Below are 72,089 nucleotides of genomic sequence, written 5' to 3'. Positions count from 1 at the left end.
AAAACACATTAGTATATGTCCTACCTTAACCATACACTGCACCCTGCCCATGGGGCTACCTAGGGCCTACCTTAGAGGTGTCTTACATGTAAGAAAAGGGAAGGTTTAGGCCTGGCAAGTGGGTACACTTGCCAAGTCGAATTGGCAGTTTAAAACTGCACACACAGACACTGCAGTGGCAAGTCTGAGACATGATTACAGGGCTACTAATGCGAGTGGCGCAACCAGAGCTGCAGGCTCACTACTAGCATTTGATTTACAGGCCCTGGACACCTCTAGAGCACTGTACTAGGGACTTACTAGTAAATCAAATATGTCAATCATGGAAATCCAATTACACATACATTTTACATAGGAGTACTTGCACTTTAGCACTGGACAGCAGTGGCAAAGTGCAGAGAGTAACAAAAACAGCAAAATCAGAGTCCAGCACACATCAACAACCAGGGAAACAGAGGCAAAAAGTTAGGGGAGACCACGCCAAGGATGCCAAGTCTAACAGTAATTTACAGCCACATTTTTTGACCTTTTGGCAGAAAGCTCCACCATCAGCCCCAGACAATGGCCCCCACATAGAAAACAGCAGGTCCCTTTTGTAGGATCATTAATCAGCATCATCTGTGGGAGTGCAAATTTCATGCTGCATGTGTATGGAAGAGGTCTTAAACTCAAATATAACATAACTGCACTTCATTTTGAGTTTTATAAATTTATTGCATTCAAATGAGGTGGGTGTAATCAGTGGACCTGTGTATTGTGAACCACCTCTAGTCATCTGCCATGTTGGCAAACATCACAATGCATTCTGGGCCTTGTAGTTTAACTTTTGATCTCATTGCTCTGTGTTAAAAGTAACAAGTGTAAAAAGTGATGTTGGGAAACCAGGAGTCCTGTGAATAAGTGGTGTATGACTGAGTGAAAGTGTTATTTGTCGTATATGGACACATCATTGTTATATAAAGTGTGTCTGAAAGAGGCAAATGCATGATATGTGTTGTGAAGTGCCCTTACCCACTGCCATACATACAAGGATACTGTCCCTGGCAAAATATTAATGACACATAATACATTGTGGGCACCCATGGCATGATGCTCACTCCTGGTAAGATGCTTAAACTGACAATCTGTTGCTACCGTCTGGTAGATTTTGAGCATTCATTAATTGATGTGTAATAATGCTTGAATTATGGTGGTAATTCATGTCAGTTAGTCAAAAGAACTTTATTTCGGCTACAAGAGCCACAGAAGCACAGCAACAATAAATAATTACACAGGATTAAATAAAATATATACAGTACATGTGATTAGATAAAATAATAAAATTAAATAAAATTAAATACACTCCCAGAGGAAGTTAATACATTCTTGCTAAAAACATTATAAAGATAGAAGTTTCCCTCTGACAATCCAACTTGCACCAAGGAATTTGGCAACAGCAATTACTAGCATAGGGCGAGTGTCTGATCTAAGAATTCGGAGAGCTAAGTCGGACCTGCGAACTCCCAGCAGTCTACAAGCCGGGGCCAGCCATTTTCTGCGTCAGGCAGTGTATGCAGAGCAGCCAAACAGGACGTGAGGGAGGTTTTCAATGGGTGCTTTCCAAGCTGGGCGTATGGTTGTTTCGTCATGTGACCAGCGACTAGTAAATAGTCTTAATGACAAAGTGCCAATACGGAACTGGAAGTACAACTTCCTTTCTCTTGGCACCGTGATTATGTATCAGAAAGCCTCGTATTTGCACGTCTCTTTTAGGTTGGCGAAGTCACATGATAGTGTAGAGTGAAGAACAACCCTCATGTCTTCAGAGTCTACCATATGCCAGTACAATTTTTGAGGTCACTTTTTGAAGGGAAGGAAGTAGTGGTTGGGGAATCCCAGAGTTCTCTAAGCCCAAAAGAGTAAAGTAGCCCCTTGATGTGTCTTAACCAGGGGATACTATGAGAGTGGTCAGCTTCTAAGATGACCTGCAGGGCTATAGTAAAGGGGGCAAGCTCTGGGGTGGTCCAAAGACACCACCAATACAAGAGGGGATGTAGGCATGCTTTGTGGTCAATGCGTTTCATGCCTAGGTATTTAAAAATGGGGAACAGTGGAGAACTTGGCGGGAGAGACACTAGATTTCTTAAGAAATTATTTTCAGAAATCTTTATTTCTTGGGCTTTGGCATAGCCCCAAAGTTCAGCCCTGTAGAGGGCTGAACTTACTGACTTGGTTTCATATATCCCGATTGCGGGCGTATTGGTTTAGTATGTGAGAAGTTAAAGTCCTTTATTAAGACCCCCGCTGTTTGCTTTACCTTCAATACTTGCTTTGCAATATGTGATTTCCAAGACATTTTCTCAGTTAAAATTATGCCCAGGTTACTAAAAGTCCCAACCTCTTCAAGTGGAGTTCCCTCAAGAGTAAACTTTCCTCTAAATGATCTGTGTGGATTAAGTGTCATCAATTTCGTTTTAGAAGCATTGATTTCAAGTCCCCTTGTGGCCCAAAATACCTCAAAACACACAAGGAGTTTACGTAATCCACTTGGGGTCTTGGATATCAAGAATGTGTCGTCTGCAAAGAGCAAGACCGGAATTTTCTGTGTGCCTAGCAATGGTGCGTCAGCATCCAGTCTGAGTGAAGAGGGGACAATATCATTTATGTATAGGGAGACAGGGTGGGGGCAAGGACACACCCTTGCCGCACACCCCTTGACACCTGAATCTTATTGTCCCACCTGACACGTGCATAGTTACCCTCATGGAGCCGAGTTAGTAATACAAGAATGTGGTTTGGGATTCCCATTAGGGAAAGAACTTCCCACAATTTGTTACGGGGTACTAAATTGAATGCGGATTTCAAGTCCACAAAAGCAACATACAGGTTCCCTTTACCAATAAAAACAGTTTTACAGTATAAGAGCAGAAACCTGAGGGCTTGCTCAAAGGTAGATATTTTTTCCCAAAAACCTGCCTTGAGGGGACTAATGATGTTGCATTCCATCATCCAGTCTTGAATATTGCCCAGGAGGCAATGACAGAACACTCTCTGCACACAGTCTATTAAGCTAATTGGCCTATAATTACTGTGGAGGCTTCTGTCGCCCTTTTTGGAAATTGGGACAACAATGGTCCCCTCCCAAGACTCAGGGATTGGTGCCCCAGATGCTATTACATTCTCTATGATGGTGATATATCTTGACCAGATTGCTATATCGGTTAAAAATAGGTCTGTTGGAACACCATCCACACCAGGTGCCCTACCACACTTTAGAGAACCTAAAGAATATTCTGTGTTCTAGCTTCAAGGCCCCAGGAACTGGATAGGGCACCACTTGGCAGGGCAGGTGTCTCAGCAGAGAGTCCAGGTGCTGGCAGGGGAAGTCTTTGATGGCCCTGAGACTTCAACAACAGAAGGCAAGCTCAGGACATGCCCTTGGAGATTTCTTCATAAGCAGGAATGCACAACAAAGTCCAGTGTTTGTCCCCTTGCACAGACAGAAGCAGCAACTGCAGGATAGCTCCACAAAGCACAGTCACAGGCAGGGCAGCACTTCTCATCAGCTCTTCAGCTCTTCTCCAGGCAGAGGTTCCTCTTGATTTCCAGAAGTGATCTAATTTTCAGGGGTTTGGGTGTCCTTCTTATACTCATTTTGGCCTTTGAAGTAGGCCTACTTCAAAGGAAAGTCTCTCTTGTTTGTGAGATCCTGCCTTGCCCAGGCCAGGCCCCAGACACACATCAGGGGGTTGGAGACTGCATTGTGTGAGGGCAGGCACAGCCCTTTCAGGTGTAAGTGACCAATTCTCTCCTCCCTCCTAGCACAGATGGCTCATTAGGATATACAGGCTACACCCCAGCTCCCTTTGTGTCACTGTCTAGAGAGAGGTGCAAACAGCCCAACTGTCAAACTAACCCAGACAAGGAATCCGCAAACAGGCAGAGTCACAGAATGGTTTAAGCAAGAAAATGCCCACTTTCTAAAAGTGGCATGTTCAAACACACATCGCAAAACCAACTTTACTAAAAGATTACTTTTTAGATTGTGAGCTCAGAGACCCCAAACTTCACATGTCTATCTGCTTCCAAAGGGAATCTACGCTTTAATCATAATTAAAGGCAACCCCCATGTTAATCTATGAGAGAGATAGGCCTTGCAACAGTGACAACCGAATTTTGCTGTATTTCACTGTCAGGCCATATAAAACACATTAGTAAATGTCCTACCTTAACCATACACTGCACCCTGCCCATGGGGCTACCTAGGGCCTACCTTAGGGGTGTCTTACATGTAAGAAAAGGGAAGGTTTAGGCCTGGCAAGTGGGTACACTTGCCAAGTCAAATTGGCAGTTTAAAACTGCACACACAGACATTGCAGTGGCAAGTCTGAGACATGATTACAGGGCTACTAATGCGAGTGCCGCACCCAGAGCTGTAGGCTCACTACTAGCATTAAATTTACAGGCCCTGGGCACCTCTAGTGCACTGTACTAGGGACTTACTAGCAAATCAAATATGCCAATCATGGAAATCCAATTACACATACATTTTACATAGGAGTACTTGCACTTTAGCACTGGGCAGCAGTGGTAAAGTGCCGAGAGTAACAAAAACAGCAAAAACAGAGTCCAGCACACATCAACAACCAGGGAAACACAGGCAAAAAGTTAGGGGAGACCACGCCAAGGTTGCCAAGTCTAACAGTAATCTACAGCCAAATTTGTTGACCTTTTGGCAGAAAGCTCCACCAACAGCCCCAGACAATCCCCGCCCCCATAGAAAACAGCAGGTCCCTTTTGTAGGATCATTAATCAGCATCATCTGTGATTGCAAATTTCATGGTGCATGTGTATGGAAGAAGAAATTGCAGTCTTCAACTCAAATATAACATAACTGCACTTCATTTTGAGTTTTACAAATTTACTCCATTCAAATGAGGTGGGTATAATCAGTGGACCTGTGTATTGTGAACCACCTATAGTCATCTGCCATGTTGGCAAACATCACAATGCATTCTGGGGATTGTAGTTTCACTTTTGATCTCATTGCTCTGTGTTAAAAGTAACAAGTGTAAAAAGTGATGTTGGGAAACCAGGAGTCCTGTGAATAAGTGGTGTATGACTGAGTGAAAGTGTTATTTGTCGTATATGGACACATCATTGTTATATAAAGTGTGTCTGAAAGAGGCAAATGCATGATATTTGTTATGAAGTGCCCTTACCCACTGACATACATACAAGGATGCTGTCCCTGGCAAAATATTAATGACACATAATACATTGTGGGCACCCATGGCATGATGCTCACTCCTGGTAAGATGCTGAAACTGACAATCTGTTGCTACCGTCTGGTAGATTTTGAGCATGAATTGATGTGTAAAAATGCTTGAATTATGGTGGTAATTCATGTCAGTCAGTCAGATGTTTTTTTCAGAAAACCTGCCTGGAGGGGACAAATGATGTTACGTTACATCATCAAGTCTTGAATATTGCCCAGGAGGCAATGACAGAACACTTTCTGCACACAGTCTATTAAGCTAATTAATTGGCCTATAATTACTGGGGAAGCTTCTGTTGCCCTTTTTGAAAATTGGGACAACAATGGTCCCCTTCCAAGACTCAGGGATTGGCGCCCCAGATGCTATTGCATTCGCTATGATGGTGATATATCTTGACCAGATTGCTATATTGCTATATCGGTTAAAAATAGGTCTGCTGGAACACCATCCACACCAGGTGCCCTATCACACTTTAGAGAACCTAAAAAATATTCTATGTCTGCTTGGGAAAATAGTTGCAACACTGGAGGGGTGCGTGTTAGAGTAATATTTGAGCAAGTGTCCTTCTGTCGAGAGGTAGGACTATCATGGTTGTAAGAGTACAACCCACTAAAGTGGTCTACCCAGTCCTTTGCTGCAATATTAGTTGTAATGTTCAATTCGCTGTTTGCAGGGCCTCGTTCTGCCAGGGACCAAAATGAGCTGAAGTTCCTCTCTTGTGCAGCGTCACTAAGAGCAGCCCACTGCTTGTCGTCTTGTTCACGTTTAGCTTTGTCGATAGCTGATTTGTAAGACTATCTGGCTGAGCTAATTGCATTTACATCCTTAGATTTAATGGCTTGGATTAAATGCTTGCTTGAGGAGCAGCACTATTTGTTAAACCAGCAATGCCTGCCCTTGAGCTTTTTACCATCAGAGGCTATGTCAGCTGAGAAGAGGACCGCAATACCCCTAAAACATGAGGTGTGAGTTAAGCTTATTTCCCCGTAGGGGATTGCAGAGCCCACCTCTAGGCCCATTAATGTGGTCCTCAAGGTGTTGTTATCAGCGTCGATGAGTGTAGGTCGAGCCAGAACCTGGTTCCACTTTAGGTGGCGTTTGTCATTAACCAGACTGATTCCCATTGGTGCTTTAACTGAGGTGTTGATCATGGACAGGTGGTTGCACAAAGCTGACAAGTGGACTAAGAGAGGATTATGGTCACTTTCAGATCTCTCAATAACCATCATGTCAATGACTAAAGGCCATCATCTTATGTCGACTAGACAATAATCAATTCTACTGGTGTGTTTGATTTTGTTATACGTCTGACAACCCTTTACGTCTGATTTGGTCCTGCTATTGAGTGCCCTAAGTCAAAATTCAGTAGTCAATGATTTTACTTGAACAGCAACTTGTGACCGCCTTTTAATGGGCGGAATATTCAGGGCAGGGATAGACCATACCTGATCCTCCTCGTGGGTGGACCCAAGATCATCCCAGTCAAGAGGTTCAAATGTGACGTTAAAGTCACCTGCCACAATAATTTTGTAATGCAGGGGACAGTTTTGCAAAAATGCCTTCAGAATGCAGGGGGTTTTGGATGTTAAAAATAATCACAACTGAATCAGCCCCAAATTATAGGCGGAGACCTAGCAGGTTGGGGGAATCAATGGATAGCTGTGATATACAGCAGTTTAGTGATGTTCTAATCCAAATGGCTAGACCTCCAGAGGGCCTGCCCCTGGTACTGGGCAGAGCAGGAATATAAAAGTTGGAATAGCCAGTTCGAAAGAGTGGGTCGGTCAACCATGTCTCTTGAAGAAGACATATGTCGTATCCCTCCATAAAGGAGGTAAAGGACGGGAGGGGGAGGATAGATCTCAGACCTGCCACATTCCATGAGACAAGTCATACCCCAGTGGTTGGATGGACAGCCCTGTCCACTGACATATTTGAGGGTTTGGTTATCAGAGGTTGGTTTAACAGGTGAGGTTGCTTGGGAGGAGAGGGGTCATCATCACTTTTGTCCAGCGAATCCTGTATCGAGTAATGATAACCATCTGTTGGACCTGACCTGGTCCATGGTGCAGTATTCCCATGCTTTGCTGTCTGTTCCTGGATTAATAAGTGAGATTCATAGGGGAAAGAGTGTACAATGTTATCACGGCTATGCAATGGGTCACGGGTGGTCTGGTGGAATCTGTAAGGAGAAGAAACGTGAGTGCTTACGGAGGCAATATTGGGGACTACAGCCAGACTAGAGACAGTTGTTTCAGGTAAGTCAAATGGAAGTTCAACATGTATTTCAGATGATGCTTTAAGTTAATCATTCTCGCTAACAGCAGATGGATTACCTGTTGGGCAGTGGATGGGATGAGCCCTACAGTATATAGGTGGACTAGGATATTTAAACTTGATTCAGGATTGCCCTGGAGCATTTGTCCTTGCATCTAGGGCCACCAGGTTGTCCACCATACTCCTATCCCTAAATGTCAACTGTAGAATGTCAAAGTGTGTGCCTAGGTCGGGCCTTCTTACTGCATCAATTATATCCTCAAGTATTACAGAGTAACAGCCTCTTACGTGGCGAATCCAAAGAATCGCCTTGTTTCTGGTGGAATCTCCCCCTTTTCTTTGTGCCAGTGGGTGTAGCTTGGGAACATTGACCATTAGAACAGTCCTTGTAGATTGGAGTCGGTCAATGACAGGTTGTGCAGTGTATTTAGGGACAGCATTGCTTGTGGATTTTGTAGTTTGATAGCAGGCATCAAATGCTTTCCCTGTGCCTAAGCTATTGGGTGGGGGGGCTGATCGGATTTCTTGATCCTAGCATCAGCTAGGGGTTGGTCAGCACAACTGTTTGCTAGCGTTGTGGGCGATTTCATCATGGTACCTGAACGGTTTGGCATTGGGTTGCGGTAATGATTTATGGAGGTCATTATGTCTGGAGAAATTAGCTGCTTAACTATTGCAATTAAGGAATTAACCATAGACTTAAGTTCTGACACCTCCCTCTTTAAGTCTTGTATGCATAACATGTGCTGTGCAATTGACTGGGCTGAGTGCTCATTTACATCTACATCTGCTGACTCACCCACCCTGATGCCTGGGTCAGGGTCGTCCTGTGACTCTGAGATATTTACTAAAGGGGTAAAGCGGGTGATAACTGAATAGGGTCGCTGGGATCAGTTGCAGCCTTATCCGCTGATAATGGGGAAGTGTGGGTGATGACTTCCCTAACCTCCCCCTGGCCTGTGGAGGTTATAGCCTGTTTTACAAATATGTCAGCAATTTTCTTGTGACCAGCACCCTTCCTGACTGGGGAGCACTCTCCCCCAGTTCCGTTGGGGCCGCTGTCCGGGGAGGAAGTTAAGATTCCTTCGCATTCGTCAAGAAGGTTGTCAATTCTGTCCATAACACAGTTATTGGCTGCATGCTTATGTCTTTTCCGCTTAGTTTTTAACACCTGCCCCACCCTCTATTGCTTTCCTTTTGCCCGTTGAAACTGTAATTGATGGATAAGTGTTCTATAAAAAGTTAGTTCAATGATACACCTACAAGAAGATACAATAGTGGCAAGAGTCAACAGTGCCTGCTTAGAAAAATGTTATGAAGGAGGTCCAGCCCAGCCTCCTCTGGGCTACGACGGGCGTGTACAGGCCCGCCCTTGGTCCGCGCTTTGCCCGGGCGCGGCTTGCGCACGTCCCGCACCACAAAGTGCCCCCACATGCTATATAGCGCTCGTTGGTCTGGTCAAGTGGATGCAGGTGCTGGTAAGATGGCCGCTTCCTGGGGCCACAAAGCAGTCTGGGATATGTAGTCCCTTTCACAGTTCCAGGCGCATCGCACGCCGTGAAGTGCCCCCACGGGCTATATAGCGCTCGTTGGTCTGGTCAAGTGGATGCAGGTGCTGGTAAGATGGCCGCCTCCTGAGGCCACAAAGCAGTCTGGGAGATGTAGTCCCTTTCACAGTTCCAGGTGCGTCTCACGCTGCAAAGGGCCCCCACGCGCTATATAGCGCTCGTTGGTCTGATCGAGTGAAGGCAGGTGCTGGTAAGATGGCCGCCTCCTGGGGCCACAAAACAGTCTGGGATATGTAGTCTCTTTCACTGTTCCAAGCACGTCCCGCACCGCAAAGTGCCCCCACACGCTACATAGCGATCGTTGGTCTGGTCAAGTGGATGCAGGTGCTGGTAAGATGGCCGCCTCCTGGGGCCACAAAGCAGTCTGGGATAGGTAGTCCCTTTTACAGTTCCAGGCGCGTAATTCATGTCTTATTGTGGGTATCCCAGGCATAATGATACCCACCTTTGCTATGATAACCATAGAATAAGCCCTCCAGGGCTCTCATTGGATGCACTAAGAGACTAACAGGATATCAGGCATAGGCCAAAAGCGGTGTTCAGTCCCGATCCAGTTGCCAGTGGGTAGATGGGTGCTTCCAGGAAACGGTCTCTTGTAGCTTGTTGTGTCCCTTTACCATGAATGGGTGGTCATCCTTATGACCCTTGGAGTCCACTTCTTTGTCCTGGGGGCAAGAAGTAACAGGCCCAGTCCTTTAAGGCTCCTCTCAGGTCTGAGACAACAGCTCTGATCTTTTTGTGTTCTTCCTTATGGCCAGGAGTGTTCTGATGTGGGTGTCTGGAGATACCACATTTATATTGGCACTAACCAGTAGGTGGGAATGACTCCTGGGCACGCACTAACCAGTGGGGTAAAGGTTCATGGGCCAGCCCTACACAAATTGGGCTTTTCAAGATGGCAAATGTCACTCTAGAATTGTGTGTGTATGGGGGGGTGTACTATGTTATTCCTAGTATCCGTCCACATCCTACACTACAATCCAGTTTGAAGCAGCCATTATACCCACAATAGGTCCCGAGGCAGATGTTGGGTGGGATGAAAGTAGGGTGCTTCAGCAGCCAGAGAATAGATACACAGAAATTATCTTGGCATCCTGTTCCCTTCCTTTCAAGTGCACCCCAAGATTTATATGTAAAACCCAAAGACTGAAATCTAGTGTGACCAAGCAGGATCCTTCAGTATAAGAATTGTCTTGGCATTCTGTTCTCTCCCTTTCAAATGTTACATATGGTTCAGCAGACCTGCTAGGCAGGATTTGGCAGGTGCCTAGACCCAGCCCTGCATATTCTGTGAGGTTCAGAGGAGTCATCTCTAACCATTCAGGTCAGCTTATTCTTTGCTGCTGGGAGGCACTACACACCTTTTCACACCTATGCATATGCTAATTACTGGCTGGGAGAAGGTGGAAAGCAAATGCACGTTGATCTCCGGGAACTTCAGACAAGGAAAAGGTAACCTTCTAAAAGTTACTTTTCCTTAGTGTTTATTCGAATTCCAACTTCACCATTGAATTGGACTTTAATAACTATAAGGATAGCTGTTTAATTATTTTCTAGCTAGTCCTATTCCCAAGGCACAGTATTAAAATTGTAATCTGTACTTTATTTTTCTACATAGGACAGCCAGGACTGACACCGTGAAAAATACACATTAACATGAAAGTTATACATGCCCTGTTTTCTAATTCAATGCACCTTATCCTGTGGGTTACAAGGCCTACAAAAGGGTGACATTAATATTCAAAGGGGTGGAGTTATCTGTCAAAAGGGTTTAGTTTGACAGGCCAAATTATAGTCTTTACACTGCTACAGGCAGGCTACATAGGGTAGAACTGAAGCCATGTTTGCACTGCCATTATAGTGCATGGAAAAATACGTTCTACTGTCCTCTTGCATTTAACTTCCTAACTGTGGGCACACATTGAACCATTTGTTTGGGTCTTATAGATAAGATAAATAAATATGCTAATTAGGAGTATGTCAATTCAATCATGCTTGAAGGGGGGCACAGGCACTTTACTAATGGTTAGCAGTTGCAAACTACACAGAGTTCTAAAACCAGCAAAAATATAGGGCCCAGCAAATAGTGAAAAATCCAAGGGTGATCAAGCAGAAAAGGCAGATTTCCTATACTGCTTATTTATTTGCTTTTATGATTGTTTTGAATGAGAATAATTCCAAAGTGTTAAAAATATAGCAATGTTGGAACATAAGCAGCAGAGCTATATAAATTCTACAGATTCATGAAGGAATGCTACTGCTCAATTACACAGAGATCTAAGGCAAAAAGCAGACAGGTTACTTCAGTCTTACATCCCCAAGCAACAGTAGTGCTATCATAAAAGTCTTAATAATGAAGATGATGAAACGTCTTGCAAAAGTTTTTAAATAGCTGCCAATGCAATTAGTGGCCCTAAGTCCCAACGAACCAAAATCAGCAATAGCCCTCCTAAACTCTTGAACTCATGCTCTTTAATGTGATCCTTAAATAGAATGTTGAAATGTAGTTATTTTGACCTTGCCAGTTTCTGGAAACAAGAGACATTTCACCACACAATTCAAAGATTTCATCTTGGCTAAACAGACATTTCTTCAAACATAGGTTTTTCTTTGTAAAAGACAGCATTTTTTCTTGTCCTGGAATGGCAGATTTCAATGTTTTGTAAATACGTTTTTCACCCCAGACATCAGTTTGTCATTTTCTCCCAGCACAATTGTCTCACATGGGTTCTGTCTTAAGTGTTCATTATCATCCTCCTCCCCATCTTCATCAGTAGCAGGGATGTTCATCACCTGGCAGGGATTTTCACTACCATTATGCCAGGGACAACAAATATTATGTCAAGACAGGCCCCAATCAAGGCACAGCAATATTAGGCGAGGGGTAGTCAGGATATCTTCAGGAATGGCGACAGTATATCAGGGGTGCAGCACTTGTATGAAAGGTATAGCCAGATTGACACTACTAGGCCAAGGATGGCCCGGAAATCATCATAGATGGCCAAAATGTGTCAAGGATGAGTCACTTATATGCCAGGAATATGCAGAATTTGCTAGGATGTGCTGCCATTATGCCAAGACTAACCATAATTTCACAAACAAGCCCACAGTATGTCAAGAATGCGGCACTAGCATGTCAACACTAGCCACAATGGCACTCCAGGCATAGATATATTGCAACAATAATAATAAAAATGCAAATCATTGGCAACTTTTATACCATAAAGATCAAGAATGTCACGAAGATTGACCACAATACTGCATGTATTTGCCACTAATATGCAATGGAAGGTCCTGTATATGCCACTGATGGATTTCTGTTACACCAGGATAGCCAAAATGACACAAGAATGCCCACAATACGTTATGAACCCTCACCTGCTTTCATCGGCTGACTGTCTGAAGAGTCTAGAGTCCTTGTAAATGTGCACATTTTGGTAAAAGTTGCCTGTTCTGAACACTGCCTCAAAGACGCACACATGGCATGTGATTGAGGCAATCCTGTACTCACCCACTGTTGCATGCCCAGTGTATGTCTGTAAATTGCACTGCTGCTCTCCTGCCGAAGTAGTGAACTTTGACAAGAACATATCACTATGGGGCTCTACCTGGCGGCCGATCTTGAACCCACACTGAACCCCAGCAGCCATGGCAAGAACCGGAGAATCATCACTGATAATAAAGTGGACATGACCGCAAATGTCAATGATGTTGCTGCATGCTGCTTCCACACCCGGAAGATGCTGTGGAAGATTTTCAAATGGCTCCAGAAAAATCATCACCCATGACCTCGCCACCAGCAAACTGGACCATGATTTGAAATTTCTAAAGTTCATGAATGCCCTTGAGTGTCTTGGCACTAACATTTCCCTGAGACAAAACCTGAGAGCTGTAAAAGACCAAGCAACTCACCAGAAGACTAACAATCATCCTGAACTCGCCAGACTCATCCTAAACCTCCCACGTCGAGCACACATCACACCACAGCTTAGGGAGCTCCACCGGCTCTGGATACACAAATGCACTCAGTGCAAACTCCTCACTCACAAAATCAAGAAATTACACAACATAGGCTCCACCCACCTGAACAGCAGCATCTCCGTCCACCAGCCACTCAGACACCTCTGGTCTGCCGGACTCCTACGCGTTCACATCCCACTCATACACAGAGACGAACACAGAGCCAGGTGTTGGGTTCTTATGTCGAGTCCCCCGTGCGAGTCTTCCGTGCGTTCTGGAATTCCTGCACGAGACTCGACATAAGAGAACGGGGCAGGAGAACGGTTGGGACGGCATCTGTGGTGGATCTGTTTGTATGCTGTCCTGCATTATTTTCAGAATAAATTTATCTTGAAAGCCCAGACTCTTCATTGGCGACGAGGGACAGCAGGACAGCTTGTGCCCACGTGTGCGCTTCATCTGTGTTTCGACGCCGTAGCTGCTTTCCTTCAGGCACCAGTTTGGACGGATGACTTCTGTTCCGGACTTCGCGGTTCCGGACTTCGTGGCTTTGCGGTTTTGCTCTGCTGGCCTCAGCGTTTCTGCTGTGTTTCTGCCTGTTGATTTTAGGGCAGATCTTTCGAGGAGTGGTGCGTTGGTGGCGCGTGTTGACTTACACGTGCGCACTTCATTTTGTCGTCACTGCCCTGCGCTGGAATGCTTCCTGTTCCTTAGCAACTGGGACGCTTTCACTTTGGTTCCTCCGCAGTGAATCGCATTCATTTGGCAATGGAATTTCTTTTCATCAGCGATTAAACTGTTTGTGTCTTCAAGACTTCTCTTCAGCTGTGATACGCTCATCTTATGCTAGCGTATCATTCGGAGTCTTCTGTTGGGGCAGTTTTTATGTTCTACATAATTCTTTGCCCATTTCAACGGTGATACGCACACCCTTTTTGCGTGTCATCCCTTTAGTAACTATTTTTAGCGTTACCACTATCACATTAGTTGAACTTACAACTAACTAATTTATATCTAATTCTTCTTCTACGTTACAATGCAGCATTCCATCCTTCCTCCTCTTGTGTTTTCTCCTGATCCAGTCTCATCAGAGGCAGATTGGGATTCGTGGAAGGAAGGTTTTGAAGCTTATCTTGATGCTCTCGATGGTGACTCCTTTACTCACAAAAAAAAGTTTGCTGTGTTACGTCATTGTTTAGGTCCGGAAGGTCGAAAAAATTTAAAACACATTCCCCAAGTGTGTGTTCCTTTGTCTGTGGGTGAAGGGGATGGAGGTATTGATGAATATGCTTCTGCTATTAAGTCACTGGATGCGATATTTAAGGCATGTAAAAATGTTATTATGGAAAGGCACAAAATTTACAAGAGAGTACAGGTTCCTGGGGAACCAGTAGCGAGTTTTGTGGGGGCTTTAAGAATGTTAGCTGTTTCATTTGATTATAAGGCATGTGAGGATGAAATGATAAGGGACCAACTTGTTGAGAAAACTAATAACAAAAAGGTACAGGAAACTCTCTTGTCTACTCCAAATTTAACGTTAGAAAAGGCGGTAGAGATAGAAACTAGAATTGAGAGTACTACTATGTTCATGCAACAGATTAACACAGCCAGTGAGAAGGATTCTTTTCAGAAAGTAGCAATGATCAAGCAGAAATCTAACAAATCTCACATAAATGTCAAAGCTGAAACATTAGTTAAGAAGGAGAACTCTAAGAAAATTGAATGCTTTAGGTGTGGTAATTCCTCCCATTTAGGCAATGTAAGTAGTTGCACGGCCGTAGGAAAGAGGTGTGCCAAGTGTTCTAAGATTGGGCATTTTGCAAGGGTGTGTAGGGCCGTTAATACTATGCGGTCTGGATCAAGGGATAAGGTTTTTAAGTTACATAGTGACAATGTGTCTGGTTTAGATCCATCTACCAGTGAGGATGATGAAATTCTTACTATTTCCTGTGGTTCTAAAATTGACAATGGTAGCTGTGACAGTGTATTTTTTAATAAATTCAAGAGGACTACCTGTAAGTTGTCAATCAATGGATATGAAATAGTTGTTGTGGCTGATTCAGGTTCACCGTACACACTTGTGAGTGAGAAGGTATGGAGGGAACATTTTGACCATATTGAGCTTCAGAAGTCTCATATTAGGCCAGTGGGATATGGTGGTAAACCAGTGCAAGTTTGGGGGGAGTATGAGGTGGAATTGAGTTTCCAAGGTAATTTAGCTAAAGGAGTGGTGTATGTAGCTAAAGATGATGCCTGTTTGTTAGGTTGGGAGGATCAAAAGAATTTAGGTATTTTATTGGACCCCAATAACCCCGATCAGGTAATTTTAAGCAAAAATTATAACCATGTGTTGTCTGTAGGATCTATCTGGCTTGATGCTTTTCCAGATGTTTTCAAGGATGGTATTGGTATGTTTAAAAACTTTGCGCACAAGATTAAGTTGAAGGATAATGCTGTTTCCAAGGTTCACAGGGTACGTAGAGTACCTTTAGCACTGAGAGCGGAGTTGAAAAGAGAGTTAGACAGATTGTGTGAACAACACATAATTGAGAAGGTGGACGCATCTGATTGGGTGGCTCCCATAGTGATTGCCTGTAAAGCCAACAGTTCCATTTGCATGTGTGTGGATTTGCGCGATCTGAATGCGCAAATTTGGGTGGATTGTCATCCCTTGCCCAACATTGCTGAAATGCTATCTACACTTAGTAACGCTTGCGTGTTCAGTTTAATAGACATGACATCAGCCTACCATCAAATCAATTTGCATCCCGAGTCGAGGCACTTGACAGCTTTTATTACGCCTGAAGGGTTGTTTCAATTTAGACGCATGCCATTTGGATTAACTTCGGCTTCCGCAGTGTTTCAAAGGGTGGTGGACAGCTTATTCGGAAATATGGATGGTGTTATGGCCTTCCAAGATGACATTCTAGTCTTTGGCAAGGATCAAGAACAGCATGATGAAAGAATGAGACAAGTATTATCTACGTTGAACGAGAAAGGGATTGTTCTCAGTGCAGACAAATGTAAGTTTAGTACATCATCTATTGACTACCTAGGTTATAAAATATCAGAACGAGGGGTGGAACCGAAGGAGAGGTTGGTTAAAGCTATTGAAGATTTTCAGTCTCCCTGTAATAAGGATCAAATTAGATCCTTTATGGGTCTTAATGAGTTTTATGCTAGGTTCATTTCCAATTGTGCCAGTAAAACACATAATATCAGGTCTCTCTTAAAAAAAATGTTAAATTTGACTGGTGTCATGAATGTGAGCAGGAATTTGCAGCTATCAAAAAGGAAGTTATTTGGCCATTCCGTTGAAGGCCTTCGACACCAAAGATGAAATTGTAATCATGACTGATGCTAGTCAACTGGGTCTGGGAGCGGTATTGTTACAGCGGAGGAATGGCAAGGATGAAGTGATTGCTTTTGCCTCACGTAGTCTGAGAGGTGCAGAAGCAACATATTCGACTATAGAAAGAGAAGCTCTTGCATGTTGGTGGAGAATTGTCCATTTCAAGCCTTATCTGTGGGGAGTGCATTTTACTGTCAGGATGGACCATAAACCTTTAGTGCAATTATTTTCCACCACAGGTGCGCACCGCGCCACTCCTAGAATAGCCAAGTGGCAGTATAGATTGCAAATGTATGACTTTCATGTGGGGTATGTGCCAGGTGCAAAGAATGTACTCGCTGATTGCCTTTCCCGTCTTCCACATACAGGCGTACTTGGTGAGGAGGAGGCAGATGAGGATGATGTTCTGGTTTGCTCATTGGAGTGTCAATTGTAAGGTGCGGTGACAGAAGATGAATGGAGGGAAGCATGTGGTAGAGATGAACAAATGAAGGAAGTTATGGAGAGCATATTACAAGGAAGGTCTGTTTGCAAATCTGTACATTGTGAAGGGTACAAACACATTTTTGAGGAGTTGTCTGTTGTGAATAATATTTTGATGCGTACTGGTACAATGGTTGTTCCTGTGGGATTGAGGTATAAAATATTGACATTGGGACATGAAGGACACATTGGTATGCGGGCCATGAAGAGGAGAATAAGGGAACATTTTTGGTGGCCGGGGTTGGACAGAGATGTGGAGCACTTTGTGAGAGATTGTTTGCCATGTGCTATTAGTGACAAGTCTCAAGTCACTCTTCCTTCTCCTGTTGAGGCAATTGAAGTGCCCATGAAAGCTTGGAGTAAGATTGCTGTGGATTTGATTGGTCCTCTTAATTTGCTGAATGGACAGGTGGAGTATGGTATAGTATTAATTGATTTTTATAGTCGTTGGCCTGAGTTTAAGTTGGTGAAAGTTCCTACTTCTCATAAAGTCATTGAGTTTTTGGAATCCGTTTTTGACAGGGAAGGTATTCCCGATGAAATACTTACAGATAACGGGAGTCAATTCACATCTACTCAGTTTTCAAGTTTCCTGAGGCTCTTGGGAATTAAGCATGTTAAAACATCCCTTTATCATCCTAGGAGTAATGGTCTGGTTGAACGCTTAAACAGGGTGATCAAGGAAAACATACAACTGGCTAAGTTTGGAGGTTTGAATTGCAAGGAAGAGTTGAGAAAGTTGAGGAAGAGTTGAGGAAGTTGTTGTTGTTGTTGCAGATACGGGTGTGTCTCCTTTTATGTTATTGAGATGGAGAGTTCCTGCAACCAAGTTGACAAGGAAATGGATGGGTGAAGTTGAAATTGAGGAGGGTTTGATTGAGAAGGTGAGTGAGAAGAGGTTATCTGCTCAGGACAAATATAAAGGGAGTCCAAGGAAGACTGTTAGTGTTAAGGTGGGTGATTATGTCAAAATTAAAAGTGCTCACATTATTCAGAAAGGTGAATCTAAATTTTCGAGCCCAAGGAAAGTCATCAAAATTTGCAAAAATGCCGTTATGTTGCAGGATGGTAATTGGTGGAACAAGGAGAGTTTGTCCTTGGCTCGCGAGGTGGAACTAAAGAACAGGACATGGGATGAGTCCACCAAGGGGGAGCAAGAAACGAAGGACATTCGGGGAAAGAATTCACTTTGTGATGTGAAAGTGTTGGACAAAGAGTCGGTGAGACCCTCCAAGGAAGGGTATAAGAAGAACAACGTGAGGAGGATGGCTTCGTCTAGAAACAGGATGCTTCCCAGAAGATTTCGTGATTTTGTACTTTTGGTTAAGTAGTTGTAATGTTTTTTTTGTGTTTAGTTTTGATTTACGTTTGGTACAATTTTTATGTGTTAAGGGGGAGGATGTGTTGGGTTCTTATGTCGAGTCCCCCATGCGAGTCTTCCGTGCGGTCTGGAATTCCTGCACGAGACTCGACATAAGAGAACGGGGCAGGAGAACGGTTGGGACAGCGTCTGTGGTGGTTCTGTTTGGATGCTGTCCTGCATATTATTTTCGGAATACATTTATCTTGAAAGCCCAGACTCTTCACCAGGTCTTCTTGTTCATTGTCAGTATAGCATAGAATGAGCTCTCACTACAACTCACAGCATGTGCTCTCTTCTTGAGCTCGACAAGAAGCTGTAGACCTGACTCTTTGAATACCCTCCTTGTCCTATGTTCGTTTAGGCAAACACAACTGCTCAGCACCAGGATACCCTGTGGGTGACAGTGCGCTCAACAAATACACGTAATATGCCATAACAACAGATTCAGCAGTGGAAGAACAACAGCCCAGTTAGCCAATATTCTCCTTCTGCCTGCACCAGGATTGGTGGGCCCCTCCCTTAACAGCTGTGTTACATGGGGCGCCACTGGGAAGAGGCACTGCTTCTACTAGCTTCCACATTACTACACTCTCGATACCTCATCACTCACTATTAAAGTACCTTCACATAATTACCTATGAAACCTCGGCATAGTTTAGAGCAACAAACCACAGATGTTAATGTTTCTAAGGTGGACTTCTATTCACAAAACCACTTCTGTTATAATAGCTCCCACGTACCTCCTTAGTGCACCAACACAAGTGCACACATGATAGCAGGGAAGTAATGGGCCGCATTGCAACGGGATAAAAGGGATACACCCACGAATGCACTCTGTATAAGGAGCCAGTCATCACTATGCAATCACACAGTAATATTCAACATTCTTCTCAATAATGTATGAAACTGGGCAGATAGTCTTACAAACAACCGCAATACAAAAGGAAGCATCTATTTAATAAGTGGAACAAAATGCATCTGATGAAAGCCCAGAAAGTACAGTGCATCCCTCTTCACACAGTTAATTCCTCTTGCATTATGACAAGTCTTGAATTTTCAAGAGTTATGCTATCTGTCATTCAAGAATGGAGTGAGCTGTTTGAGGAAGTCGGCTATTTTTCATGCCTATGAAAGACCAAGCAAGCCCAAAGGGGCTTGCATAGTTACATACAGTTCTAGATGTGTGAGGAATACAAGCCGCTGCCTTTAATGAACTATTAGCCCTGGCTCAGCGTTCCTGAAACAGGATGTTTATCTCGGAACTAAACAGACTGTAGGAAAACATCACCTCGGCACGAGCCAGACAGGGAAGTGTTATAATTTTTCAATCCCCCTTGCTGTAAAATATTGCCTGGCCTGGCCAGCTAATCGTGCATTGATGTGGGTGGCTGGTATTATCTGCCGCGTTTCCTTTATATGAAAGCCACAGAGGTATATACATCCTCGTTTGCAATGGCAAAACAACTTTGCAAAGATGTATTAGGAATGTAGAAAGGCAGTTAGATTACATCACTCTGTTTGGCGAACGTACATCCGGTCTCAGTATTTTAGCAACCTGCATGTTCTCTCTCGTTTGATGTCATGTGGTTTATCCGTTGATGTCATTTCTATTGTCTTTCTTCGTGTAAACATAAAATCGGTCCTTGAAAAATATTTCTGGACGTAAGTGAATTTTCTTACTGTGCTGCTCAATGTAATCTCTCCTTGCCCTTGCTTTGGACTCATAGAGATGTGTTTGTTCTTTTATTGCAGGTGACGTCTGACGTCACAATGTCTGCTGCCAGCAGTCAGGGTAAAAGGCAGTTTAATTACTGAGAAAACATAACTATGTATTTCTGTTGCCATTAATACTAATGCTTCCTTACACATCACTACAGCTGCCCTGCAGATTTCTCAGGTCCAATCATGATGTGTTGTCCCAGTCGAAGATTTTTCTTTGAATTCTGGGACTTTGAGACGGGTTTATTCAATTAAAACAGAGGAAATTAAGTCCCAGAACTCAAAGGAAAAAACCTGGACTGGAGCAGCACACAAATGACCTGGGACACTATGCAGCTGTGCTACATGTACTGATATATTATATAACTGAATTTGGATATTGTTTTTATATTAACCTGAAGTGTTCGATAGCCTTAAAACCTTTCAGATGAGCGTCGAAAACCTGGCTATTTAAGAAAGCCTTTGTCTCAGAAATATAGTAACTGACAAAATAAGTGCAATATTTCCTTCTATGGGCTCAGCGACATGATACCTCTGATTGAAGACGTGTTCTATAAGCCAAAATAACCAAAACCATAAAATGCATTCTAAGTTTCAGATAGTGAATTCAGGAGCATGAATGATTTACAGGAAGACTGAGGAATATTTCATCGCACCTATCAAAGAAGGTTCCCAGTTATCCTGGCTGGTGTGCAGGGGCCAGGAGAGTCAGTCCTCTTTACACCCCATATGGTCCAACAAGGCCCCATTTCTTAACAATAAAGCACAGAGATCCAGCACCAGTCATTGATTTTCAACTATTACCCAGTTGTTAAGAAATGAATCAAAAACAGCCCCAATATGGCCACATGAAGTGATGACTCTTCAAGTAATCTCTTAAGAGACATCTGTATTGTTATTCGTTATTGTTCTTTATCGTGGCAGGATGCTACGAGTGGGTGATATGGACCCACAGGACCTTGGTCTGAATGCAGGGAAACTTTCATATATGTGACCGCGAGAGAATCAGGATTGTTACATTACGAGTCCGCATTAAACCTTTACAGATCTCATTTTACACTAAACAGCCTTGAAGAAGTCCCTGTAAGGCGGTTGGCTACGGAAATGAAAAGAGTGAATAATTGACTTAAGAAAAAAATACGAAGGAGAACAATAAAGTAGTTTTTTAAAGAAATTACTTGAAGAGTCATGGTTTCATGTGGTCATATTGGGACTGTTTTTGATTATTAACAGTGGGGTAATATTGTAAGATCAACCAGGGCCAGCTCCTCCATTAGGGCGTTTCCCCCTGTCAGCAGCGGCAGCTGTAAAGCCTTTAGAATACTATTACTATGTTTATTATAGTTTTCTTTTAAAGGGGCGGGGCATCACGGGTGATGAGCAGTGAGGAGAGTGCATGTGTGTTTGGCCGGCTGTCTCGGGCCAGCCAAACACACATGCGCAGTAGGCTCTATCCAGCCCTGCAACACAGTGCCGGGCGGGAGAGAGCCTGCACAGGCTCCCAGTCTGCCTGGGAGCACGGGTGCTCACAGCCAATCCTAACGCTGCTCTGAGCAGCGTCAGGATTGGCCGCAGGGCAGGCTGGGAGCCTATGTCTGCAGCCACGGAGTTGGAGGAGTAGCGCGCGGGGTTAAGGTAAGTGTTTTTTGTTAAATTGTATTTTAATTTCCCCCCACGTGCCGCCCTGCCACACCCCTTCTGCTTGCTGCCAGCCGCTCTTGGTTGTGTTATTATAATCTTGTGTGCACCGAGTCATCATTTTGAGGGAAGACCAGGTCACATATTTTCCTTTTAGTTTTTGGCAGGAATGTATTATTAGTACTAGTTATGGTTAGTTTAGCATCTTCTGCACTTGCCACTGTATGCATAGTCTTGTATGTCGAGGATTTAATCCGTAATGTATAAAAACATTTGTTTTTGTTGTTTTTAAATTCAAATATGTGATTGTGAGGTGCTGATGAATAATTCCTGTGTAATTAATTTTAAAGCAGCTGATTTGGCCCTTCTTTTCAAAGAAATGGAAATATACTTTGTACAGATCTGTGAATTTATGGTTTTTGCTTACAAAATGGAATAAAGTTTTTTATTGATATTGACATTGAGTAACAGGCCAATCTTAATAGAATGGCTCTGTGATGTGTTTCCCCCTTGCTGTTCAGCGTTATGTAAAAAATGTGTAAGGGGCGCATGGCCAGATGTCGATGGCATAAGAAGTCTCTTCTTGAGGCTCCCGCCTAAAATCCCCCACCCCGGTACATCCTGATTTACAGAGGACCCCCAGTCCCCACAAGCACATAGTCAAGGGTGCAGGGAAGACCCATGACCAGTTGTGGGGTTATCGGCCCCAGCGTGGCACCGGGATCAGGACGGAGTGCTGCGCGACCGAGAGCCGCAAGAAAATCAAGATGGCGGCCGCAACCAAAGAGACATAGCCGGCGGCCCCCCGGCCATGGAGGATGCAGTCAGGGACCGCCTTACACCCGGCAACACTGCTGAAAACAGCACGAGGGGTGCAACAGATGATAACCTTGGTCAGGAGCGGGCGGAGACAGGGGCCCTGAAGTGCATGGAGGTCCAGGTGAGCCGGTGGGCGGACGTAGGCAGCAAAGCAGAAGGCCTGGAACAGGGGGATCCCTGAAGGAGCAGTAATTGCTCCTCCTGCGACGGGAGGCCCAACGGGGGGGCGAGAGGCTAGGGGCTCCCCGACCTCTGATCAGGGGGTGGCAAAATGAGACCTCCTTGACAACAGCGCTGTCCAGCAGAGGTATAGCAACTATGCAGCAATAATAGGAGGCCCATCCAAACAGCCCAGAACTGTGAGTACTACAGGATACGCCAGGGAATGGGTGGAACCCTGAGGAGTGCACCGCTGGGGCTTGGCCCCGATAAGACTACAGAAAAGGAGTCTTGCATGGAGGGAGGAGATATCCCTTAATTCACTGCCATCTCAGAACACGAGGACAATCAGATTAAAGAACTTTTGCCAGAGGTTAGGGATACAACTAAGATTGCGCAGCAGATGGAGAAGCGAATCCGGGACCTGGAACTGCGAGCTGAAGACGCAGAAAAAAGATCATGGCGAAATAATATCCGGGTGATTGGTCTGCCTGAACACATCAAAAAGACTAACTTTGTGAAATTCCTTGAGAACTGGCTTAAAGAGGAAGTGGCAGACGATGGACTCTCTCCTTTTTTTGCAATTGAAAGGGCATATGGGGTTCTGGTGCCCTCCCCGCCACCGGGGGCTCCCCAAAGGCCGATAGTGGCTCGACTGCTGCATTACAGAGACAGGGACTATTTGCTGAGCCAAAGCAGGAAAAATGGAGACCACACGTTGGGCAATCATACGATTCGTATCTTCCCTGACTTCTCTCGGGAAGTACAGAAACAGAGAGCCACTTTCCGAAATGCAAATCAAAGAATACGCCAATTGGGGTTTCAATATGAGATGTTGTTCCCTGCAAAACTCAGAGTGGTGACTAAAGAGGGCACACAGTTCTTTACCACAGCAGAAGAAGTGTGGCAGTAGATTGACAAACATGCACCATCTGAGAGAGATCTTCCAGCGAGGGGTCGCTCACTAGACGGCAAAGGGGAAGCAAGCATAACAAGAACCGTAAATTAGGAAGTCCTTCCGACATGGAGATGCAAAAGGAATGTCAAAAAGCAATGGAAGCAGTGGCATCCCTAAGCGGCTCAGACCTCAACTCTCACATGAGGATAAATGAGTAACTGGAACAGTCAGGATCAGATCAGGAATCAGAAGTGTCGTATGCATCAGACGGGTCGGGTCCAGAGGTGACCCTAGGGACATCAGACTGTATCATCTGACAGACACAACTCTGGGCTCACATGGAGAATCTGGAATGGCTATGGAAAGCCATCGCGACTGGTACGGCAGCGCCCTGCACCCCTGCATCGATGGCCTCTTGGCTGCAGAGGGTTACACCAGTCAGAAGGAGACTGGGCCCACAAACTCCCTTGAGCTCTGAAGTCTGGGAGTGGGGATTGGCAATATGGCACACTCCTTTCAAGAACTAGGAGAACCCCCAGTTTCGATAGACTAGTTTAAATAATTACTGGGTTTGGATGAGAGACGTTCAAACTTTTGTCCAGGGGATGGGGAGTTGGGAAGTTAATTGTTGGGGTCAGTTTATTGGGATATGTGAGTCACAGAGAGAAAGCAGCAGTGGAACTGGAGCAGCGCTGTGGGACGGTGGGAATCTTAACCATGGAGGGTGATACAGTGTGGGGCACAACAACAGCAATGAGTGATGCACTGATATGGCTACGTTAGATTCATATAAATTCCTCTCGTGGAATATGCGGGGCATGCATACGATGGTCAAGAGGTATAAGGTTTTCTCATACTTACAGAGGAGGGGGATTCAGATTGCAATGCTCCAGGAAACACAATTAACACAAGCAGAGGGGAAAGCTATACAGAAACGATGGAGAGGCCAAGTATATTACACTACATACTCTGCATTTGCGAGGGGGACCTTGATATGGATAAGGGCTGGGGTCCCATTTCAGATATTGGATAGTCTTACTGATCCAGAGGGACGATTTGTGACAATTCGGGGGCGGCTAGAGGGCAGAGTGTTAGCAATGATTAATGTCTATGCACCAAACTCAGACCAAGGTGAATTTCTCACACGCATGTCAGGCCTACTAGCCACATACCTACAACACCCCCTGGTTCTAGGAGGAGGACTTTAACTTCGTGGCAAACCCCGCCATGGACCGCTCGCACCCCCCTCTGCATGATTCCCCATTAGTTAGGGTGGCACAACAATTCTCATCCTGGCAAGCAAATTGGGGATTGGTAGATGCTTGGCAACGGTTGCACCCTGATGCTAGGGACTACTCGTACTTCTCCCATTTACATGAGCTACATGTCAGGCTGGATGTGTTTTTTTGCACGCCAGATGTTTTTCCACATATATATATATACTGCTGAGTATTTAGCTCACACTCTTTCAGATTACAACCCACTCTTGCTGTCACTGCGGTGGGGTTTGCCCTCCTCCCGCATCCCCACTTGGAGACTGAAACCAGAGTCTTTAGAGGATGTACATTATCAGGGGGGGTTGAAACAACACATTACTAAATTTTTTACAGATAATGAGGCCCGGACCAGTAGCCACCTGATCGAATAGGATGCATTTAAGGTGGTGAAGAGGGGGAGATGCTTAGCTGGAGCGGTGGGGATCCGCAGGACACTTCTTAGGGACACTGAGGTGGCAGAAGATAAACTGAGAGAGGCGGAAAAAAATAGACCAGAAAATCCAAATTTACAGCACACCATACTGGAGCTTAAAGAAACAGTAGCAGAATGCGTGGAGCGTCTTCGCTGCTTCGATTACAGAAACTACATCACAAGGGCCCATGGAGAAAGGGACAAGGCGGGCCGGATGCTGGCTTGGGTGGTATCACTAACTCAAAGAAGCTCAGTTTTACTGGACATGAAAAAAGAGCAAGGGGACCATATATATGAACAGGAACAAATTAACTCACATTTCATGACCCACTACGAACAACTATATAAAAGTAACCTCCAATATGACAGGGACTCCACGGAGAGTGATTTAACCCAAACGCAACTCAAGACACTAACACCAGATATAGCGGGGCAGTTGGGAGATGCCATCACTCAGCCAGAACTCAAGGGGGCCATCAAGGAATTAGCTAGGGGGAAGACACTGGGGACAGACGGTTTCCCTGTTGAATTTTATGCTACTTACGTAGAGCTACTGGCTCCAAGACTGGAGACTCTCTATGGGGTCGCCAAGGAACAAGGAATATTACCAGCTTCAGCATGTGAGGCGATAGTAGTACCTCTGCTAAAACCTGGTAAAAATCCTACGGAGACTGGTGCATACAGACCATTATCCATGTTGAACCTGGACTATAAGATACTCAGTAAGATCTTGGCCACAAGACTCCTTCCACACAGGACAACACTAATACACCCGGATCAGGCGGGTTTTGTCCCTGGGCAAAACACAGCGGATAATATTCGCAGATTGTTAGCAATCATGAGGGGCCAGAATTCGGATAATACAGCACCTGGGGTGCTAGCGGTAGACATAGAAAAAGCCTTCGATAGTCTAGAGTGAGAATTCCTCTATGCGGTAATGTCCCGGCTAAGACTGGGTCCCGAATATATTGCATGGGTGAGATTGTTGTATACCAAACCTACAGCTAGAGTGCGTACTGGGCGGACAATATCAAGAAGCTATGCGGTGGAGCGTGGCACTAGACAGGGATGCCCCCTGTCCCCGCTACTTTTTGTGCTGGCAATGGAGCCACTGGCAGACACAGCGTGCGGTGAGGGAGGAGGTCCGGGAGTATGGGCAGGAGGCGAGAGACATCAGATTGCCTTATATGCCGATGACCTGCTGATTTTTCTGGGGGATATGCACAGAGGCCTACCCCGGGCACAGCTGATGCTTTCTCAGTTCAGTAGACACTCTGAACTGGGAGTGAACTGGGATACAACCAGGTTGTTCCCTCTGAAACCCTCCATAGAGCCTCCGTTGGGGCTGGGAATGGTCAAGTGGAAGCCAAGCTGCCTTTCCTATTTGGGAGTTAAGATATTCCACTACCCACAAGACATCCTAGAGGACAACGTGGGGGGATCACTGAGGTCCTTCAGGTCTAGTATGGTTTTTTGGCAAACATTACCATTGTCTGTAGCAGTTAGGGTAGCGATTCTTAAACTGATAGTCCTACCAAGGCTATTATACCACTTTACAATACTACCAGTGTGGATACCCAGGGCTATATTTAAGGAGCTGGAGTCAATTGTCATAGCTTTCCTGTGGGGTAATGGACGGAAGAGAGTGGCTGTGACCAAACCCCAGAGGCAATCCACGGATGGAGGATTAGTGGTCCCTGACTTTGAGGCTTATTATCTGGCAGCACAGCTCCAGTGGCTTGCGCAATGGATTGCAAGCAGAATGGACCCTGAGGCGAGAGTGAAATAATTCACCCCTCCAGGGACTAGGGGCCAGATGTAGCAAGGGTTTTGCGCCTCGCAAATGGCGAAAAACGCAGTTTGCGAGGCGCAAAAGCCTCTCTGCTATGCAGAAATGCATTTTGCGAGTTGGATCCGACTCGCAAAATGCGTTTCCGACTCGCAAATAGGAAGGGGTGTTCCCTTCCTATTTGCGACTCGCAACGCTATGCAATTTCATTTCCGACCGCAAAAACGGTCGCAAATGAAATCGCATTTACCATCCACTTGAAGTGGATGGTAACCCAGTCGCAAACGGGAAGGGGTCCCTTTGGGACCCCTTCCCCTTTGTGAATGGAAACAAAAATATTTTTTCAGGGCAGGCAGTGGTCCAATGGACCACTGCCTGCCCTGAAAAAAAAAGAAACTAAAGGTTTCGGTATTTTTTTCCAAGTGCAGCTCGTTTTCCTTTAAGGAAAACGGGCTGCAGATGGAAAAAATAAACTGCTTTATTAAAAAGCAGTCACGGACATGGTGGTCTGCTGTCTCCAGCAGGCCACCATCCCCGTGAGTGCCCAGACTCGCAATGGGGTTGCAAACTGGGAACCTCATTAATATTAATAAGGGGGGGGTCTTTGCGACCCCATTGCGAGTCGCAGAAGGTGTCTGAGACACCTTTCTGCATAGCAAATTGCGACTTGCAATTTGCGAGTCGCTTGGACTCGCAAATTGCAAGTCGCAATTTTCTTCTTTCCTACATCTGGCCCTAGGTTACTTCAGGTACTGCTTGGGTGCCCGGGCAGTAGTACGAGAGACTCCCCAGAATTCAAAATTTTGATTCAATGCTGGAAAAGCCATCTACGCAAAATTAACATAGGGACCCCCTACTCCCTGGAGCTCCCTCTGTTGTTCTTGCAGGCTTTGCCTCACTGGAGTGACTGGGATGGGCTCCAGACTTGGGTGGATGCCAGAATTCAGACGGTGGGAACACTGTTTATGGAAGGGATACTGATACCCATTGAGGTCCTCAGAGGGGAGTTTGACTTACCGAGGGGACATTTCTTGCTTTACGGCTCCCTCAAGGCCAGTATTCGGCAGCACTGGCAGGGGGAACTGGGAGAACCTCCAATGCAAACAACCTGTACATATCTAGCGACCTCCACTGGCAAATATAAAGCGGTGTCCAATTTACACGCCAGGATTCGGTCTGATAAGACCTTCCCCTTGACCCAACTTAAATTGACCTGGGAGGGAGACCTGAGCGCTGATATCACTGTCAAGGACTGGGAGTACATTCTTGAGGGGGTCCCCAAAATGACTCGAAATGCTAGATTTAAGCTCATTAACTTTTATGTGCTGCATCGGGCTTACCTTACCCCTGGGTGGATCAACAGGTGCTTTGGGGCAGAAGGAGTGGGCTGCCCGAGATGCGGGCTGTTGGGTGCAGAATTCAAGCATTTGTTTTGGGACTACCCTCCACTAGAGGCATTCTGGGAAGTGGTGAGTCTGACCGTGGCTAGACCTATAGGTAAAGAGATTCCCTGCACAATGGGTCATTGCTTGCTTGGGTGGTTCCCACATTCATCCAAGAATAAAGTAACTAGCAGGTTTCAGGACTTGACCTTTGCACTGGCTAAGAGGGAAATGGCAATGACCTGAAAGAACCCGACAGGACTGAGGTTATCCCAATGGTCAAAAGAATTGACTAAGTGGGCTAGTTCGAGGGAATATTCTTCAAAGAGAAGCCAAGAGAGGAATGAGACCACCAGAAGTAGCGCAAGGCTGGGAGACAGTGATAGATGCTTTAGGAGCGGATCCCGTCTCATTACCGGATACCTGACCGATAGACTATAGAGACCCTGTTGAGAACCACCTACTGACGGTTCCCCCTTATGGTTAATGAGCTAGACACCACCACATACAAGGAGAGGAACGTTGAACCCAACCCCGACATACCAAGTTCTGCTGGCATTATAGCAATATATCAATGGGCTCACCAAGGAAGGGAGAGGAAATTGGGGGGGATAAAAGGAGGGATGTTGGGAGAGTTATTGGGGTCTCAGCTACCCAAGGAATCAGGATTGTACGGATTGGGTATAACCCATCTGCTGGATCACAAGACTATTATATGTTGTACTGTACTATGACTACATGTTAAATGGATGACTGAAACTGCAATAAAATATGTTTTTAAAAAAAGTGAAAAATGTGCAACTCTGCCCTAAATTAATTGTTACTTAGTGATCTTGTTTCATTTCTGGAGGGTTTTCTAATCAAGAACTCTTTCACCTTGGGTTGTACTTTTGTGTGCGCATTCATTGAAGAAGTGGCTGCTGTGTGAATTAGAATCTGACGAGAAAGACAACAAACACTGCAGACCAACACATGTTCCATGCGCTGCTCCCTTGTACTGCAGCAGCATGGACAGTACACACATACTGCCTTACCACAGCAGTCTAGTAAGTAGTTGGAGCACATAGCTCGACAAAGTTAGCACTCAGCACATACCACACTCGAGGTTGCGTGTGTATGATCCTCACTATGACCCTCTGAACAATCTGTGATTTTAAACAGAGAGTACGCGGATATTATCCCCTGGGCATGCCAGCACACATGCACACTAAGCAGATATGGGAACACCAGGTGACATACTAATATTGAAATAACTTTATATTGCTACCACCTCCATAAAGGGTTAACAGGAGTGCAATCTGTTTGTCATTAACACAAAGGCATGCAATGCACATGCAACAGGTTGTTGATAAACAGTTCAATGACCATCTACTCTGTGATGCTCTGAAAAGTTTCCTTTTGTTCTGCTATCACATCTCAGTATGTTTCACTTCCCATTGCTTACATGGGCATTCTACTCAGCACATAAACCAACAAAGTGTAGAAGAGTTTAGTACAGTACAGCACAAGTGCAGGCAGACTGCACATCTGAGAGCACACTTGGAGTATTGAAAAATGGGTTTGGTAGCCTACAGGAGGTAATTGGAATCTAGATGTATGCCTCCAACAACGGCTACTAACTAACCATGATGCTGAATAATAAGGCAAACTATTGTCATGCCCATGCCACCAGATATGAAGCAACATCCACATAGTGGTGATAAGGTCAGTGAAGATAATAAGATACCTTACCCTGCACTGACTCATCTAACACACATGCACATAAGTGTGCAGAATTTGGTGATTGTCACCAGTGTTATCGTGACCATCTTGAGATGCATGTATATGCTGTTCATGAGAGTTTAAAATAAGCTTCTGGTAGCACTGTTGCATTCACACAAGTGTACAAACAGGAGAAGATCTTTCCTGTTAAAAAAAAATTCCACATGTCTAACTACAAAAGTTTAAAATATGTGCTGGCTCTTGAATCCTCATACCGGGCGTCCCATCAGTACATCAGATTTTACCACTGCACACATGGTAACTTGAGGTCGATTTAAAGAAAATCTGTGTGTCCAGATGGGTTAAACTTTTGTCACTTTTCCTAAAGCTATCCCACGTGTATGTCACGAAATTATATCACTGCAAGCTTGATGCATATATAATTGTGATCCTTGCAACACTAGGGCATACAAACACAGGTATCAAGAGTGTAGCCTCTGAGGTGAGCATGTTCATATAAGCAGGGGAGCACACGTGAATCGATCACCATTCATCAATAGCCATCAAAATATAATGAACTAGCAATCTACTTTACAGTTCAGACTGTAGTATATCGACTCCTGCTTCCATTATATTTCACTGGGTATAAATTTCCAGGGGTAGCCCGTGTGGACGTAAGTGTGACATTTATACCCGGTGAAATTTTCACAATCATCAAGGACTTCGTAACTTCCGCAGCAACCTCCAGCAACATCACCCCAACCCAAGAACTGTGCAACAACCTTTCAGATTTTTTCAGCACCAAAATCACAGCCATCTACAGCAACTTCAGCCAACAATTAGACCCCATCAACCTTGCAATAAGTCTACTGGTATCAGACAAAGACAACACCTTGACCACAAAAAGCACCATCACAACATACGAAACCACAGCAATTAAAAAGATCATCCACTTTGGGACCCCATCAGACCCTTGCCCCCACCAAGCATTCAACCAAGGTTCAGACCCCATCAGCAAACCCTCACTCTCATACTCAACATTTCCATGAACGCAGCCATTCTCTTGGAAACCTGGAAACACAGAACCATTAATGCCTTACTGAAGAAGCCCTTAGTCAACCCGACAGGCTCATGAACTACTGACCAATCTCTTTACTAGCATACCCAGTCAACATAGACAACATCTTAGAAAAAGCCATCAACAGATGCTTTGCTGACCACCTCTCCACCCACCCGCTCCTCAATGCCATGCAATCAGGATTCAGACAAAACCACAGTACAGAGACCAGCCTCATCCCAGCTACAGACAACATCTGAATGATCATCGACAGAGGTGAACCTCAGCACTCATCCTGCTCAACATCTCTGCAACCTTCGACACAGTCTCCAATCCCATCTTGATCAGACAGCTCCTTGACACTGACATCCAAGGACCTGCTCTCCAATGGATCTGCATATCTATCACTGGGAGAAACCTAATAAGAAACATGCCACCAACCTCCTCAGAAGCACATAAACTCATTTGAAAAGTCCTGCAGTGTTCATCGCTCAGCCTGACATTCTTCAACATATACATGACTCCGCTGGTAGACATTTTCTGTGCTCACAACATCAATGTACTCACAAACACAGACATCACACAACTGATACTATCCCTCTCGGACAAAACACCTAACACAAGGATCAACTTCAATGCGCGCATGACCGAAGACCTGGATGAATTCCAACTGCCTCAAGCTGAAGACGGACAAGACCAAAGTGGTGATCTTTAAAAAAGGATGCCTCACCCTGTGCCTCTGCCTGGTGGTCTACAGATCTTGGACCCACCCCCAGCACACTAGCCTAAACATCAGAATCATTATCAAGAACAAGTTGGACATGTCAGTACATGTCAACGCAGTTGCCACATCCTGCTTTCACATCTTGAGGATGCTGAAAAAGATATTTAAGTGGCTACCCAACAACACCAGGAAAACCATCACCCAAACACATCATGCAAACCCTCATCACCAGCAGACCGGACCAGGGTAACACTTATTACAGGAATAACCAACCAACTCATAAAAAGACTTTAAACCATTCAGAAAGAAATATCCAGGCTGGTCCTCAAGCTCCCACGCTCACGTAATATTACCCCACACCTGAGGGAACTCCACTGTCTCCCAATATATAGGTGTGCAAGATTTAAGCTCCTCACCCACACATGCAAACATAACAGAGCACTGGACCAGCCTAACTCAAAAGCCATATGCAGTTCCACCAACCCTCCAGGCAACTCTGCACAGCTGAACTCTCACACTAGTGTGTGAAAAAAAAACTATACCACATTAAAGTTTCCTTCTCCCTTTTTGAATTACACAAGACGCTAAAGACCTGACACTTTGAGTAAGTATCTCACTCCCCCAGAGGCTAGCCTCACACATCTGCCTGATTGGCAGGATACCTTCACGGGTGACAATTGGGGAGGGCAGAACTCACAGAGTTTCCCTCCGTGGAATTCACTGGAGTTACAGAAGTCTAGGAGACTCCACAGAATTCCATCACCGACCAGAAAGTATGCAGTTTGTGCTGAAATTTAGCACCAGTAGCGTGAGTAGTGCCGAAAGTCAGTACAGACATACAAGTGCATGTGCAAGAGTGTGCATCCATTCGAGTTGATTTTGCTGCCACTCTACTAGAAAATCTACTCAAGCTGCAGCAAATGTACTTGAATGGCAGCCCTTTAAATGCGAATGCTAGCTAACACACGTGTAGGCAAATCACACCAGGGAATGCCAAATCTTGCTCGCCCTCTCCAGCTTGCATATCCTGGAGCCTTGAAGGAGCAAAGGTCTGCCATGGGGCCATTGGCGGAATTCAGTGCCAAAATTCTGCCAATTCTGAGGGTGGAATGGAACATTCCCCCCATTCCTAGTGATAATGTGCTATAAAAATACACATAACAATAGTGCTTACTTTTAAATATGGCATCATACCTGTGTCATATATGTATTGTTTAGGGGTGAGTCAAAGTGATTAGGACAGCACCTTGTGGTACTGGTACAACCACTGTGTAGCAATGTAGGAGGCTGGACTGGCTTGTAGTGAGTACCAAGGGGTACTTACACCTTGCACCAGGCCCAGTTATCCCTTATTAGTGTATAGGGTGTCTAGCAGCTTAGGCTGATAGATAATGGTAGCTTAGCAGAGCAGCTTAGGCTGAACTAGGAGACGAGTGAAGCTCCTACAGTACCACTAGTGTCATATGCACAATATCATAAGAAAACACAATACACAGATATACTAAAAATAAAGGTACTTTATTTTTATGACAATATGCCAAAAGTATCTCAGTGAGTACCCTCAGTATGAGGATAGCAAATATACACAAGATATATGTACACAATACCAAAAATATGCAGTATAGTATTAGAAAACAGTGCAAACAATGTATAGTTACAATAGGATGCAATGGGGACACATAGGGATAGGGGCAACACAAACCATATACTCCAAAAGTGGAATGCGAACCACGAATGGACCCCAAACCTATGTGACCTTGTAGAGGGTCGCTGGGACTGTAAGAAAACAGTTAGGGTTAGAAAAATAGCCCACCCCAAGACCCTGAAAAGTGAGTGCAAAGTGCACTAAAGTTCCCCAAAGAGCACAGAAGTCGTGATAGGGGAATTCTGCAGGAAAGACACAAATCAGCAATGCAACAACGATGGATTTCCAAACGAAGGTACCTGTGGAACAAGAGGACCAAGTCCAAAAGTCACAAGCAAGTCGGAGATGGGCAGATGCCCAGGAAATGCCAGCTGTGGTTGCAAAGAAGCTGCTACTGGACAGTAGAAGCTGAAGATTCTGTAGGAACGACAAGGGCTAGGAACTTCCCCTTTGGAGGACAGATCCCACACGCCGTGGAGAGTAGTGCAGAAGTGTTTTCCTGAAGAAAGACCACCAACAAGCCTTGCTAGCTGCAAGTCGTGCGGTTAGGGTTTTTGGATGCTGCTGTGGCCCAGGAGGGACCATGATGTCGCCAATAGCGTCTGGGGACAGAGGGGGCGTCGAGCAAGACAAGGAACCCTCTCAGAAGCAGGCAGCACCCGCAGAAGTGCCAGAACAGGCACTACAAAGTGGAGTGAAACGGTGCTCACCCAAAGTTGCACAAAGGAGTCCCACGCCGCCGGAGGACAACTTAGGAGGTCGTGCAATGCAGGTTAGAGTGCCGTGGACCCAGGCTGGACTGTGCACAAAGGATTTCCGCCGGAATTGCACGGAGGCCGGAGTAGCTGCAAAAGTCGCGGTTCCCAGAAATGCAGTCTGGCGTGGGGAGGCAAGGACTTACCTCCACCAAACTTGGACTGAAGAGTCACTGAACTGTGGGAGTCACTTGGATAGAGTTGCTGGATTCAAGGGACCTCGCTCGTTGTGCTGAGAGGAGACCCAGGGTACCGGTGATGCAGTTCTTTGGTGCCTGCGGTTGCAGGGGGACGACTCAGTCGACCCACAGGAGATTTCTTCGGAGCTTCTAGTGCAGAGAGGAGGCAGACTACCCCCACAGCATGCACCACCAGGAAAGCAGTCGAGAAGGCGGCAGGATCAGCGTTACAGTGTTGCAGTAGTCGTCTTTGCTACTTTGTTGCAGTTTTGCAGGCTTCCAGCGCGGTCAGCAGTCGATTCCTTGGCAGAAGGTGAAGAGAGAGATGCAGAGGAACTCGGATGAGCTCTTGCATTCGTTATCTAAGGAATTCCCAAAGACAGAGACCCTAAATAGCCAGAAAAGAGGGTTTGGCTACTTAGGAGAGAGGATAGGCTAGCAACACCTGAAGGAGCCTATCAGAAGGAGTCTCTGACGTCACCTGCTGGCACTGGCCACTCAGAGCAGTCCAGTGTGCCAGCAGCACCTCTGTTTCCAAGATGGCAGAGGTCTGGAGCACACTGGAGGAGCTCTGGGCACCTCCCAGGGGAGGTGCAGGACAGGGGAGTGGTCATTCCCCTTTCCTTTGTCCAGTTTCGCGCCAGAGCAGAGCTGAGGGGTCCCTGAACCGGTGTAGACTGGCTTATGCAGAAATGGGCACCATCTGTGCCCATGAAAGCATTTCCAGAGGCTGGGGAAGGCTACTCCTCCCCAGCCCTAACACCATTTTCCAAAGGGAGAGGGTGTAACACCCTCTCTCTGAGGAAGTCCTTTGTTCTGCCTTCCTGGGCCAAGCCTGGCTGGACCCCAGGAGGGCAGAAACCTGTCTGAGGGGTTGGCAGCAGCAGCAGCTGCAGTGAAACCCCGGGAAAGGCAGTTTGGCAGTACCAGGGTCTGTGCTAGAGACCCGTGGGATCATGGGATTGTGCCAACCATGCCAGGATGGCATAGAGGGGGCAATTCCATGATCATAGACATGTTACATGGCCATATTTGGAGTTACCATTGTGAAGCTACATATAGGTAGTGACCTATATGTAGTGCACGCGTGTAATGGTGTCCCCGCACTCACAAAGTCCGGGGAATTGGCCCTGAACCATGTGGGGGCACCTTGGCTAATGCCAGGGTGCCCAAACACTAAGTAACTTAGCACCCAACCTTTACCAGGTAAAGGTTAGACATATAGGTGACTTATAAGTTACTTAAGTGCAGTGGTAAATGGCTGTGAAATAACGTGGACGTTATTTCACTCAGGCTGCAGTGGCAGGCCTGTGTAAGAATTGTCAGAGCTCCCTATGGGTGGCAAAAGAAATGCTGCAGCCCATAGGGATCTCCTGGAACCCCAATACCCTGGGTACCTCAGTACCATATTCTAGGGAATTATAAGGGTGTTCCAGTATGCCATTGTAAATTGGTGAAATTAGTCACTAGCCTGTTAGTGACAATTTGTAAAGAGAGAGCATAACCACTGAGGTTCTGGTTAGCAGAGCCTCAGTGAGACAGTTAGGCATCACACAGGGAACACATACCTATAGGTCACAAACTTATGAGCACTGGGGTTCTGACTAGCAGGGTCCCAGTGACACATAACAAACATACTGAAAACATAGGGTTTTCACTATGAGCACTGGGCCCTGGCTAGCAGGATCCCAGTGAGACAGTGAAAACACCCTGACATACACTCACAAACAAGCCAAAAGTGGGGGTAACAAGGCTAGAAAGAGGCTACTTTCTCACAAGCAATCATGTTAAAGTAGCCAAGGAGCACATTGTCCATTGGAGTGGAGTGTGGTATGAAGAAAGTCAGTTCTGGTGGCTGTTCACTCAAAGATATTATCAGAAGTGGGATTTGTTTGCATCTCCATTTTCTGTTCATTTTCACTGAAAATGGTTTTGTCCTTTTGCCATGATGCGCTGTAGAAGGTTATTTTATTCACATGAGCAGCAAAGGCCTTCCCCTTGATAACTATACTGTTTAAAGTTGTTGTGAAGCTTGGCCGGAGCCAATGGTGTTGGAGAACTAATTGCCAGGTGTCCAAGAACCAGAGAAAAATTAACCCATATTGAATGACTACTGAAGAACCACCTGAGCTTCAAACATTGTCCTTTAGAAAAACAAATGTATAAAATGGAATTCAATCATGCTTTCCTTAAAGCGGGTCATGATAGTACAGCATACACACATCAACTCAAACATCCTTTTCATCATTGCAACAAAATGTTGCCTGCCAGGATAAAATTCCCAAATTCTGGATGAAATCCTTGATTGCGCCAAAGCATTTAAGACCCTGCTGATGAACAACTTCAACATATGGGTAGTTAGTCACAACAGCAAGCCAGCATTAAACCTAACATGGATGCATTTTGTTCAAATTGTTAACAGCCCCTCAAATACAGATGGACACTCTTTTGGTCTATTTTTCACACAAAATTAAACATGTCAGATCCTTATACAGATTTGGGCATTCCATGCTCCATCCATGGAACACCTTCCCAGTGAGCTGCACTGTGTTGCATTACTCTAGATTTATCAAAGTATCAAAAGGCTATTTGGAGATCAACAAATTGCCAAAGTGGGGTGGTTGCTTTGTGGGATTCGCTCCAACTTCATGAGACAATGACGATGTGATTTATCTTGTCTCATTTTAATGTACAAGTCAAAAGGTTTGTTGTTAAGCTGCAAAATGTTAGTAAAGTGTTTCTAAAAAAAAAAAAAAAATGGCCAATTCCCATCATAACCGAACAAGAGAAATTTTCAGCATCTATAAGTAACTTACCAATCCAGAAGAACCAGCAACATCCAACACACTGTGAAGACTCTATTTCATTTTCACATAAAAATCTATAAAGAGTTGTGATGTAATTGTACATAATCTTAAATTAATATTCATACCTATGGACCCTTCACGGTTTGCTGAAGTCATTGTTTTCCTCTTTTTTCTGCCTTAAATAGAAAAAGCACCTGTTCTGTTAATGAAACCATACCATTTATCCTGCATAAAAATTGTTTATCTTTAACCAATGGCATGAACACCTTGATTGAATCCTGTCTGCCAAAGAACACAGTTCCTAGCCAAATTAAACATGTGATTGCCAACCCACATCTATATAAACCAATTGCATACCTCTAGTTCTCTATGGGGCACCAGTCCTCTCCTCTTCCCTTCCAGTTATACGGACGTGCCTCATCTTCAGGTTATTTTACTATGTCAAGCCAGTCTTGAGGGCACTCCATTGTCTCCTAGTGGATTCCAGTCTCAAATTCAGGAGTCAGGAGCATTAAGGTCCACTGAATGTGGTGCCTCACACAAACTAAAATAGAAAACCTACAGTCAATTATGAATTATTTTTAGCATCACAACACCTGGACATTATTCTGGCACCATGGACTTTTTTAAGCCTTTCAATATGTACCACAACAAATCAACAATGTATGTCATCAGACATAATCATAATCAGTGTGCCAGTCCATGTACCAGTCTATAGATCAAGTGAGAACCTATGCCAAAAAGTGAAATGAGAACAAATCAATTGAAACACAGCTACCCTTTCAACCCTGTTTCTATTATACAACTAAAATCCAATATTAAACAAAGTCCAAAGATTAAAAAATCCATCTTTTGTTTTGGATTTCTTGTTCCAATCTCACTTGATGTGTTGCACTGAGAGTATAGGACCTCATATCCTGTTTTGAAAGTGCGTTGTTTTCTCATGATAGTCCCCTTGAGAATGAGTGTCTACACTTCATGTATACTACTCCTCTGTAATTAGTGTCTAACAGAGGTATTTTGACCTAGTGGGAGGGAGAAGGAAAAGTTTACTAAGGTCATCTTCAGGACTGGGATCCTAAGAGAGTTAGTTACCCCAGTTTCTTTAGATTTCTTACAATACTCTCACATTTCATCAGGGTTGAGATGGTTCTTTCTCTGGTCTTCATATGACTTTCTGATGAAATCAGAATACTTTTTCACCCAAGCGCTACATTGTTATTCTCTTCTCTTTTGGGCCCTGGCAACCCCTGAACCTGTGATAGAACAGGCCCTGCATGGTTGATTTAGTAGAAGAATTAAAAAAACATATTTCATGGCACCAGCATTAAGTGCTGTGATGCTAATAATTCAATCAGAATTCATGGCTAACTGAAGGTATTTTGTATTCATTAGTTATGATCAATTTCAAGCCAGTGTGCATTGTCCATAAGGCTTACTGAAAGAAATCTGGACATTTCTACAAAAACTGGCACCACACTATCATCCCACCAAGAACCTTTACTCCTTCTCCCAAGACCTAATCCCGCTATACCCATACAAGCAACAAAACATATTACCTGATCCTTGCGAGGATTAGGCCCCAGATTTTGGAACAGCCTGGAGCCCAAATCAGAACTGAACTAAACTTCTTCCAGTTATAGAACCATCTTAAAATAAAACTGAACTCTTCAAAAAATCCACTCTTCAAAGTACTGAAGAATGGAATCTTCAACAAATCCACTCTGCAGAGTAATGAAGAATATAGGTTGATTGTTTTGCCTTACCCTTCTGAACTCTAACGGTCCACCATCTACTGTATGGCATTTTGCTGTACAAGATGACAATACAACTCTTAAATATATGGATAAAGTACCGCCTTCTGTATTTTATAAACATATTGCAAGTAATTGTAGAGTTCTGTGACCAGATAGATGATGAAGCCGAAGGCCGAATTCCTTTATAAGTCATGGAACTCCAAGGTGACTTGCAATATACTTTTAATTTAATGTAAGGCAGATGGTATTTTATTCCATAATTTATGGTCACACCATCACTCTTCCAACAAGCCAGTTAAATTCTTGCTGTCTTGCTCTTTCATGTTTGTTGCAAACATGAAGAATAAAAGTAGAATCTGTTGTATGAATTAAAAACACCAAAAAACAATTATTTATTTTGTAAAAGATTCTAGAATAAGATTAATGTAAAACAGATTAAATAATATTGTCACTTAGATTATTTTTAAACATGCAGAGATTCTACCTTTCTTGTAATGACGTATAGCCTGGAAAAAGTATAAACATACTGCCATAAATATCTCTTTTTTACTGATCGGTTTAATTTTAGAAAAACATATTCAAAAAAGGAAAAGGCATATCTTGTTTCTTTGTTTAAAATGCAGTTGTAATTATGCATCAATAAAATAAAACACAACGTGGGGTGGATCTAAAAATTAAACATGCGTTTAATGTAAAAATAGCTAAAGACATGGTAAATAATATGACCACAATTGTCATTTCAACCGACCAGAGCTCTTTCTCAAAAAACCAGTTGGAGCATAGAATGCTAACATGCATGCAAATTTATTTGAACCCTTTTCACTCAGTAAAATTCTATAGCACATAAATGTGACTGAAACTGTTACTCCACTGAAACTATTTTGGCGGCCGCCAAAAGATCACCATGTTGGGGGTAATCCTACTGCCGTATTAAGAGTCAGATACTGAAGACTGCCACTAAAAAGCCACAAATCTGACACTGCCAGGACACAGGAGGGCGGGAAAGAGGCGGTTCCATCATCAGCACCACCATACCAACAACTTTCCATCCCAACACCTTTCCATCCATCACATTATGAGCCACAAATCACCACAGCGGTTCTTCCATAGCAGTAAACCATTGGCGGTGTGAACCTCTGCACTCAAAAACTCCCTTCGGACTGAACACAACACCACATTGGACAGTTTGAATACCCCACACCTGACACACAAGCACACATCAGACACACCTACTCACTGCACTATATAACACACCTCCACACAACCCACAATTATTTGCTACCAAAATGACATTCACAGACAGCGAGGACCCAAAAACTAACGACTTAGCACTTGTAAACCAGAGGCACATATAGATTTCCCACTGCATGAACAACACAGTGCACACAAACACCACAACGGACCATCACACACAACGAAACACCTCCACTCCACCAAGCACCCTACACTGCACCCTTACACACATAACCCCCACCCACAACACAACCACCACCATGTCCCGACAAAAGCACCCACGCTTCACAGACGATGAGTTGAGGGTCATGGTCGATGAAATTGTCAGGGTAGTGCCACAAATGTTTGGAGCACAGGTCCAGCACACATCCATTGCCAGGAAAATGCAGAAATGGCAGAGAAATGTCGACAGGGTGAACTGAGTAGGCAACCATCTGCGCAAAAAGGAGGACATCAGGAAGAGGTGGAACGACCTACGGGGGAAGGTGCATTCCATCGCATCATGTAATCAGATTGACATGCAGAAGAATGTCAGTGGGCCCCCACCTCCTTCTTCACAGTTCACAGAAGGCCTTGGACATCCTTTATCCAGAGGGCCTGACTGGAAAACCCGAGGACTGGACTCTGGTAAGTAACTACCACTCCCCTGGCACACATTTGTCCTGTCCAGCATGCTTCCACACCACCCAAACACTCCCCATTTCACTTTATCTCCAACTAAACCTCCCACCTCATCACCTAATGCCCGTCTCCTGCATGCTACACCACCACCTAGCCCCAGTGCCCACACAGTCCCTGGCAAGTGTACAGATAGCAGTGCCAATAACAATCATTAGGATTCCAACAATACACTAGCCCATCCGATGTGCACTTCACTTCACATCTCTTGCATGTATGACTATTGCACTAGCTACACCAACTGGAATGCCTTGGCTACATGGCAATGACAGCAATGCAGTGGCACAATACAATGGCAGACAAGGCCAAACACAGTTACAGCACTGTTACCAAACCTAATGGCCACTTATCCAGATCAACAAACCTGAAATGGACTGATCATGGGCTTGACAGTAAGAAGGTATACTCCATGCACAACATGTACAGACAGGACAAGCAACCTTGCATACACACATAACCTCCTCCCACTTGGACACCATGCTGCAATGTACATCCAGTCCCACTCACATCTAGCAGGCCTGATTTGACAAAAGATAACAGGGCACACCTCAATGGAGCATGGTACACATGTCACAGTACACTATCCACAAACAATGTTTGCAGTGCTGCTTCTGTCATTACCATTGCTGGGAATCATGTCAAGCCACTGTATGCATCAGACAAAGAGACAACCAATCACACGTCCACCATTTAACTCTCTCTCACTCCATCCACAGGTACTCCTGCCAGTGCCTCCATGGAGACGATACCAGAGACAGTCAACCCTCTTCAGAACGAAGGCCCCAGTGAGGACAATGCTTCTGGATGTCTACACACTGACGACCTACCTGGCCCATCAGGGACACCTGGTCAGTCTACCACTCCCTGCCTCACCCTGCCCACATCAAACCCTCCCCCATGTGGCACCAACATCACAGCCAACCCTTCATCCCCAAACCTGTGTCCCAAGGGCTGTTCAATCAATTGTGTGCCCCACAGTACAGGGACCTGAGTCACCCCCCCCCCCCAACCAAGACAATGAAGGATCTGGTGACACTGGGAGTAGGCACACTGTGCCAGGGGCACACACACCTGGGGCCAGGGAACATGGGAGAGAACCTGTGGGCCAAAGGACGGGGCAGCCAACGGAGTCACCTGACCAGAAAACCATCACCCAAGTCTTGGGAGCATACCAACAATCCCAGGACAGGATGGGCCAGATCATTACCATGTTGAGGGAAAATGAAAGGCTGCAGAAGGAATACCACCAGGAGGTCATGCAGCAGTGGCAGGGCCACACTACCATAATGGCCTCCATTGCAGGGGTGCTCAGGGACCTCAACACCACCCTGCATGCTTCCTCCACCCACCAGCAGGCCCCTTCCACTAGCCACATCACATCTGAGCCTTCATCATCTGTCACAGCTAGTGGAATGGAGGCCCTGCCAGGGGCACCACAGGCCTCTGGCACCCCTCCCTCTTTAGCTGAAGAACACCCCTGCAAACATGGACGTCCATCCAGACATCCGGCTGGAGAAGATACCAAGATGAAACACACTGCCAGGAAGTGAAACTCTCCTGCTTTCTCTCCCTTGTGTGCCACTGAGACACTCTGTTGACTGTTCAATGACATTTCACCATTTTCCCATAGCCCCTGGACACTGGACCTGTGCTCCCTACATCTGTGCCACCTACTCTGATGATTCCAACTGCCATATGTTTATACATCACATTTCCCCTGTATGCCCAATAAACACTATTGATCCCAGCAACTGCATATGTGTTTTTATTTAAACATTTACAAATGTTATGTCTGCATGGCCCCCTAACCTTACAGGCAGTGTAATGGACAGCAGAGGGAGACATCCTTTGCAGGAGACACAGTACAACAGATATGTTCCAGGGAAGATGTAAGGGAGTCAATATTCCAGGCACACACTATAGTATATTCACCTATCCAACCTGCAAAATATACCATGACTGAGAGTTCCATCAGGTTAGAAGGTTGTTGTGTAGCCATTTTAGGTATAGCTCCATATATGTTATTTTAGCACACTAGGGCTGCCGCTGTGCAATTTAACCTAGATATATTTTATTCAGCTTCGTCAGCTTTGTTTATTATTTTAACAATATCCATATTTGAAGTCTTGCTTTATTTCTCCCTATCTAGCTGTTCTTTACCTAGGCCAGCACTGTGTTCTTTCACTCTGTGCTTTCTCAAGTTTGCTGTAAGGTAGGTTGGCGGTAAACGTGTAATGCCTTGTCTCTGGTATTTATAGAAACATACACATCCTTATGTAGGGACATTTTCTCAGAACATCAGCTGTTTTATTTTAAAAACACTTCTCCGTCCCATACACGTTAGAGGGAGATTCCAGCCAGATGACCACGACTGTTTGCTGATTGCTGAATGCTTCGCTACAGCTGCTTATGCAGACTTCAGGCCTCTTGCTCAGGTATGAGGGATGATGTCTTCCCAGGGGAACCTGAAGGGCAGAACTAGAGCTTAACTTGCTGTGCTCTAATACAGCCTAGGTAGGAATTATTTTAATGACTCTTTTGACAATGTGGCAGCGTTATTCTTATGCTTCACTTTCCTAGTCACAATTTGAATCCTGTCCTGGTTACTGCAGTACATGCTTATTATCTAAGATGCAGTTGCTTCATTAAAACCTTATTGAAACATGTACTGCCTCTGCTTGTCGTTGTATATGTGAGACTAATGTAAATGAGAGAAACGGATGCGATCTGAGTGACCACGATTTCCCTGAGGAGTCAATTGTGTCATGCGCTCGGCTGCCCAATCATCCCTGCTCTTGGGTAGAGATGAGGAACTGCTAGTTAGCTGGAGCAAAACCAAGATTAGGCTGACCGGTGTCTCCTGTAGTGGGTTAGACTTAGGGGGTCATTCTGACCCCGGCGGGCGGCGGTCGAAAGACCGCGGAGGCCATTCTGGCTTTCCCGCTGGGCTGGCGGGCGACCGCCAGAAGGCCGCCCGCCAGCCCAGCGGGAAACCCCTCCCCACGAGGAAGCCGGCTCCGAATGGAGCCGGCGGAGTGGAGGATGTGCGACGGGTGCAGTGGCACCCGTCGCGTATTTCAGTGTCTGCACAGCAGACACTGAAATACAAAGTGGGGCCCTCTTACGGGGGCCATTGGCATGGGCACTGCAGGGGCCCCCAGGGGCCCCACGACACCCCTCACCGCCATCCTGTTCCTGGCGGTCGGAGCCGCCAGGAACAGGATGGCGGTGAGGGGGTCGGAATCCCCCATGGCGGCGCAGCAAGCTGCGCCGCCATGGGGGATTCCCAGGGCAGCGGAAAACCGGCGGGAGACCGCCGGTTTTCCTTGTCTGACCGCGGCCAAACCGCCGCGGTCAGAATGCCCTGCGGGGCACCGCCAGCCTGTTGGCGGTGCTCCCGCATCCCCGGCCCCGGCGGTCAGGCGGAATGACCCCCTTAGTCCCCCACACCGCAGGCGATTCTACCGCTCAAATGCAGTAGTCGCATTAGAATAATGAGAGCCTATGCAACAAGGTATGGTGCCACACAAAGCACATATGCAGTTCATAGTTGTCCTGACCAGTGTAGGTTGCCACTGAAGCAGGGCACAACAGATATTATTTATACATCACCAGTCTCAGGAAATACATCACAAATCACTGTAGCTGGCATCTGTCATGTGCAAAGCTCTATTCAGTAAACAGCTACCAAAGGCTAATGACAATGAATGCCTCAAGCCATAGGTGGCAGAGGCACTGATTGACATTACACAGTCAGTTGGTAGAATGACGTGAGAACAGGAGAATGTACTACACATAGCTCACTACAGGTCTGTCCATAGGAGATGTGAATCTAGCAACCTGCAGTGAGTACACATGTTAGAGAAGATCCTTTTTAACTCAGCACCTTACATTCAATCAGTCACCTCCTCCAACATCACATAGGGATAGAAACACATTACAACACCACTGATGATTTAAATCAGGAGGAACATTGCCACCAATCAATGTGCATACTCAACATTTGCAAATACAGTCAATATACCTGTATGTTACTTGAAGTACTGATTGATGAGCTCAGTCCTAGAGTCAGCTCCACCTTCTTCATCTGCCTCCTCATCACTTTCCATGTCTGCATTACCAGCCACTGGTCCAGCTGCCTTGTCATAATCGGCTAGCAATGGTATCTGACGTCTCAAGGCAAGATTGTGGAGCATGCAGAAGGCAACTATGATCTGGCATACCTTTTGGGGAATGTAGAGGAGGGCACCTCCAGAGACGTCCAGGCACATGAATCTGGCTTTCAGAAGGCCAAATGTCCTTTGGATTGCACGGCTCATCCTGCCGTAGACCTCATTGAAACGGAGTTCCCCTTCCATGGCAGGGTACCTCACTGGTGTCAACAGCTATGGAAGGTTAGGTTAGCTAGAGTCACCTGTATGCACAAAGGTAGGACCTGTTACAACACAGGTATAGTCACCGGGAAGAATGTGATGACAGATGCCATGACAGAGACACACGTTCAAATGTATACATACCAATAAGCCAAGCCCTCTCTGTGTGTAGTTGTGCCGTGCTCTTCAGAATGTAGGAGTGATGCACGGATCCAGGAACCTTGGCTGTCACTTGTGAGATGAACTGGTCTGCCAGACACACCACCTGAATATTAATTGAGTGGTAGTTCTTCCTGTTCCAATACATCTGTTCATTGGGACTGGGAAGGACCAAGGCTATATGGGTGCCATCTATGGCCCCTATCACATGGGGGATGTGTCACGTATCATAGAAGTCTGCCTTCACATAAGCCAAATCCGCATGTTAGGGAACCTAATGTAGCTGTCCAGGTGCTTCAATAAAGCACTCAGTACATCCTTCAACACAAGACAACATGGGCTGTGACATCCCTGCTTTCAAGCCCACTGTATTCTGAAAGGAGACAGTGGCAAGAACATGGAGCAATGACAGGACTTGTACTGTGGTAGGGATGGCATAGGTATTGCATATGGCAGGCAATAGTTCAGGCTTCAACTGGGTACATAGACTCATGATGGTCTGATGGTTCAGCTGATGTGCCTCTCCTCCAGGGTGGCAAGGTCAACTAGTGGATGGTATACTGGTGCATGTCTAAATCTCCTCATGGCAGGGTATCTAGGATAGAGAGGAGAAAATGTACAAAGTAATAAGCACTTCACACATGTAAGCAGAACATGTCATCATCGCGCACATCTAATACTGTAGACATGCTTTGCACTGCTGACACATACTATAATGGGCATGCTGAAGTGGCTTTGACACCATCCTTGCTGCACATTTCTGACCCTGCAAATCATTAGTAACACACATCACATGTGTAATGTACCATATGTGGCACACTGACCTGTCCTGCACTGATCATGAATGTAGTCATGCTACAAACCTATATGGTTACACCACCTATGTGCCTCTGAGTATCTGGACTTGCCTGTCATCTGACATACGGCCACTTCATATCACTGTTTCATGTCACATGTATCAGCAAAACCATGATGGCATAACTTGGGCCTTCTCTGCAGTTTGGGTAAAAATGTGTAAGGCTTACTTATTTAGGGACAGCAAGGCATGATATATGCATAAAATGGCATCTGCCTGTCCTGCTGCCCAGGACAGTTGGAAGTGACCTAAGCCTGCTCACGTATGTCGTCATGGTGGTAGGCCGTTGCAACCACTGTGCAACTTCTCATTGGTTAACACTGCCTATGGGAGACTGGGGCCAATAGCGATCACTGCCGACGGTGACGGTCCTGTATGCGACGGCTGTCACTTCCATTTTCTGAAGCCTTGCTCACTTGACTTCTGACACTTTTACAAGCAAGAGCTCCACGACCTGAACTGCTGTGTACTGTCTCTGGGAGCCAGAGGAGTGACTATATCCTGGGACTTGGCTGGGCTTAATGGGATTAGGTGCCTCACTGCCGGCAATGTGACAGTGTAGTAAAAGCATCCTGTTTTTTTGTCTATTGGAAATGGGTATTATGCACCATGGCTGAGTATAATTAGTAGACGTGTTGCCATGGTTTACTGTCAGTGGATGCACATCTCCCATTTCTAGACCTCTCCATGTCTGGAATGTGAACATAGGCATATGTGTGACTCCATCCTGCCTATACAATAGATGTGAGTAGTTGTATCACCCTAAGCATTGAGTATGACCAGCTCCATCCATCTGCATTTGTGACTCCGAGGTGTCAGTCCACCCCCATTTGTGTAGCATACCTGTATATGGTATTGTGTGACTCTTCTTTTCTCACAGGGACTAAATACATTATGTACTGGTAATGGTATTGAGTGAATGTGGGGCTGCTCTTAGAGTTCCACCACAGATATGGTCTTCATGGGACAGGATTATTGGCTTGATAGCTATATAGCCGTATATAGGTGATTTGCTGACCGTAGGGTATGTAAAGGTAGCCAAACTGGGATACTGATACATGTTGAATTGATGAGGTCTGATTGCTGACATCATGTATTCCTAGGTGCAAGACTTGTGGGGATGTAACCCTTAAACCAATGGGATGGTACTAGAGGTGGTAAGTGCCTTGGCAGATCTTGTATTTGTCACCATGGTATGTACATGGCATGTATGACAATGCCCTACCAATTGCTATGCTACATTGCTGAGTTACTGCCTAAATCATGTCCTAATAGTTAATTGGGGGCACATCTGATGGGCTGGGACTTTTCTGCTTGCATTGGCCAAGCTGAAATGGCAGAATAGGAGAGGTTGGGCTATTGCATGACACATGGCATGTTGATGTGAATCAAATGTTGCATTTAGTCTCCTCAGGCTGCCTAATGTAGTAGTGGGATGTGTAATTGGTGTACAGGCAGTGGTGTTGGTCCATGTGTGCCTATTGCACCCAGACATTTACCGTCTGAGGTATGTGTTGTCTGGTTTCTGTGACAGGTATTGTCATTTCTGGAATGGTGTGTGAGGAAGGAGTTATCATGTTGCACAGTCAAACTGGTGTAACTACATGTGTGGTGGCATTGTAAGTGGACCATGATGTAATATGTGTGTTCCTGAAGTACATCTGTTGTGACACTGTACTCAGTGATTGAGTATGGATGTGTTATATGTGCTACATGGGCCATTATAGATGCACTTAGCAGTATAAGAAGTTGTGATATATGTGTTTTGTGTCTGCTGATCCAGCTTTGTGATTGGGTCAGACCATTCACATGGCTATACCACAGACTCATATAGTACACATCAGATGTAACATGTTTGGGTGTTTCAATTGTAATGGCTAAATCAGAGCTGATTTCTATATTGGCATCACTGTACAGAGTGTTTAGTCTACCATGTAATGGGACAGGCAGGTGCTGTGTGGTCTGCAAGTTGAGTTGTCTTCACTAGTATGGATATATTACATAGGTCATGGACTGGACAGGTATAGTAACTGTAGAGGCCTGGAGTGTTTTGTTCAGTCAGCTGCACATCCAATGGGTGACAGGGTTTTGGAGAGGTATGATGTGTATTTAGGCATTCAATTGATACTGCATCCAGGGCATGTTGTGCCAGCAAATATGGCTTTGGTTGTCATCATGTGGATGACTCCAGTTGTGCTGTCCTACTTAGATATTGATGTAGTTCTGAGGGTTGGCATACAGGTGTGAGTAGTAGTGACATGTTGTGACATGTTGTAGGTAATGTGTATTGGCACCTGCAATGGCCTAGCCAGGACATGCATTGTGACAGATGTGCATGTTTAACAGTGTGTATGAGATCTATGTTAACCCATTTTTGAACTCTCTCTCTCTCTCTCGCTCTCTCTCTCTTTCCCTTCCTCTCTCTCTATTTGTGTGCATCAGCTTCATCAGGTGAAGGGGCACAGGCGAGTGGGGAAGCAGCAGCCCAGGGGACACAGGAAGCTGCAACCAAAGGGAGGGAGGGACCCAGTTGGACGTAGGGCGAGGGGAGTGCCACAGGGGGAGACATGATCTACCACCTCTTCTTGGAATCCTCCTCCAGTGGACACTCCCTGACAGTGGCAGACCCATCTAGGACCACTGCAGCACCATCTTTGTCTGCCACCCCCCTTACTAGCATCACCCTCCCTGTAGCTCCCCACCCAGTTTCCCGTGCCCACTCACTTTGGAAGGTGGGCATCTCCTTTGCCGCAGGCACATCTGCCCCTCCCCCAGTCAGCCCTGCTTCCCTCAGTGAGGAGGTTATTGACCTCATGAGGTCTATCTCTGTGGGTCAGTCCATCATCGTGAATGCCATCCAGGGACTGGCAGCTTAAGTCCAACAGAGCAATGCGTTCTTGGAGGGCATTCACAGTGCTCTGGCTGGCATCCAGAGATTCTTTCAGGCTCTGGCCTCCACACTGACAGCAGACAGTCTCCCTTCGTCTACTGTCCCCCCTCTACCTACCTCTTCCCAATCCCAAACCTCTCTCTCCCAACCAAAGCATACATACACATAGGCATGCAACCACCTCAACAGACAAGGGCACCACTGGCAAACACAATCACCACAAGACCCAGCACCGGCATTCACACAAACAACACCCACCTGCAGACTCACCAACGTCAACTACCTACACTGACTCACCCACCAACCCCTCCTTCACAGCCACTACACCAGACACACCTGCAGCCATCACACCATCATTCACAGATCCAGCCAGAACACCTCTAACCCACAGTCAGCACAATATCAGACCCACAAACATCCACCCCAGTCACCACATCTGCACCCACCACAACCACTGACACCCCCACACGTCGCACAGCTACCATACCTGCAGATCCCACCCCAACAGACAGTCATCCATCCAGCATGGCATCTCCCTGCACCGTCTCCCCCTCCTCCTAAGACACATAAACGCCTGCACTCATCCACCCAAAAGACACCCAGTACCCACAAGCATTCCACACATGCACTTACACCCAAGACATCCACACCAACACATCTTACAACCACTCCCTCTCCCTCCACTCCCAAACCCTTTTGCCATGACCGCCCTTGTGTGTCTAAGAAGAATTTCCTCTGTGAGTTTTCCTTGTTTCTTACTGCTCTCTCACCCCATGATACCCCCAAGAGCTCTTTGTCCCTCCCCATGTCCAGTCCTTCCACCTTCAAGTCCTCTCCTCCCCTCTGCTAGTGCCCATGCTCCTCCCCTTGCCAAGAAGTCTACACCTCCCAAGCTCGGGCCCATGAACCCTCCTCCCAAGCCCAAGCACCCTCCCCAAACCAAAGCCCAAAGACCCCCCTCCCAAATCCAAGGCCGAACCCCCTCCTTCAACACCCCAATCCCTGAGATGCCTGCCTGCCTGCCCCTTCGATGCCCCTACCCTGTGGAGGTCATATTGCAGTCATGTAGGGGCACACTGAGGTGCCATTTGTGCCTTTGGCACTTTGGAGTGGCCATTTGCCTTTTAATTGTAAATATGTTTGTTTTACATGATATTGCTATTTATTATACATTTGGTCCAACCTGTTGTTGGATTCAAGGGTAAAATACTTGCCCTTCCTTTATTTCTACATGGCTGTTCGGTGTTTGTGGGATTTAGTTTGTTCGTGTGTGACATGTGTGTGGGTTTGTTGGTTATGTTAGCTGTTGTGCCTGGGCTGCATGCGTGGGTGTGGCCCTGTCATTTGTCCCACTGTTATTGCTGTGTAATGTGTGTAGGATATATTTGCGTTTGTTACATGCATGTATGTGGCATAATTGTGAATAGTTTGTGCTGACATGTGTAATGGTAGCGCTGTGTGCCCTTGTGTGGTTGTTGTGTGTGCATCCGTGTGCAGCTATGTCATATTCGCTCTGTGTGGTGTTAGCGTGATGTGATGTACGCTTTGTTGTATGGCAATGTGTTTGTGTTTATTGGTTGTCTGGTGTTGTTAAGTGTTGTTGGTATGTGTTGTCATGTGGAGGTGTGCAATGTCATTGCTTGGTGAAGCATTTGTGTAGTTGCGGTTGTGATGTCATTGTGTGAATCGGGCTGTTTTGGACTGTTGTCTTATACAATGCTGGTGCTGTGTGTTTGCAGGTTGGTGTGTGTATGGCACGTGTGTGCTGGCTGTGGTGTGTGTAGCACAGGTGTGCATGTGTGTAGTAAGGGTGTGAGTATGTAGGTATGTGTGTATGTGTGTATGCATGATTGTGTCACCGTTGCATGCCGTCCCGGATGTGTATGTTGTATGTTCGTGTGTAGTTTGGGTTTTCCCTCCAGTGTGAGATAGGTGTGTGTACTCACGGTTGTTGTCTTCATCGCTGGTTCCGGAGTCGTTGTGCGAGCAGGAGCAGTGGAAGGACTTCCAGTTCAGGTTCACTGGTGGCTCCAGTCAGGTGTGTGTTTTAGAAGGTGAGTGTTTCCTTTTTTGGAGTTGGTGCGCATGCGGCAGAAACCTTGGTGGTGTGCAGCCTCATAATATGTCTTACGGAAACATTGTCCTCACCGGACTGAAGGTGCTTACCGCGGTCCATTGCGGCATGTCCTCACTGGCAGTATTGGCGCTTGCCTGGCTGTGTTCTGTTGGGAAGACCGCCATGGTCACAATTTGGAGGTCTTCACTGCTGGCCCATTGGCGGTACGACCGCTACCGCCAACATGCCGGTCCTGAGACCTTACTCGTATTGACCCCCCAAGTCTAAACCTTTGATGACGTGGCACTCTAGCTAGATATGTCTCCATTCTGGTAATTTGAAGGCAAATTTGTAGAATGAGGCTACAGTGTGTGGAAATTGCATTTTTCTCACACTCAACAAGTGCTTCCAGGAGCTAGTATTGTTGAAGGGTACTCCCAGATAAGTAAAAATAGGGACACACTGTAGTGCAGTGCTGCCTATGTGAAAGGGGATGATCTTGCTTCCACACACCTTGGCAAATGATGTCCTTCTATTTGTTGATAGGTGTAGATTGGTCATGAGAGCCACAAATCTGTCCAGCAACCTCTGGAGTCCTCATCCTGTTCTAGCCATGAGTACACAATCATTCGCATACATTAATAATGGTGTCATTCTTGTCCCCACCCTGGGTGAATTCACTTCAGTCTCAGTCAAATAATTGTCAAGGTAATTTATATAAAAACTAAAAAGAAAGGGTGCCAGTACACACCCCTGTCTGACCTCTCCTCTAATGATAGTATGTGATGAACATTCTCCATTAGGTCCAAACCTGACGCTGCTTTCCACATCCTCATGGAGCTGTGATAAAAGGTGCACGATCTTTGGGTCAGCACTCTTTTCCTTGCACATGCTCCACAGCTTGCCTCATATTACATTGATGAAGGCTGAACTGAGGTCCATAAACACCAGAAAGAAGCACCCTCCCTTGCAAGCACATAGTTTTTATTTAACAAATGCAGATTCAGACACTGGTCAGTTTTGCCTAAACCCTGCCTGAATCCGTACTGAGCTACCATTAGGATGCCCTTTTCGTTGGCCACGTTTTTGAGATGGTTCAACAGTATTCTGCCTAACACCCTGGCTGTGGAGTCTATTGGGGGGATTGGGCAATAACACTGGGGTGCGTCCCTATCTCCCTTTTTAAAAATGGGGACAATTATTGCCCTAGACCAGGACCTGAGGGGGACTGGGGGGGGTGACATGAACCACACTATGAAGTATATTCACCAGGGTTGAGACCTAAAAGGCCAGATTTTTTTTTAAAAGGCCACTCCATCCGGCCCCAGTGCTTGGTTATTTGGACATCTTCCCACTGCAGATGTGACGTCCTTAAGTGAAATTTCCTGTTGGACACTATTTCTGGAACTGGGTACGTTCTCTATATTACTACAAACACTACGCACCGGATTATGGGAATCATATACTTTACTAAATAGGTTGACCCCCACATGTTCTGGGATGGTCGCACCTATACTAGTAGCAGTACTGTGTGTAAAAAAAGGGGGTGTTTACTGCCTACCACGTTTTTCCCAGCAGAAGCTATAGATAACTGATCCGAGACCTCCCTCCCAATCATCTCTTTCCTGATGCTAATAGCCTCCTTGTAGCGTTTCCTGTCTCTGGGTATCCTTTTAACTGCTTGCAGTAAACGTCTATGAGCCTGTGAGCATGACTTATCAAACCATTTTTTGCATTTGGGAGCTTGGTTTAAATGTCTTCCAATTAGAAGTTCATTTATCCTTTTGCAGATTCCAGAAAAGGCCCCCAAGACTTCCACTGGATCAAGCTGAAAACTTAGGCACAGTCCAAAGTGCTCCATCTTATCCTCCAAAAGTTGGGACATAAACACCTCCGGGTGAATGTCCTGGCATTTCGGGCACACCCTCAAATTCCTGCTGTACTCAATCGGGGCAACCTCTTCATGACTGGCTAGTGGCGTCAGTCCTAGATTGAAGTTTGATATCAGCAGATTCTGATTGCTCAAAGGGCTCTCAGTAATATAAAGAGCATGTACCTTCCTTGCCTAGGTATTAGAGATTATAATATAATAAATCAGGGACCCAGACCCCCTGGCTGTGGTTATTACCTATTTTGATGCTAGATTGGAGCCCAGATCCAGGCGAAGAATAAGGTCATGGGTTACCATCAGCTTGTTCATTATGTAAGCACAGAATATCACCACAGAGGCTGTTCTCAAAATATGAATAGTTGCAGAAAGCATTGTTTCTTATTCCACATACATGATTATCAGAAAAAGGACATGATCTAATGGTAAAATCACCCCCCATATTATAACAAAATCTTTGCCCAACACTAATTAGGTTTTAAGCCGTCCACTCTGGCTCCCTGTGGCTGACGGGATAGCAGAGGTGATAACTGAGTAGAAGCCATTTAGATGCTTTTCTGAGCATAAATAAGGCCCTCATTACAACATTGGCGGTAAAAAACGCTTACCGCCGTACAGAAGACCACCAACACACTGCCGCGGAATCCCACCGCGGTCATTATGACCCACTGCTCGGAATCCGCCAAAATTCAGACACCCACACAAGTCCGCCACACCAAAGGTCAGTAATAAACTGTCGAAAACAATTCCTCCACCGTCACGCCAACAGAAATACGCCCACACTATCACGACACATGAATCCACGCAGCGGTCTTTCAACCGCGGTATTCCATTGGCGGTACACACCGCCGCGCTCAAAATACACACACATTTACAAAACACAGCCACATTGGACAATTCGAATTACACACACCTGATACACATACACACACCACTCCCACACACTCAATACAATATAAAACACTCACCCACATCAGCCACAAACCCCTACGACCAAAAATCATGAAGGAAGGCCAGGGAGAGACACCACAAACAACTAACAAGCATCCACAGGCACACAATACCATCACCCACAGAACTTCCACGCACCTCACACAACACACCACTAAATATCACCCCACCTATCAACACACACACCACTCCACACATCACCCACACCACCTTATGGCACGGCAAAGACACCCCAGGTTCTCAGAGGAGGAGCTCAGGGTCATGGTGGAGGAAAGCGTCCGGGTAGAGCCACAGCTATTCGGATCACAGGTGCAGCACACCTCCATTGCAAGGAAGATGGAGCTATGGTGAAGAATCGTGGACAAGGTAAACGCAGTGGGACAGCACCCAAGAAATCGGGATGACATCAGGAAGAGGGGGAACGACCTACGGGGGAAGGTGCGTTCCGTGGTCTCAAGACACCACATTGCGGTTCAGCAGACTGGCGGCGGACCCCCACCTCCTCCCCCACAACTAACAACATGGGAGGAGCACGCTTGGCGATTCTGCATCCTGAGGGCCTCGCAGGAGTAGATGGAGGAATGGACTCTGGTAAGTCAAATCTTAACCATTACATCCCCCACCCTACCTGCATGCAACCACATACCCCCACCATCACCCCCATCACTCCTACTCCTCACAAATGTTCCACTATCACAACCCACACATCCCAACACCAAGCCCTGCATGCAACAACAAAGCATGGCCACCTATCACCAAAGCATGGCCACTGCACATACCCATACAACCCCCTAAACCATCATTACACAAGGTCCTACACAGGAATGCAAGCACTGGGGTACACGGACACCCACCCATTGCACTCCATGGCACACACAGATGTAATAAACATCCTTTTATACCCCTGCAGGACCCCTACCCAACGTCACCGGACAGGAGGGTCCACACATGTCCACACCACCAACAGAAGAGGCCCACAGTGATGACAGCAGCTCTGTCCAACTGGATCTAGATGACCAGCCCGGCCCATCGGGGACCTCAGGACAGTCGGTTCCCCTGACACAGTCACAGGCCACCACAGAGATTCCCCCCTCTGGAAACACCAACACAGCACCCACCCAGCGGGCCCATACCTCTGTCCCCAGGACACGTCAAGCAGCAGTGTGTCCACCACTACAGTGAACCCAGGCTAACCCACCACCTCAACAACAACAGGGACCTGGGGGCAGTGGTAGTGGGCACACGGTCCAGGGGACGGAGGCCCAGGAACACAGGGGAACTGGGAGGGCTGCTGTTGCGACGGGGGAGGACAGGCCCAGGGAACCCACTCTCCACGAGGCCCTCTCCTCCATCATGGGAGCCTACCACCACTCCTAGGAGACGATGGCAACAGTACTGGCCAAGTTTCAGGAGACCCAGCACCTGCAGGAGGAACAGTATTTGGGCTTCAGGGAGGAACTCAGAACCATCAATTCCACCCTGGGCACCATTGTAGGTGTGCTGAAGGAACTACTCAACACCAGGAGGGACACTGTGGCACTACAAGGGGCCCCTGAAACTATCATGGATGATAAACTGCCCACCACCTCCGCCGGAGCTAGTGGACAGGAGGCACTGCCACAGGACCACCACACCACCACCCCACCCCCTGCAGAGGGAGAACCACCCCACAAAAGGTCCCTGAGATCCAGGACAAAGACAGAGAATGATGCCAAGACCCCCGCCAAGAAATGAGACCACCCTGAATGTCATCCCTATGTCCCACTTTGTCACCCTGTCCATCCTTAAACTGCCCCAGCTCCACTTCCTATGCCCATTTGGGCAATGGACCTGTGAGACTAATAGACTGGACTCTGCCATGGACAGTCCTCCACCATAAATCCTCACCATTTTGCAACCCCCTCCAATACTCAGCACTTAAATAAACACCCTTGAAGCACAAAACAATCTGGAGTTAGTCTGTGATTTCGGAATAGTGTATTAGCAATTACCGTGGCAAAATGCTCTTACAATTGTAATGTCAACATACCTATGTCACAAAGCTCTAGTCCATGAGGAATCAAAGCAGATGTCACACAGTGGGACCCACATCTGTGAAATCGTAAGGGAAAGTGACAACTCAGTGACCATACACTGGGTGAAAACGACAGACAGTAGAGAGGTAGTAGTGTTAAAGTACATGTAGTAGGCAGGTTTGTATTCTTACCTGTGTCTCACTGGAAATATTGCAGGATCATCGAGTTCATGTTGTCCATGTCCTCTTCTTCTGCTTCCTCATCTTCACTGTCCACAGGCTCCACAGCTGCAACAACATCACCATCTGGACCATCCTCCTGCAGGAAAGGCACCTGTCGTCGCAAAGCTAAGTTGTGAAGCATACAGCAGGCCACGATGATCTGGCACACCTTCTTAGGTGAGTAGAATAGGGATCCACCTGTGATATGGAGACACCTGAACCTGGCCTTCAGGAGGCCGAAGGCCTGCTCTATTATCTGCCGTGTTCGCCCATGGGCCTCATTGTAGCGTTCCTCTGCTCTTGTCCTGGGATTCCTCACAGGGGTCAGTAGCCATGACAGGTTGGGGTAACCAGAGTCACCTGCAAATGGCGAGGGACAACTGTTAGACACACTAACCTGGAGTGATATCCCCAGACCCAAACAACCATTCCCACTGACTTGCTTCCAGGTGCTCACCTAATAGCCACACACTGTGCCTCTGGAGTTGACCCATCACATAAGGGATGCTGCTACTCCGCAGAATGTAAGCGTCATGCACTGAGCCAGGGAACTTGGCATTCACATGGAAGATGTACTGGTCTGCCAAACACACCATCTGCACATTCATGGAATGATAACTCTTCCGGTTTCTGTACACCTGTTCACTCCTGCGAGGGGGACCAAAGCCACATGTGCCCCATCAATGGCACCTATGTTGTTGGGGATATGTCGCAGGGCATAGAAGTCTCCTTTCACTGTAGGCAAATCCTCCACCTGAGGGAAAATAATGTAGCTCCGCATGTGTTTCAGCAGGGCAGACAACACTCTGGACAACACGTTGGAAAACATAGGCTTGGACATCCCTGATGCTATGGCCACTGTTGTTTGAAATGACCCACTTGCAAGGAAATGGAGTACTGACAGCACCTGCACTTGAGGGGGGATTCCTGTGGGATGGCGGATAGCTGACATCAGGTCTGGCTCCAGCTGGCTACACAGTACCTGGATTGTGGCACGGTCAAGCCTGTAGGTGATGATCACATGTCTTTCCTCCATTGTCGACAGGTCCACCAGCGGTCTGTACACCGGAGGATGCCGCCATCTCCTCACATGTCCCAGCAGACAGTGCCTATGAAGGACAACAGCGAGCACAGAGTCAAACAACTCAGAGGTACGTAAACACAGCTTACACCGAACACAAATCATAATCCGATATTTGGCCTGTATGTGTGTTGAGGCTAGGCCTAGGTATGTGTGACGCAGTTAAAAATTAAACCATGTGGGCCCCTGAAATGGTGGCTGTCTGACCTGTAAAGTGGGACAATGGGATGTGAGGCAACTGCGCTGGCGGTGTACACCGTTGCAGTAGGCGGTTGAAGACCGCAGCGCAATCCTGCATTGGTTAACATTGGACCTTAAGGGTCCCAGGAGCCAATGGTGATATACGCCGGCGGTGACGGTACGCACCGCCGCGGTCGTGACCGCCATTTTCTATCTGTTCAATCACTCGATACCTGATCTTCGACAGGAGAGGACCTACACTGCAAGTGCTGCTGTGACCTCGGTCTGGAAGAGACAATGGCTTATGCGACTGGGGAAAGGGCTCCTGCCTTCACATCGGCGGAGTTGGAGAAACTCGTGGATGGGGTCCTCCCCCAGTACACGCTACTCTACGGTCCTCCAGACAAACAGGTAAACACACTGGGAGCATACTGTATGGGCTATGCCTGTGTGGAGTGGGGTGGATGAAAGAAGGGGGGGGAGATTGAGGCGTGCATGAAACGACGGTGAGTGCATGTGCATCATGGCAAGGGTAGGGATGGTGGCCAATGACTGTGCAGTTGGTAATAACTTTTCTTTTCCCCCTGTACAATTCATGTAGGTCAGCGCCCACCAGAAAAAAGATATTTGGCGTGCCATTGCCAAGGACGTCCGGACCCTTGGGGTCTACCACAGACAGAGCACCCACTGCCGGAAAAGATGGGAGGACATTCGCCACTGGAGCAAGAAGATGGCGGAGGCCCAGCTGGGGATGGCCTACCAACGTGGGAGGGGTGCCCATCGCACAATGACCCCCCTGATGTTCAGGATCCTGGCGGTGGCATACCCGGAGTTGGATGGGCGCTTGGGGGTATCACAGCAGCCACAAGGGGGTGAGTACACTCTCATTCTGCTTATTTTGCGCGCAGTGGAGGTGTCTGGGTGGGGGAGGTGGGCTGTGGGTTTCCCAAGGCCAGGGCGAGTTTAGGAGGCAAGGTCCCCTTGTGCCGGCAGAGCCTGTAGCTCCCCACCCCACCTGTGTACAGTGCCAAGTACACCTAGTCAGGCTCCTGTGAAATCGATGTGCGCAGATGTCATCCATAGCCTTGTAGGCCATGTCCCAGGGATTGAACAGTGGAGGCCAAGTGCGCGGTGTAGTGCAGGGGGTTTCTGTGTCTGTCGTGCCCGCCAACGGTAGCGGTAATGCATGCACTCAACATGTCTTTCTTCTGTCGTCCCCCCCTTTTTGTGTTCACCCTGTTCTTGTGTGCATTAGCATCATCAGGCGGAGGAGCAGTGGCAACGGAGCACGAGGGAGCTGCATCCCACATGGCCCAGGAGGGCGAGACACGGGAGTCGGAGTACACCAGCGGGACGGAGGGCGAGGGGAGCTCCACGGCGGGGACAGGAGCTGACACCAGTGACACGGACTCGTCCTCTGATGGGAGCTCCCTTGTGGTGGCGGCAACATCTGTGCCCCCGCATCTACAGGTATAGCCGCCACCCCCCCTACCAGCACCGCCCTCCCAGCAGCCCCTCAGCGTTTGCCCCGTGCCAGCTCACCCAGGAGGGTGGGCATCACTTTCGCCCCAGGCACCTCAGGCCATGCCCCAGTCACCCCTGCTGCCCTCATTGTGGAGGCCATTGACCTCCTCAGGTCCCTCACTGTTGGGCAGTCTACCATTTTAAATGCCATCCAGGGTGTAGAAAGGCAGTTGCAACAAACCAATGCATTCCTGGAGGGCATTCATTCTGGTCAGGCGGCACTTCAGTGAGCTTTTCAGACTCTGGCCTCAGCACTGATGGAGCCATTGTCCCTGTGTCTAGCCTCCCCCCTCCAACTTCCTCCACCCAGACCCAATCCCCTGTACCTCAGCCTATCCCAAACACACATTCAGACCAGCATGCACACACGTCAACACACAAGGGAAGCTCTGGCAAACATAAGCACCACACATCCCACAGGCACTCACGCAAGCATCACACACATGCAGACACACCAACATCCACTGCCTCCACTGTGTCCCCCTCCTCCTCGTCTCCCTCCTCTCTCCCAGTCTCATCTACACTCACAGCTGCATGCACTACATCAAAAGCCACTACTTCCATCACCATCACACCCACCACCACACCCCGCTCACGTGCAGTCACCACCCCAACTACCATTCACACTTCCCCTGTGTCCTCTCCCAGTGTGTCTGTGACGCCACCTCCCAAGATACACAAACGCAGGCACACAACCACCCAACAGCCATCCACCTCATGACAGCCTCCAGCGCATTTACCTTCACCCAAAGTCACCAAACCAACACCTCCTACAACCACAGCATCTTCCTCCACTCCCAAACCCCCTCCAGCTACCCGTCCCAGTGTTTCCCAAAAACTTTTCCTGTCCAACCTTGACCTCTTTCCCACACCTCCCACACCCGGCCCGCCTCCTAGGGCCCGACTATCCAGGTCCCAACCTAGCACCTCAGCCACAACATCTCCGGGACCAGTGGTGCCTGTAGTCACCGGAATCTGGAGTGCACCGGCCACCAGGGCAGCTAGTGTGGCACGAGCCACAGCACGGACAGTCCCCCACCTGTGAAGCATCTAAAGTTGGCCAGTGCCCGGCAGGAGAGGGGAAAGACTCCAGCCACCAAAACCGCTCCCAGAGGTACAGGTGGGAGTGTGGAGTCAGCTGCGACACCTTCCAAGTTGGGGAAGGGCCACAAGAAAGTCAGCAGGTCTGGGAAGAGCAGTACGGCGGAGAAGACACATACTGTCAGTGTGCTCTGTCATATAGTGGGGGGGGATGGTAATGATATGTGAAACATGGTCCAGTTCTGCATGGTACAGATTGATATTTTCTGCATTTACTTAGGGCCCACATTTAGGCACACAGGACTCCCTTCATGCAACGATTTGACAATAAAGTGGTTATCAGACAGTTGCATCCATACTTTACTTTCTTCACATTTTAACACAGGGGACAGTGTTACAGGTGTGATATGTGTTTTATTGGCTGCAGGGAGTGAATAGTGCTATTTACAGTGATGGCAAGTCGTAAGGGGTGGGTGTCCTCAAAGCCAACATGGTGGCAGCCTTGGTGGTAGTATTGATGGGTCCATCATTTCTTACATTAGTTCATATTGCCTCTTAGCAATGTGCGGTGGCTGATTCAGTGGGATGGTTGCTGTGCAGATTGTTGCTGAGTTACTTCTTGAAGAGGGCCTTGTTCTTTGCTGAGGTTCCAGTGCCATATCTTGGCCTGAGGGTACGTTTGGGCGCCTGTTGTTGATCTTCAGGGAATGACATGGTAGGCCCTTGGGTTTCCTGTGAGGGAAGTTCCTGGGATGTTTCTGCTGATGGTGTAATTTCATGGTGGGTGTCCGGTGCTGTAGTGGGGGCCTCCTGTCTATGCATGTGTGTCTCAGACTGGGTTTGTACTAGCTGTAGCAGTGCTCCTGCTATGGTGGCCATTGTGGCGTTGTGCTGTTTCCACTGCTCTATGGCCTGTTGGTAGTGTTCCAGCTGCATCCTCTGACTGTGCTCCAGGGTGGACACTATCTGTGCCAACCTGTCATGGGTATGCTGGTAGGCCCCCAATACCTCTGATATCACGTCCCGGGCTGCTGCATCCATCCTGTGGCCTCCCCCTGGACCACTGAGACCCTTGCACTTGCCCTGGCCCCCTGTGCATGTGTCCCCTGCACAGGTCTGGCAGTACCACTTGTACTGGGGCCCTCACCTTCTTGCATGTTGGGAGTGGGAGACTATGGCCTCTGTACCTGAATTCCACCAGTCTGTGGCTTGGATACACTGGTGTAGGGACGCTTGCCCTGGGCTGCTGGTCTTGACTGGGTGGTAGGGGTGACAGTGGTTTCCTGGGTGGGGCTGCTGCATGGTGACAGTCTAGGACTGTGTGAGGGGCCTGCCTGCTCATCAGTGTCCAGGGATCCTTCACCTGTGTTCTGTGAGGTGCCTCTGTCTCCCTGGGGGGCACTGGCACTCCTTGTCCTGTCCGTTAGGGTGCCATGGGGGCTGGTGTCTGTTGGGGGACATAGACATGTCTGTTACAGATAAACGTTTGGGGTGCACAGGACTGGGCTATTTTGTGCTGTAGTTACCTTCAGTGGCCTTACAGGGTGCCTTTGTAAGTTTTACACTGCATTTTGCTTGGACTGTGGGGTTGCATTGTGGTGAGGGGTGTTGTTCCATTGTGGGTACTTTCAGGGTTAGGTGGCTGTGTACAGGGGGAGGGATGTGGACATGTTAGTTGGTTTGTGGTCATGCAGTGGGGGTGGATTTAGTGGCTGTTGCCTGGGTGGGCTGTTGGTCCTGGTGGGTGTGGGTGGGGTGGAGCATGTATTACAGGTATGGTGTAAATGTTGATGACTTACCTGAGTCCATTCCTCCAGTGAGTCCAGTGAGTCCTTCAGGGTGCAGGATAGCCAGTACCTTTTCCTCCCAGTCTGTGTATTTGGGTGGTGTTGGTGGCGGTCCTCCCCCAGTCTTCTGGACTGCAATGTGGTGCCTTGATGCCATGCCCCTGACCTTCCCCTGCAGGTCGTTCCATCTCTTCCGGATGTCGTCCCTGGTGTGTGGATGGTGTCCCACTGCATTAACCTTGTTCACAATGGTCGGCCATATCTCCATCTTCCTTGAGATGGGTGTGTGCTGCACCTCGGCCCTGAATATTTGTGGCTCCTCCTTCAGGATCTCATCCACCATGGTCCTTAGCTCACTTTCTGTGAAGAGATGATGTTTGGGGGGTGACATGTTGAGTGTGGTTAATGGTGTCGGGGCTGGGAACGCAGTGAGGGTGCTCTTCTGTTGGTTTGTGTGTGTCTCGTGTATGGTGGCGTTCAGTGTCTGCCTCCGGTGCTCTCCGTCTTCTTGGCCTAGTTTAGTTGCAAAGGATTGTGGGGTATGTCTAGGGGTGTTGTATGGGGTTATGGATGTGTGTCAGGTGTCACGACCATGGCAGAAACCGTCAACACAGACAGCCACTTTAACATTCTGACCAACCTGGTGGTAGCAACAAACACCGCAACGGTAACCACCAACAGACAGGGGGAAGACAATGTACTGCCCACACTATTACAAGGCACCAATCCGCCAGCTTTTCCGGGGCGGTACCAACGCCATAAAAAGCACAGCGGAAACAGTACACAGAAGGGAAACCACTCACCTCTCGACACTCAACGAAGAACCAGGACGCCATGGAGCCCGAATTGAAGATCCTACCCATGTTGCTGTATCTATTAATACACCACGAAGTGGAAAGAAGGCGCGGCGGCGACGACGACGGTAAGTACTGCACCTAAAACACAGGGGAGGGGAGGAGGGAAAAGAGAGTGACACACAGGTGACACGCAACACCCCCACCCCCAACAACGTACACACACACACAAATCCAATAACATCACAGATACACCGCACCACCCCCTGGAAGAACGTAAGGACAAAAATAAATTAGTTTAGCTAGTGTTATAGTGGAACAATCAGATCAATCAAGAGAACAGCAAATAATCAGTATACACAAATATTTGCATCAAGTACACAAGTCAGTACACTGTCCCATGAAATGTCCATGGACCAGTGGTCCCAAAAAGCATGGGTGAAGCCCACACATGACACCTGCCTTAAAACAGAGAGAACACTGCAGGGGCATCAGGTCGAGAAAATAAACAGGCCCCTCAGGGGAAAGGGAAGTGGGGGCACCTAAGCCGGATGATGGTACGACACCACTGCTCCTCCACAGGGCTCCATGCCCACTGCTTGGTCCTGGGGAGTGCAAAGCCACAGTCTCTCAAGTCTCTCAAGTGGGTTCACTGCCCACTGCTTGGTCCTGGGGAGTGCAAAGTCACAGTCTGTCAAGTCGTTGGTTTGCCCACATGCCAAGGACTGGGTGACAGGATGCATTTCTCCACTGGCTCTTGAGGGGGCTTTGTGCCCAGTGTGCTTCATTCTGCCAAAGACTGGGTGAGTGGATGCATTTCTCCACTGGTCCTGGAGGGGGCTTTGTGCCCAGAGTGCTTCATCCTGCCAAGGACTGGGTGAGTGGATGCATTTCTCCACTGGTTCTGGAGGGGGTTTTGTGCCCAGTGTGCTTCATCCTGCCAAGGACTGGGTGAGTGGATGCATTTCTCCACTGGTTATGGAGGGGGCTTTGTGCCCAGTGATGCTGCACCAGGGGTGTGGCAGTTGACATCCTCTCACCTGGGTGTCTTAGCCATGCGATGTACCTGGAACAGGTAGCATGATACTCCATGGAGGCAGAGCCACATTCCATCCTGCGGCGACTTAGGCTGCCAATTGCTGGTTTGTGTCAGTGCTGGAGGTGGTGTCTCAAGTGGCGTGTCCAGGGTCGAGGACGTCACCTACAGACTCTGACGGCTGCCCACTGGGGTTGGGGCTGACATCCGATAGAGTGGCATCGGATATGCACGTGGCGGTGCTGATGGTGGTGCAGGTGGCAGTGGCTGCAGCGGAGATGCTGCCAGTGCTGGCCGTGATGCAAGTGACTGTTGTGGTGGATGGAAACACCATACTGTCTCCGGCAGCCTCGGATGGCTGATCCTTGGGGAGGATGCTGCAGCCCGACGTTGTGGCAGCGGCGGTACAGGTGGCGTTGCAGGTGGCGGCCGGAGCGGCGGTGGTGACTGTGGTGCCTGTGGCTGGCATCCCTGATCCCTGATGATATTCTGGTCACCGCCCCTCACCAGGAGACACCATGCCCTCAGGTGATGTGCCCTTTGGCTTGTGGCCCTTCACCATCTTGACAGTCGCTGCAGGGACCTTTGTACTGTCCCCTCAGTGTTTGGGTGAGGCCTTGCTGGGTGGGTGGTGTGACTGTCCCCTGCTGAAAGCAGGCCCCTTTTTCACCTTTGCATGTGGTGGAATAGGTTGGTTCTTCTTTTCTGTCGGTGGCACACTAGCAGCTCTGACGGGTGCCCCCTTAGATCGTACTGGACTAGCAGGGACCACAGCGGATGCAGATTTGGTGGCTGAGGTGCTGGTCTGGGATCTAGACATCCTGGTACAGGGGGAGGCGTAGGGAAGAGGTCAATGTTAGCTAGGAAACATTTTTTAGACACGCTGTGACGGGAAGATGGAGGGGGTGTGGGAGTGGAGGAAGAGGTAGTGGTTGTAGGAGATGTACATCTGCTGAGTTTGGGTGAAGGTGCATGGGCTGGAGGCTGTTGTGAGGTGGATGGCTGTTGAGTGGGTGTGTGCCTGCATTTGTGTATTTTGGGAGGAGGGCACTGGGAGAGGACACAGCAGACGTGTGAGTGGTAGTGGGGGTGGTGATTGCACTTGAGCGGTGTGTAGTGATGGGCGTGCTGGTGATGGAGGCAGTGGCTAATGATGCAGTGCATGCAGATGTGAGTGGAGATGAGACAGGAAGGGAGGTGGAGGAGGATGAGGAGGGGGACACAGTGGAAGCAGTGGATGTTGGTATGTGTGCATGGGCATGGTGCTTGTGTGAGTGCCTGTGGGATGTGTGGTGCTTATGTTTTCCTGAGCCACTTTTGTGTGTTGATCTGTGTGCATGCTGGTCTGATGGTGTGCTTGGGATAGGCTGAGGTAGAGGGGATTGGTTCTGGGTAGTGGAAGTTAGAGCGGGAGACTGGACACAGGGACAATGGCTGCCATCAGTGCTGAGGCCAGAGCCTGAAATGCTCTCTGTTGGGCCGCCACGCCAGAATGAATGTCCTCCAGGTAAGTATTTGTTTGCTGCAAATACCTCTTGACACCCTGGATGGCATTCAGAATGGTTGACTGCCCAACAGTGAGGAATCTCAGGAGGTCTATAGCCTCCTCACTGAGAGCAGCAGGGCTGACTGGGGCAGGGCCTGAGGTGCCTGGGGCGAAGGAGATGCCCACCCTCCTGGGTGAGCGGGCACAGGAAACATGCTGACGGGCTCCTGGGAGGGTGGTGCTGGTAGGGGGGTGGCGGCTGTACCTGTTGTTGGGGTGGGCACAGAGGTGTCCGCCACCGCCAGGGAGCTTCCATCAGAGGAGTCGCTGTCACTGGTATCCCCTCCTGTCCCCGTCGTGGAGCTCCCCTCGCCCTCCGTCCCACTGGTGCCTTCACCCTCTGTGGATTCACCCTCCTGGGCCATGTGGGATGCAGCTCCCTCTGTTGCCGGTGCCTCTGCTCCTCCGCCAGATGATGCTAATGCACACAAGGACAGGGTGACAAAACAAGAAGGGGGGAAAGACAGAGAACACATATGGTCAAAGCCAGCAACACCACTACCGTTGGCGGACACAACACACAGGAAGCAGCCCTCTGCACTTGGCCATGCACTACCAGTTAGTAGGAAAGTCACCAGGCCATGGGGTACAAGGCCTAACACCATTTGCTGCACACCTGGAACCCACAGGAGCCTGCCCAGTAATGGATGCCCACTAAAAATATTGGGGTTTGAGTGCCTCAGAGCCTGCCTAACAAGGGACCTACCCTGCTGTGTTCACCCTGGCCTAGGGGAACCCACAGCCAACATCCCCCACCCAGATACTTCGTAAAGCGCGCAGAGTCAACTTTATGACACTGTACTTACCACCTTGTGGCTGCTGTGATGGCCTCAAGTGCCCATCCAACTCCGGTTAGGAAACCGCCAGGATGCGGAACATCAGGGGGGTCATGGTGCGACGGGCACCCCTTCCACGTTGGAAGGCCAGCCCCCAGCTTGGCCTCCGCTGTCTTTTTGCTCCAGCTGTGCAGGTCCTCCCATCTCTTGCGGCAGTGGGTGCTCTGTCTATGATAGACCCCCAGGGTCCATACTTCCTTGGCGATGGCATGCCAAATACCCTTCTTCTGGTGGGTGCTGACCTAGAGGAAAGGTACAGGAGGAAAGGACATTACTCACCCGTCTGGACCGTGAGACTAATTGCCCACCAGTTCCCAACCATGCCCTGACACTCTTACACTGACCATCCTCACATGCAGTCCTCAGCCCCCCCAGATGTGTCTTCCATCCACACCACTCCAAACAGGCATGGCCCACGCATCATGCTCACAGTGTACTCACCTGTTTGTCTGGAGGACCATAGAGTAGCGTGTACTGGGGGAGGACCCCATCCACCAGTTTGTCCAACTCCTCCGCGGTGAAGGCAGGGGCCCTTTCCCCAGACACTCAAGCCATTGTCGCTTCCAGACTGAGGTCACAGCAGCACTTGCAGTGTAGGTCCTCTCCTATTGAAGGTCAGGTATCAAGTGAGTGAACAGATGGAAAATGGCAGTCACGTCCACGGCGGTGCGTACCGTCACCGCTGGCGTACATCACCATTGGCTCCTGGAACCCATAGGGCCCAATGATAACCAATGCTGAATTACACGGCGGTCTTCGACCACCTACCGCGACGCAGCACAATGCAAGCGCAGTTACCTCATTTCTCCTTGTCCCTCCTCACAAGTCAGGCAGCCGCCATTTCAGGGGGGCACATGGCATGGCACCTAACTGCGTCACAGTACATTTTGGCACATATACGGACTAACTATGCCACACACGGATTTACTCACATTACTGCAGACTCACTTGTGCAACCTATGTGGTACTTGACCCTCTGCTCACCGTTCTCCTCCATAGGCCACAACCGCTGGGGTAGATGATTTGATGGCGGCATCCTCCGGTGTACAGACCCCTGGTGGACCTGTTGACAATGGAAGACAGACACATCATAGTCACCTACAGACTTGATCGTGCCACAATCCAAGACCTGTGTGCCCAATTGGAGCCAGACCTGATGTCATCGATCGGCCATCCCACAGGAATTCCCCCACTAGTTCAGGTCCTGTCAGTGCTCCATTTCCTGGCAAGTGGCTCCCTTCAAACAACAGTGGTCATGGCATCAGGGATGTCTCAGCCAATGTTTTCTAACGTGTTGACCAGAGTGTTGTCAGCTCTGCTGAAACACATGCGCAGCTACATCGTGTTCCCCCAGGTGGAGGATTTGCCCACAGTGAAGACTGACTTTTATGCCCTGGGGCATATCCCTAACATCATTGGTGCCATTGATGGTACACATGTGGCATTTGCTCCCCCCGCAGAAATGAACAAGTGTACAGAAATTGAAAAAGCTACCATTTGATGAATGTGCAGATGGTGTGTTTGGCGGACCAGTACATCTCCCATGTGAATGGCAAGTATCCTGGCTCTGTGCATGACGCCTACATTTTGAGGAATAGCAGTATCCCTTATGTGATGGACCAACTCCAGAGGCACCGGGTGTGGCTAATAGGTGAGCCCAGGGTCCCCACACAGTACGAGTAGGTGTCTGGATATGGGGCAGTCCCTAAGGGTTAGTGTGTATCTAACAGTTATCTGTTGACATTTGCAGGTGACTCTGGTTACCCCAACTTCTCATGGCTACTGACCCAAGTGAGGAATGCCAGGACAAGGGCAGAGGGCTGCTACAATGAGGCACATGGGCGAACTAGGCGTATTATTGAGAGGACGTTCAGCCGCCTGAAGGCCAGAATCTGGTGCCTCCATCTAACAGGTGGCTCCCTATACTACTCACCGAAGAAGGAGTGCCAGGTAATCGTGGCATGCTGCATGTTGCACAACCTGGCATTGCGACGCCAGGTGCCTTTTCTGTAGGAGGATGAGCATGGTGATGGTCTTGTGGCAACGGTGGAACCTGTAGACAGTGAGGAAGAGGAGGCAGAGGAAGAAGATATCGGCAACAGAACTAACATTATTATGCAGTACTTCCAGTGACACACAGGTAAGAGACTGTAACTCCTCGTCACATTTCTGAATACTGTAGGACATTGTATAAGTCAGCCTCTTAACCTCTGTCTATGGACACTGACAGTTCACTTTGGGTTTCAATTTTTCAGATCTGGGTACCTCATTCTGCCTTCTGCTATATGTACTGCTGCCCAACAACTGTCATACATTGGTATGAGCAAATGAACATTTACATTGCTATTTGTTGCTGATGTTGTAATAATACGTTTGTGAAAGATCAGACTGACTCCAGATTGGTTTGTGATTAAAGGGAGTTTATTTAGGGGCTAATGAGTATAGGGGTATGTGCAAGGTGCTGGGGTGATGGTGGAGGTAGGTCCATAGTAGAGTCCAGTTTCTTGGTATCACATGTGCATTGTCCAATGGGGCATAGGAAGGGGAGTAATGGCAGTTCAAGGTGGACAGGGTAACTGAGTGGGATAGAAGGGTGACAATCAGGAGAGTCTTATTTCCTGGTGGGGGTCTTGGCAATGTTCTCTGTCTTCTGCCTGGATTGCAGGGACCGTTTGCGTGGTGGTTCTTCTTCTGCAGGGGGTGGGGTGCTGGTGGTCTGTTGGTCCTGAGGCGGGGCCTTCTGTCCACTAGCGCCAGCGGAGGTGGAGGGCTGTTCCTCTATTTGGCTAGTGGGAGGGGCCCTTTGTTGTGCCACTGCCTCCCTCATGGTCTTGCCTATGTCAGCCATCATTCCTGCTATGGTGATCAGGATGGTGTATATGTTGGTGAGGTCCTCCATGATCCCCATGTATTGTCCCTCCTGCAGCTGCTGTGTCTCCTGAAACTTGGCCAGTACCGTGCCCATGGTCTCCTGGGAATGGTGGTATGCTTCCAGGATGTTTGATAGTGCCTCGTGGAGGGTCGGTTCCCTGGGCCTGTCCTCCCCTTTTCGCACAGCAGTCCTCCCAGCTTCCCTGTTGTCCTGCCCCACTGTCCCCTGAACCGTGTACCCACTGCCACTGACCCCAGGTCCCTGATCATCCTGGGTTTGTGGGGTTACCTGGGGTCCCTGTAGTGGTGGACACACTGCTGATTGACATGTCCTGGGGACAGTCGCATGGGCCCATTGGGTGGGTGCTGTGGTGGTGTTTCCTGAGTGGGAGGTTCTGTGGTGGCTTGGGACTGTGGCAGGGGAACCGACTGTCCAGAGGTCCCTGATGGGCCAGGCTGGTCATCTTGATCCAGGCGTGCAGAGATGCTGTCATCACTGTGGTCCTGTCCGATGATGTTGGGAAGGGATCCTGTTGGGGTGTAAAGGCATTGTTATTTTATCTGTGTGTGCCATCTTGTGCAAAGGGTGTATTTCCCTCCATTACTGTGATTGCACTATCACCTTGGCCCTTGTGTGAGTGTTGAATGTGTGCCCAGGTGAGTCTCTCTATTGGACATTCTTTGGTGATGGGTGTACATGCATGTCTGTGATGGGTGTCCATGCACTGTTGTTGCATGCAGGGCTTGGTTGTGGAAGTGGTGGGTCGTGATGGTGGGGTGTGTGGGAGATGGTGGAGTCATGGGAGTGAGGGTGAGGATGAGGGTGGGAGTATGCAGGTAGGGTGGGGGGGATATAGTATTCAAGATTTGCTTTACCAGAGTCCAGTCCTCCTGCTACTCCTGCAAGGCCCTCATAATGCATTATCGCCAAGACTTGCTCCTCCCATGTTGTTAGTTGTGGGGGAGGAGGTAGGGGTCCACCGCCAGCCCTCTGTACTGCTACCTGGTGTCTTCATACCACGGAACGTACCTTCCCCGTAGGTCATTCCACCTCTTCCTGATGTCACCTTTGTTCTTGGATGCTGTCCTACTGTGTTAACCCTGTCCACAATTCTCCGCCATAGCTCCATCTTCCTTGCAATGGAGGTCTGCTGCACCTGTGATCCGAATAGCTGTGGCTCTACCCGGATGATTTCCTCCACCATGACCCTGAGCTCCTCCTTAGAAAACCTGGGGTGTATTTGAGGTGCCATGATGTGGTGTGAGTGATGTGTGAGGTGATGGTTGATGTGATGTGTGGGGTGATATGTTGGGGTGTGTGGTGTGATGTGCGTGGATGGTGTATTAGTGATGGTGTTGTGTGCCTCTGGATGCTGGTGTGGTCTTTGCTTTTCTCTCTCTCTGCTACTTCAAATAGTTTTGGTGTAAGGGGTTGTGGGTAATGTGAGTGTGTGTTTTATAGTGTTGTGAGAGTGTGGGTGTGGTGTGTATGTGTCAGGTGTGTGTATTTTTAATTGTCCAATGTGGTGTGGTTTTGTAAGTGTGTGTGTATTTTGAGCGCTGTGGTGTGTACCGACAATGGTTTACCGCGGTTGAAAGACCGCTGCGTTGATTCATGGGTCGTGATACTGTGTGCGTACTACTGTTGGCATAACGGTGTGTATTTTGCTAACGCCAGTTTATCACTGACCTTTGGTGTGGCGGACTTGTGTGGGTGTCTGTATAGTAGCGGAATACTCAGTGTGGGTCATAATACCCATTGCGGATTTCTGCCGTGGACACTGTATGTTGGCGGCTGTCGGCACGGCGGTAAACGGGATTTACTGCCAGGGTTGTAATGAGGGCCTTAGAACTCTCTGACAGCACAGCCTTATGTGACAGAAATATTTAAAAAGATGCTAAAAATATAGATGCTCCACGCCAGACTTGGCCTACTACATTCATAGTATGCTGCTCCAAAATGGCTTACATCCTCAATTAGCGGAAGATGCAGACTTTGCACACATTACTGGGAAGACTCCCTACACATTCTTTACATATACCCCACACTGCTACCTTGACAGAAGTTGTATCTTCAACTCCAATGGAATTAGTTTGTGCCGTAGGCAATTTTGTTTATTCTTAAAGGGTTGTTTGGCTAAATTTATTTAAAAAACCAAACACTTCTTAAAACATGCGACAAAAAACCAAGATGGTCAACCACGCCACCAGCTTGTGCCTGAATTAAACACTGTCAGTTCCTATCACACGAGTAATTGACACAGCCTTTCTTCCAACTGAACTTTTATTACCCAGTCCCTGGACTGGACAAATCATATTTTAATGCTATAATACAAGTAATCAACTCACTGTCTTTCTGGATGTTTGTTTGACACTTAGGCCCTCATTATGAACACGGCGGTAAACATCGCTCTACTTTATAGGGGCTACAATGGGGCATCCAGGCACCTCAGGGAACAGGGGCAGAGGGTGGTGGGGTGGGTAGTTACGATGGGGGTGGGCCTTGGATTTGCGTTCGGAAGGTGGAGGGGGTTTAGGTTCGGCCTTGGAAGATGGGGGAGTGTGCTTTGACCTGGTGGAGCCAGATGACATTGGCTCTGCACAGGGCTTCTTCCTTTCTGGGGAAGAGGCATGGGAATGTGAAGGGCAGACAGGGGCGGGCTGTGAAGTGGAAGGAGTGGAAAGGGCAAGGAGGTGCGCACATTTAGGGACAAGACGGGGTGGGCCAGTGGGTTGGAAAAGATCAGCAAGGGAGAGGAAAAGCTTTTTAGGAGCAATTGGGTTGGGCCTGGAGGAGGGCGTGGGAGTGGAGGCAGAGGGTGTGGACGTAAGTGGTGTAGGGGTGCGTGTTGTGGGTGCAGGTGACTGGACAGTATGCTGAGGTGTGGTGGATGTGTAATGGGTGGGTGTTTTGGGTTGTTTGTCTGTTTTTGAAGGAGGGGGTGTGGACACAGTGGAAGAAGACAGGCTGCCAGTGTAAATGTATGTTGTGTGGGTGTCTGCAAGTCTGTTGAGTGTGCTGCATGTGTCAACTACAGTAGTCGTGGTGAGTGCAGGTGTGGTGTCTGGGGTGCTGTAGTGAAAATAAGTATGT

This window comes from Pleurodeles waltl, chromosome 5 (genome assembly GCF_031143425.1).
Source record: "Pleurodeles waltl isolate 20211129_DDA chromosome 5, aPleWal1.hap1.20221129, whole genome shotgun sequence".
NCBI lineage: Eukaryota > Metazoa > Chordata > Amphibia > Caudata > Salamandridae > Pleurodeles > Pleurodeles waltl.
This window is presented reverse-complemented; position numbering follows the sequence as displayed.